This window comes from Rhipicephalus sanguineus, chromosome 1 (assembly GCF_013339695.2).
Source record: "Rhipicephalus sanguineus isolate Rsan-2018 chromosome 1, BIME_Rsan_1.4, whole genome shotgun sequence".
Classification (NCBI taxonomy): domain Eukaryota; kingdom Metazoa; phylum Arthropoda; class Arachnida; order Ixodida; family Ixodidae; genus Rhipicephalus; species Rhipicephalus sanguineus.
Window position 1 is genome coordinate 175,100,557 of NC_051176.1, and position 72,089 is coordinate 175,172,645.

Here is a 72,089-nt window from a genome sequence, read left to right on the forward strand (position 1 = left end):
CGGCGAAGCCGACTCTACGGACACGACGCCGCGGCTCCCGCGCCGACTTGTTTTCGCCAGTTCCATCATCATTGCTTTTTTGAACAGTGGAGCAGCTGTGAATGATGGTTAATGACAGATGTCACTTTGTCAGTGGTCGCCAGCGTAACCGTATACGCGCAGTGGTCTTTTGGCAACGGTCACTGATCCGCTGGCTCAGGCGGCCAAAACGCACTCACCATGATTGTCGACCATACGTGCTTGAAGTTTCTTTCAAACGCCCTTAAACACAGGTTGTGCCTTCCGGCCCGGCAAGATAAAGTCGTGAGCATGCGGAAAATAAACGCACCATTTTTCGGTGCAAGGTAACAAGCGAACTTTTGAGCTGTTCGATCGTAGCATGCATGAGAAAGCTGTGGTGCTGGAATCGGCATGCGCTGTAATATTCTCTGAGCACGAGTCTCTATAAACGCGGACGCACTTTTGCTCAGAGGCTATCCATATACAGCTTCACTAAATGCATTATACCTTCGGTTCACTTGGGGAACCTTTGAACCAGTTTAACATTTCAATCGCTTGATCGCATTTAATTAACTCCGTCACCTTTAGTCCACTTAATGGGCCTTCGATTCACTTTAATTCTCACTTGGTTCCCTTAATTCACGCTTTGTTGTGCGTATGAGCCACTGCTGCACGCCCTGCACGGCCCTGGGATCGGCCGAACGCTGTAAAATTGCTGCTGTACGCGTCGTTTTATCCGCGCACGCGACGCTCTAGAACCTACAGATAGTCATATGCAGCTCCGCTGTAAAAGCGTATTCTTGCTCAGCGCGTGCGAATAAGTCTGAGGCATGTCACCCACGCCGGAACCTCGCGCCGTATTTGTCTCCTGCGCGCGCCACGAGTGGCTTCAGTGTGCAACCGTGGAACATAATGGCCGACCTATGCGCAACTCAGCATATGCAGTAACTCTAGGACCACCCTGACCCCACCCCCAACCCTCGTGATTTACGCCACTGCGTGAAGCATTCGCTAATAAACCAGCGCAGTCCGCAGCATTGGTGTAGCCAGAACTTTTGTTCGGCGTGGGGGTGACATCCTTTATGTATGTCTGTGCGTGTGTTTGTATGTGTGCGGCTACATATACGGGCGAAAAAAAAATGTAAAACTTGTGGGGTGGGGGGGGGGGGGTAACTTGAACACACCCAACCACAAATCTGGCGACACCCTTGCTCCACACTTATATACTGGAAATGCCTCAGAGCAGTCCTTCCTCCGCTTTATTTATATTTGCTCGAACCTTCCACCCTCGCTTCATTACTTGGGAGAACTGGAACGATCCAAATGGACAGCTTCATCCTACCCTATGGTCACGGCTGGTAGCTCACATCAAATAAGCACGACTGCTCTACAAAAATGAACTGATCACCTCGACCGGAGGCTCGGCTGGAATCCGATAGCGGCGAGTCGGACTAGGAGTAACGAAGTAAAGCTTCTCTTAGAGGTGTGTACGGTTCTTCCGGCTCGGCCAACGGGCCGGGCGATCATTATTCGGGCACAGGCTGACAGGCACATTTCGTTGGACGGGAAGGGACGGTATTGGAATCTGACTTAGGCCGGAAATCTTTGCTGGAACTGCACTTCCAGAAGAAAGTCAGGTTGCCCACAGGATCACTTGCCTGTCTTGCGCCGGCAGACAGGCCATATCGAAACTCAGGTCACATTCATATACGTAGACTGAGCATGAAGTGCAGAGCATCGTATTGTGCCATCTGCCTCCGCTTACTGAAGTCGCGAGTTCGATTGTTTAAAGGCGTTTCTCACCCTATACCAAGCGCTTCGATGTTGCACAATGCCGGTCGGTGCAGTTTCGATAGAGAAAGGACAGCGACAACTAGCAGAGCAGGAGTGGCGTTGACATCGAGCAGGCTCCATCAAGCGACGTTGGGGTGCTGCTCACTATCAAGGTGTCAGGTAAGCAGCCAATGCCAGGTGAGCAGCACACCCGCACCCCATACGGTCACTTCTACTGTACTACACCGTTCGCCGGGCACTACCCGATATGATCTTCTTGTATGTTTTGTAGAACAAAACATGCCAAGACAAAGTTACGAGAGCCACAATTATATGTGAGAGCAATGAGTTATTACATCGTGCCCCGTTACAAAATATGGGTGGAAGCGACATACCTATATAGGAAGACGGTGTGTGCAAAAAAAAAAGAGCTCGAAACGTTGAAAAGAAAATACACCTCTGTTGACAGCGATAAGCATAAGTAATAAAAATGTTGCGTCGATTGCATGAACAGAAATGCCTTTGCAATTCGTTAATGCATTTAGCTGGGCTATAGTTGGTATTGAATCCATAATACTAGCGAGCACACTCTACTGTGTAGCGGTTGTCAAGGCTGGGCAGTATCGCGATACAAGAGTATCGCGATAGTATTTCAGAGATACTTTTGAGTATCTGTATTTCTGTATCGAGATACATTTGAAAAATGTATTTGTATCTCAGTAGTGAAATACTTTTACGATGTATCGCTTGTATCGCGATACAATGCAGGACACGGGTATCTCGTTACATTTTCGTTTTGTCGGAAATGAGTTTACGCGTGTTTCCAAGGGGGTATGACGTTTTTTTTAGATGCGAAGTATCTTAAGGCGGAGCTCAATCTGGTGGTGGTGGTGGTGGTGGTGTGCGGCGTGACCACCCTTACTGCGCATACCCTCTCCACACACCTCCTCTCCACTCACCCTCTCCCCTTCCCCTCTCCACTTTCCCTCTCCCCTTCCCCTCTCCCATACCCGGAGGCGACTTCGCCTGTTGCGGCTTGCTGAAATGGGTGCTGGTAGCGTCGGTGGTGGTGACACCTTTATTAAGAGTGACCCTTTTGGCCTAGGCGAATAGTGCTTTCTGTAGTTTCTGATGGGGCGCTTTGAGCAGGTGTCCCTGTTTCCACGTCTGCTTAGAGAGCTTGCAGGAGCGACTTGGGAGGGCTTACACCCTCTCACCCCCAAAGAACGTGAATTTAGGAAGCCAATTTTTGGATTGTGCAGTTTCGACATATTGGGCTCCATTGCGCGTATGTAATTATGACCGGCCTATATGAGCAGCGGAATCCTCAGCTGTCTGACCCGGCGCTGACCGGGCCAGACGGCTGAGGATTCCGAAGATGGGGACCGACTTGGGCTTCTGAGCGGTCAGAACAACCCACGTGAGGGAGGAAGTGTTTTGGTATCTAGATGGCCCGAGAAGAGATGTCGCCGCGCTCCAGGGCTATTCGGCTATGAAGGCGGTATTTATTCACTCTAACACGAATTTGTGCCCGTCTGCAGCGCTAGATAGACTTTTTTTCTTTCGCGAGTCTTATGCTGAGGCCGAATCGACGCTGTCTAGAAGACAGCCTGCTTGAGAAGCTCACACAGCAACCTACTCAGCAAAGCAGATCTTATGTGCAAAGTAAATCATACTTTTTCTCAATTCACTGGTGTTCATTAGTGATTCGAGTGATTTGCTTAAACTATGCTATTTCTAGCATAGCTCATTTAGTTGTCACCAAGCATGTCGATTTCGGTGCCCAATGCTTGTTACTGTTGCTGTGAAATAGTGTACTTTTTTATTTCGATTGATATGTATAATTATGTCATTATTACTAATTATGTACTTGGTAAGCCGCCCCCCCCCTCTGTGATATCTTAATGGCGCTGAGGGGTACTGTAATAAATAAATAAACCGAAAGTTTCAATGCACTGAAACTTTATTTACACCATTATGCTGCACTTATAAATGTCCTTTGCGGAGTACGAGCATCCGTGAAATAAAAAAATAAGTATTCTAGTATCTGTATTGCTGTATCTGTATTCCGGAATACTTTTTTCGTCATATTGCGAAAGTATCTCCGAAATATCCCGTTACGCTGAAGGCAAATGTATCTCAGTATCTGTATTTTAGTCTTCCGGTCCACGTATTTCGATATCTGTATTCCGGAATACTTTTCCGAGTATCTCTGCCCAGCCCTGGCGGTTGTCCTGTGTCCTTCTGTGTAGTCTGTAGTGTGGCTGGCTAGTAAGTAAAAGCTCGTTAATTCGAACTGGAAGGTGACTATAAAATTGTTCGAATTAAGCGGAGTTCGAATTAGCGGGCGGGCGCTAGAATGAACGGACATCGCACCACACTGCACGGGCAAAACCCAAAGAAGCCACCTCTGGACTCATTACCGCGAACTAGGCTCTACACGTCTGTGGCCGGTGATTTCGTAAATTGAGCTCATGGAGCTCTAACAGCGAACTGAATTAACAGCGATACGCCCGAGACAAGCACCGACATGCATTCATGTGAGCATTGAACCTTAATGTGAAATATATGACGCTATTTATCCTTCAAAACATGTTTATTTTCATGGCAGAGTTAACGCAATCAAAATTAAAAGTAATCAGTGATTTGCATTTGCTTGCGCTTCTTCTGCCGCGACTCCATGAGCATCGTTTGCCGCTTGCCCAAGAGCTCCAGCGCAGTGTCCGAATTCTCATCTTCTGAGAAATTCTGCTGTTTCGTTGTTTTGCATCTCTAGTAAATTTGGTTTGGTTTGGTTTGGTTTTGCAACACGTTGTGATCGCTTTGGGCCAATTCTGCGAGGTGCAATGAAAACCAGGGGCTCCCAGTTCGAATTAACCGTTGTGGATACCGACGCGTTCGAATTATCGGGAGTTTTACCGCTTAGAAATACACCGGGCTGTGCCGGGACCAGGGCGTCAGTTCAAATTAACTGTAAGTTCGACTTAACCGAGTTCAAATTAACGAGCTTTTTTTTAGTATTATGGATTCATACCTTTGCAATATCTGCCCCTGAGAAAGGTTACCTGCTGAAAACAAGTGATACACTCGACCACACCCTTCTTTTTGAGCATTTTTCTAGACGGAGTCATCACTGAAAGTTTGCTCACATCATTAAGTATACAAATAGCGTTAACATGCTTCTAGAAGCAAAATTGCTGCGACTGCAAATCCATGTACAGTTCTTCCAACACGGCGCTAAATTTCCGGTGCGCGTTCGCCGCCGGCCCGTGACGTCACGGCAGCAGTGCGGTGGCCTTTGTTCTCTGTGATGTCGTAAGTGGCTGCTTATTTGGGGAAATATGAGTGCAAAAGGAAGAAAGAAAAAGAAAATTTACCTGCTGGCCCTATTGTAACTCTCAGCCGTGAGCAATCGGCCTCTGAACGGTGGTCTGCTGTGGGTGTTGACACACCTTCAGCGATGACGGCGAAAGGGAAATTACTTCTCTGTTTCAGCGCAGGTACAACGGCCTGCGGAAAAGCTCCATCGCATGGTGCGGGGATCGAAGTTCCAAAACGCCGGGAAGTTCCAAGGCAAGGTGTAAGTTTGCCAGGAGCTTCGAAAGCTCCTAAATGAAAGGCGCAATGACTTCATGTTTTTTTTTATTATGATGAGCACAGTGAAGCCATCTTAACGTACATTGGTGTGCATTTGGGGAGGTTTTTCCCCTCTTCTGGTGTAATTCTGAAATGACGTCCTGGGAAGCTTTCTGTCGACATAGTCTCATAGAGAAAGCTGTCATTCAACATGCAAGTGAATCCCATGCACCAACATCCGGGGAAGAGCTCCGTAACAACGTCGCCCGGAACTCGCTCGAGCAACATTGACACACATTCCTGGAGGAATGCCAAACCCGCCAACTTCAGTGCCAACACCGGCTCTATGCAGTATGCTTTATACGCCAAAAGTTCAATGATGTCGGCATCCACAATCTGGCTAGTGCACCGCACGTATAACAATGGTGTCACCGCGGCACAGTGCTCTCGTGAACTCTGCGGCGAATGGCTGAAGCGTATAGCGAACCACAACGTGCACTTTTACTGAATCGAACAAAATCGTGCGATGCGTACTTTGCAGAAAGCGTTTTGAAGCGACAAGCAGTATGCACACGATCACCCGCAACTGTTATTTGTTGTCGGAGGTGCAGAGAACAGACGTTATGATTCTGCTGGCAGCACCCTGTGTCACCGACGGCTGTCACTTTTAACGACGTAACGAAAAAGATGATTCAGCAACGAATACAGACACGGCTGGAAGTTGGCGGAGCGTTCCCGGAACAGATCTCAGCTTTCATTCACGAAAGGTTCTGTAGGATTTCACGACATCCGCCGTTAATTTCACACTGTGAGCCACATATACGTCCTGCAGGTTACATGCTGCGGCCAGAACAGACAAACAAAAATAAGCATGGCAGTAAGAGATAGACATTCACTGCTCAGGTCGGCAGCAATTGAAGAATCACTACTGCTATAGGAAGTTCCTCAAAAATGATATTTCGAAAACTAGTGACCCGTACAAGTTTGCACTATATATGCTTAACCTATTTACCGCATTTATTTCTCAACCAATAAACTTTGCAAAATATTCTGGACTCAGTATTTGCGCGTTGTCATTTGATGGTTTCTAGACCCTCTTGTATGTGCGCTGTCAGTGAAAAATGAAATTTTATCGTAAGTTAGTGCCGTCGTGTCTTCGTTCGCAACATCCCGTCTCTTGTATGCCCAATTATTTTCTTTCGATAGTTCGTATTCTATTAGCACAACAGTTCTGCGTAGTAGCATGTAACTAATACATCTGTATACTACAGCCCACCTAGTAATAACCTCTGTTCCAATAATAACTTTGCTAGTTACGCAGAAGTCAAGTGCGAAAGTTACACAAAATTCAGTTAATCAACACAGTGTATGAAACGCGTCGCTAAAGCAGTTTATAATACACAAACAGGGTCTTTTTTGGCGAAATAGCTTTCGAAGAAAAGGACGTTTCTTCGATTTAACGGCGTTGGATATTGGCACGAAAATGATGTTGTTACGGGCCTGTGCGGTATTAATGACTATGTGACATAATGATGAGAAATCGTTGAGCAGAAAATATCGCTGGAGCCACATTTTCTGTTCAACGATTTCTCATCGCTTCAAGCGTCTGATCTTCCCCTGAAGTTATGTCTTGTATGTAACATAAGGCAATTTTTGTTCCCGGAGCCAACACTTATGGGACCAGTTGTTCCTACAGCGGCAGTTTGGTCGACGTTAATAGCTTTCCGCAGAACGTGCTATTGCAGAACTTATATCACGCAAGCCGATTAATCGTAATATTTCTGCTTTAGGGGCTTTAGAGATGTTTTCTTTCTTTAGACGTAAAGAACGACCTTTCTATCACTGGGACATTTCTCATTGCTTGTTATGGTAGACAATCAGCCAATCGGCTCATGGGAAACGCGAAGCGGCCGATAAAGACGAGGACCGGTATTGCGCAACTTATTTTACGTATGAACGCTCACCGATTGCGAGAGAACTGGACATCCGCCGAAAATGTGCAGCTCCTCGTGGGTTCCACTCACCTAAGAAACTTTCGTTTGAATATACGTGCTCAGAGTCTGTATAAAAGAACGCTTTTCTTTCACACACACACACACACACACACACACGCGCACACACACACACACACGCACACACACACACACACACACACACACACACACACACAAGCAGGGTGTTTCAAGAAATGTATGCGAAAATCCTCAAAAATAATGGAAATGAAATATTAGCTCGCCACCTTCATAAGTAACTCTTGTCTAGCGGCAGACATCTTAAGAATACTAGAGACATCACTTAAAGGGACACTAAAGGCAAATATTAAGTCGACGTTGATTGTTGAAATAGCGGTCCAGAAACCTCGTAGCGCTGCTTTTGTGCAAAGGAAGTGCTTATTTTGAAATAAAATCACGTTTTTAGTGGTCCGCATCGCGTTAGCGCGCTTCAAATCTCCCGCCTGAAAATACGACTCTCATACGTCACTGCTGCCATGCCCAACGTTGCCCGCTTTTACTGCGCGGCCGCCGACACTAGTAGCAGCCGAGCGGAAGTAGCGGGACCCACAGTAGCAACAACGGCGCTGCGGCAAAGACTTGCTCGGATGGGCACATTCAAAGCCTTCACCAAGTTGCGGTTGGTCTCGTAATCCTCAGTACGAAAGGGCAGCGAGCACACACGCAGAGGTTTTGAATGTTTAGCACACTGGCGCAATGGCATGACACTAAGCCACTTCGAGCGTAAGGGTTCATTCCGCGGCACCCAGTGAAAAGACACACCGGTTTGCTTGCTGCAGCACTGGCGTTGTGCACCATTCGGGCATCCGGAAATATCACACGCATGCGGCATTTTGTCGAACTTTCTGTCAGAGCGACTTTCACGAGCGCGCAAAACACGCACGGCAGTACGCGATCCCGAAACTACCACTGAGACGGGCGAGGCACAGCTCGGCGAAAACGGAACCTTTGAACCACGCGCGCCGTTCCCCACGGCAACGCCACGGAGGTTTTGTTTTCCATGAATCAAGCGGAAACGAACAAACAGCATTTTATTACGTCTTTTGATGCTCGGAATGTTCTTTTTTTACTGCTGCTAGTTTGATTACAAGTGATTTATTGTAGGCCGACTTCCCTACGTCATCGGGATCACTTCGAAAATGTCCCACTCGTGGCGCTCGTCATGTGATACATTTAGCTTAATTTCTCGGTAAGTAGGGCACTGCTGTTGATAATATTGCCGTTTTAGAAGTTGTCATACATTGGGCTTTCACTCTAACATAAATTGTTATTTGCCTTTAGTGTCCCTTTAAGGAAGTAATTAGATGAAAGAAGTTCATTCACTTTTTAATTTGTGGAGACAGGAAGTCGGGTCAAAATGGTAGAATTGAAGTCCTTCCTGCGACGAGCTCATGGCGCTTTGAGATTTCGAAAAAGCGGCGTCTGGTAATAATTGCGGAGCAATGAAATTGGGCCAAATTCACCGGCAAAACCGAAACGCAGACGAGCGCAACTAGCAGACGACGAGAATAACGCCAAAAGTTCGCGACAACGATTGCATTGGTGTTACTTCTTGCGCATTCGTTAACGTATGTGCGCCATATGGGCTATAATCGCATGCACAGCCCGCACACCAACGAAGCGAAGTCTATGGATGGTTGAAGTAATGATTTTTTTTTTAGTGATATCCAGCGCTAAACTTTGAACACAAGCACACAGAAAGACATGACCGGAGGTGTGTGCTTGTGTTCAAAATAGGGCCGGATATCTCTCAAAAAGGAAAATATGCATCACCAACTAGCCCCGCAACGTGTTTTGTTGATGTAATGACTCTCGCTAACTTTGGAAGTCTCGAAAAAGTGTGACAGTATCGCTCTTTCGCGTTTCGATTTCGGCTTCGCCGGCGAAATTGATCAGATGTCATCACTTTGCTGAAATTACCAGCGTCCGCTTTCTGGAAGGAAGGAAAACAGGAGCGAGGGTGAGGGCAGGGATAATAATCGCTTGGGTTTAACGTCCCAAAACCACGATATGATTATGAGGGACGCCGTAGTGGAGGGCTCCGGAAATTTCGACCACATGGGGTTCATTAATGTGCACATAAATTATAAGTACACAGGCCTCAAGCATCTTCGCCACCATCGAAAATGTGGCCACCGCTGCCGGGATTCGATCCTGCGACCTTCGGGTCAGCAGTCTAGCACCATTTCTTCTTGAGGCCCGTTTACCTAGATTTAGGTGCACGTTGAAGAACCCCAGCTGGTAGAAATTTCCGGAGCCCTCCAATACGGCGTCCCTCATAAACATATTGTGCTTTTGGGACGTTAAACGGCAGGTATTATTATAATTAGCACACACACACACACATATAATGTGGAAAGAGAAATTGCCAGGGCAATCTCGCAATCGCCTTGCATGATGATGATGAATCCTTTTTATTTAACAAAGGTTATGTTTTTTTAACAGCGGCCCAGATTTACTTGACGTAGAGCTGATTTTTATCCAGTCGTAAGCAGCAAACGCATGCAACTGTTCTTTTTTTATGTTTAATTGCGATGTATACTTGTCCGAAGACATAATATCTGGTGCAAGTGGGCTTTCCAGCAACGTTTTTTCCTAACCGAACGTTCTCTTTCATGGACTGCTCTTCTCGATATATAAGTGCCTCTTTCCGATCCCAGTGAAGGCGCACGGAAAAGGCGACTTTTCAATAAATTGATGCGTGACTGCTTCACCTGTTGCCTCGTACAGTATGTGTACAGAGAGAAACGGGGAAACAAAAGAAAGGCAACCGTTTTTTGTTTTTTTTTTCTAATGAGGAGAGAGGTACTCCTCGAGAAGGTGGCCTCTCTTTTCCTTTCTCTTCTGTCTTTCACTTCCCTCAGGTTGACGATTTGCAAAAGTTGTTACGAGCCGAGCAGTTCTATGTGCCTTCGTCCGCCAATCATTTGGCGTCACCCGAGCAATATAGTTCGGCGAAGGTCGGCGCCTAGGCGAGCCTTCCAAGTTCAGCCTCGGCTGGTTAACATGAGCCACGGCTTCAATTACATTTACGCTGGCGAGTTGTCAATCAACCACGTGGTCCTGTCAAACATCCGCAGTCTGGATGGCACTGTTGGAACACCCGTCACCGTGATGGCAGGTCCGAAGCGTGACACATCACGATAGACAGAGGACATCCTGTGGGTGGTGTACTTTCTCCTCATCGAAGAATGAGGAAAATAATACCTACCAGGGTCATGTATCATGTACTTACCAAAGTGTGTTTGCTGGTTTTTTTTTTCTTTTTTAGTTTGCGAGTTCCGCAGCTGGAAGCATGACACTCCGGAAAGTGCGACGCAAATATATAATTTATTTTTCAGTTTTCACACGCATTATGGAATCGCGCACAATGAAATGAACAATGCGGGGCGCTTTAGTCAGGCACGAATTTTCTCTTCCACACAATGGCATCACTTCCACACTACAAATTATGCACGCACACTCACTAGATGTTGACACGGCATAACGAAGTGCGACAGCGTACGTGCCTGCCTATTACGTGAAAAAGAAAAAAAAAAGCACGAAAAAACCGCGAGCGTGGCTGTTTTTGTGAAGTTTGGCAGCGTTCTGTAACTGCAGTGCCGAAGAGTAGTCACCGTTAGCAACAGCTGGAAGTATAGGTGGATAGCAAAACGGCGCGTCGTCTGCTACAGCACTTCCGGTTCACGGAAACCTTCAAGGCTCAGCTCTTCGCTGCTTCAAGTTGTGTGCGGTTCAGTGTAATCGGGGAGGAGGCAACATAACTGGTAACAACCGCGTCGCAGAAAGTACGTGTTTTCTCCCCGATTACACTGAACGGCACGCACCTTGAAACAGCAAAGAGCTAGGCATCGAACCGAAAGACGTCATTTTGCTATCCACCTATTGAACTCGTAGTCGAGTAGCTGGAAGAGCGTCAAAACGCGAAATCTTCGTATTTTCTTCCTCGACGTTTCTTACCCATCTCACCCAGGAATTGACGCACATACTGACCCACCACTGCCGTGAGTTGACTAAATTGACACAGCGCTACGCATATGTACATGTCAGTCACTGGACATTTACCCTCTTCTGTAAGCAGTTTACGAGCAGAATAGAAACAACACACATTCTAAGCCTTAATAAACCCTCCAGAACCCTATATCTAACTTCATTGATCCTCAGATGTAGCGTAGTCAGGCAAACGTTCCGTCTGTGGTTGTTTTCCAATTTCCCACCTTAAAAGTCAGTGCACTCACTGCCTTTACAGGTGCATTAAAAGCTCTTCGTATTGTTATAAACAGCACACAGACGTGGATTACACGCTTGGGAGAACATGATTTGATTGTTTCTGTAGTCTAAAAAAACAAATCAAATGCGAGATTGCAAGTCTTCACGTGCGCCAATGGACGGTTATAAGAAATGACAGTGGGTTTAGAGTCTGCAACTGGGACGGTAAGATCGCCAAGACCGTTCTGTCTTGACATCAAATGTAACGCTCTCGCAAAAAACACCTATCCACCCAAGACCAAAGTCGTGTGGCATGAGTTTCAGCATAGTTGAATGTACACATCTTTCTTTTTTTATATTTTTGATGAAGAAAACATTTGTACAGAATTTCTTATTTTGGAAGACAAAACGATAACTGTAGACATCGCTGGGGAGCTATTCCCCGCAGTTGGTTTGTCTTCTTTCCATCCGCTGTTGTAGAAGTATCAAAAATGCGCCATGGGATCGAACAACCGAAAGCTGCCATATGGTCTGTGACACGGTGGTGGCCCCTGGATAAATCCTGACTGCACTGTGCCATTTGCAATGCAATTGAATCCGGAATACAATTGTATTTCGCGCCATTTGGAGTTCGGCCGCTGTTCAAAAGCAGACCCGACGCCCGTTGTAAGCTCTACAGCAGACGTTATTATAGTCGTTAAAAACAGAGAAGCACACATAACACCCTTAACAGAGATTTTTTTCTAAATTGTTAAAAATGTCAATTATAAAGAGGCATTCGTTGCTCATTAATACATCCAGACGACATTTATCGCCTTGGAAGATTATACAGGCTGTTTCGAGAAATGTGTCCGAAAATCCTCAAAAATCAGGAAAATCCGATATTTGCTCGCTGCCTTCACAACTGCTTTTTCTGTAGCGGCAGGCATCTTATGTTGGTTAAAGACATCATTTGGGGCAGTAGTTAAGAAAGTTAAATTAATGAACTCTTTTTAGTGAATTTAGGAGGTTCTGTCAAACAGGAGATTTGAAGCTCTTCATGCCAGGAAGCCGTCGCAGCTTTGAGGTGTAGAAAAAGCGGCCTCTAGTAATTATTGTGGCGTAATGAAATTCAACCAAATCCAAAGGCGAAACTGAAACCGAAGCACCGATGAGCGCAACAAGCAGAAGACGACCAGAATTTATTTTTATTTATTTGATTTGCATACGTAGATATACACAAGAGGGAGAGAGCAAGCTGGCAACTGGCATCTAGAGGGGCACAACGCCTGCCTTCTCTTTCGGCAGGAGGGAAAGGAAGATAGGAGGAGAGAAAGAGGAAAGAATGACGTCACTGTTCAAGACAACGATTGCAGAGGTGTAGTTCTTCCGCGTTCGTTAACCTACGTGCGTCATGCGTGCTATAATTGCAAGCACAACTCGCACACCCACACAGCGAAGTCGGTTGATGGTCGATATAACGACGCTCACTCATTCTGGACGTCTCGGAAGAATATGGCCTTCCGCCTTCCGCTTTCGCCGCTGAATTTGGTTGACTTTCATTACTTCGCAATTATTACTAGAGGCCGTTTTTTCGAAACCTCAAAGCTGCAATGGGTTCTTCGCATGAAGGACTTCAATTCTCCCGTTTTACATAACCGCCGAACTTCAAGAATTAAAAAAGTTAATTAATTTAACTTTCTTAATTACTGTCTCATATGCTGCCTTTAGCCATCTTAAGATGCCTGCCGCTGCAGGAAAAGCAATAGTGAAGGTATCGAACAAATATCGCATTACCCTGATTTTTAATGATTTTCGGACACATTTCTTGAAGCACTCAGTATAGCTTGAAAGTGTGGTAGCGGCTTTAGCTTTCGATGCCAGAACCGGATAAAAACATGTGCCTTGCACAAGCTGAGATGCAAATCCATTAACACACGCACAGTTCTCTCTCCCCTTTGACTGAACGAAATCCATATCTGCCAGGAACGTGTACATTCGTGCCGCCGCGAATAATTTACAACAGCGTGCCGACGTGTTGAATTAATGGAGGGTCACTGCAATGCACTAGTCGTCTGCGTCCTGTGCTTATCGTATATGCAACGTTCACCATTAGGACATGGTGTAAAGCCGGAACGACCCCTGGAGAAGGCAGAAAATGACTGAAGTTAAAAGAAACGAGTTAGAACCGCCTAGTTTACTCTGCCTGTAGTCTTAATTGCACTTACACCGCTTGAACGACGCCACCTGCTGCCACGGTCTTTCGTTTAGTCGATATCCTTAAGAAAAAAATTTTAAAAAAGATGCACTGTTTGTCTTTTGTTCTAAAAGTAGAAAACATGGTAGTTCGCTATGTTCGTTGTCTCAAGCTCACTAAACTTGTCAACTATAGTATTGCCTCATTCTAAAAGGCTACTACGCGTTTTCGTCAATTGAGTAAGGCGCAACGAACAGCGCCAGCTCCTTATCTCGTTTTGATCCTGCGAGACTTGCCCAATTATTTCAGTCTGACACTCAATATTTACAACTATGCCACTATGTGAACGAGACACTCTCTCTATTTTATCTTTCAGAAGATCTCTGGTGGCACGTTCACACGGGCATATGCGCCTGCATTGCTAGGTCGAAACCACATAACATGTGCCGATTGTGCCTCACTCTATACCAGGATGCGTACGCGGCGATGAAGCAGTGGGTCGCCCGAAATATTAGAAGCAGCGGCTGAATTGGCCACTGAGTGCAGACGCTCAGCTCAGACCTACGTGTATGTCGGAAGGGGTGAACTCAGGGTAAACAGGGTGTTTCAACGGTCACGTTGGTGACACGTAGTTACCCTGATCGATACATCGTTAATGTTTACACCGATGCCTCGCTTCAAAAATAAAAAAAAGGCTCCTCAGAGCTGACGGGCACGCTGCTATACTAACTTCCTGGGCCGAACTGCAGCCTTCATGCGCATACGCATCGGGCGATGCTCGGTTAAGACAGTGCAGCTTTAGTAGTTGGCCAAGGCCTTTGGCCATTCTGTAGAAATACTTAGAAGAATGTTTCTCAGCCTTGATTGGCATCAGTAATCGATATTTTTCGTAAGTAACAGGTGCACTGATGGCGCCTGGCTCCCGCTCCTTTCGTTTCTTTCCTTATCGCCTTTCCCCTTTGTAATGCAGCCAGCCAGACACGCGTCTCCCTGTCTTTCCGCTCTTGTCTCAGTCATCAACACTCGTATCTCTTCTTTTCTATTCTTAGTCTTCTATTCTTAGCCGCAGCTTCGTAATCCACGAACGAATGACGACTTTCTTCACTAATTCGGACGGCTTGTCACAACGAAGCATAACCGGTGTTTACATGGATACTGTAGAAGCGCGTCGTTATCAGTTTACCTTACCGGATATTCTCCACACGCATTATGCTGTCAAGAAGGGTTGCGCCACCTGGTGTTTGTCATATTTCAAAGTTAGCGTTCCCATTCGGATAGACAATGATTAGAGCAACGTGGAGGAAGTGAAAGACAGTAGGGAGAGGGTAGGAAAAGCCACCATTCGAGACCGGTGGTAGGGCGTCCGCCTCCAATGCGTGAAGGACTGGGTTCGATTCCCGCTGCCACCGGGTACTGATGGATTTTTTTTTATAACGGGTTGGGTTTTACGTCCCACAACCACGATATGATTATGTGAGGCGCCATAGTGAAGGGCTCCGAGAATTTCGACCACCTGGGTATTTTAACTGCACCTAAATCCTCTAGCATTTCGCCTCCACCGAAACGCAGCCGCCGCGGCCGGGATTCGATTCCACGACCTTCGGGTCAGCAGTCAAGCACCATAACCACTAGACCACCGCGGCGGCTCTGATGGGTACTTTTTTAACGAGAGGTAACGCAGCATGGCTCTCGAAGGTGCAGGCACTCATCTCGAGAAGGTGCCCTCTTCTATCCGCTCTCTCCTACCTTTCCCTCCCCTCCCTACGTTTTTCTAAGAAATTGCTTCGTTTACAGGAGCTGCAGTCCGCTTGAAATATGATACGATACGCTTCTGCCGCGTTACGCCGTTACTTTTGTCCAACTGTAGTAAGCCTGCAATCCTGGTTGCACATGCCGCCAGAGTTTCTCCCCTACGTCAGGAAAAACCACGAGCGTTGCAAAAAATGAAAGGGTTACTGCGAGGACGAGTTAACACCCAGTTTATCTCAGGTGCCGAATTAAAACGTCTTTATGTGAGGCTCGATCACTCGGCTATGCAAACAACGTCGGCATTGCGGCCTCGTTCCAGCAGTCAGGTAAGCTTTCGCGCCAGCACGAATAGCGGAAATGCCACTGGGTTCCGCGGGCGGGTCCGTCTTCGTCACACTTAGGAGAAGCACCACTCGAATAATTGCCGTAAGAGACGTCTATCGCGCGAAAATACCTCTCACATGAACAACAACAATGGCAAAATAAACGCCGCACCAAGACAGTCACTAATGAAGTCCTTAAATAAATGCAGTTCGGGTTTTCTTTTCCTCCTGCCAGTGTGGAGGTCTATCACACTCAGAAGTTGGCAGCTTGTGCGCATGTTGCGTCGGTCGCTACACAACGGAAGCTGCACTGCAACACGGTTGAAACAGCACTGCCAAATGATGCGCACTGCTGAGCAACGCTGCTCGCTCGTTCACAGGCTTGCACATTCGGTAGTGCTCACGGTTGCGGCGTTGAATGACTGGGTGCCGCCGCACTGCACTCATCCCCATGTCAGCTGGACATCTCCAGGGAGTCCTGCGCAACAAAACAACACGCGGTTACGTAACGGTCTCATTACGGGCGTGACAGCGAATAATTTGCATCTGGTAAAGCTGATATGCGCCATGTCACGCGCAAGCAAAATACGATGTACGATGCGCGCCCAGAGGTGACGGCACTTTCGGCTTTACACTTGTAAGCCTTCGTCGTACCACGAAGTTGTATCGGAGGCAGCACTGGTTACAGTCAAACGTTAGGCAGCTAGGTATATGTGCTGTAATAACGAAAACATTTTACCAGACTGCCAGGCCTCAATTCGCTGGTTTGAGTAAAGCACACACACACACACACACGCGCACACACACACACACACACACACACACGCACACGCACACATACACACACACACACACACACACACACACACACACACACACACACACACACACACACACACACACAGTGTCGTTCGAACTCTACAAAAATTATGCATCTTCGGTGTACATAAGTATGGCTAACGTCACTATGCATGGCTGCACGTGCAGGCGGGCAAGTGTGTACATATACAAGCGCCGTCATGATGTCCAGAAATGCCCGGCATCTTGTACCTCACTGGCTTACTTGCTTACGTGCTCAGCGGCTCACATTGGACAACAGAGACTACACCTTGAATGGGGGAAATTCGCACTTGTTGGTAAGACATTAGGAAAAATTTAGCGCAAAATGAAACAAGGACGGACACAAGAATGGAGGACACAACACGAGCGCACGTGTTGTGTCCTCCCTTCTCGTCCTTGTGTCATTTTGCGCTAAATTTTTCCTAATACACCTTGAAGCTTGTGCTCTATCAACCATGAGCCTCTTTATTCAGGTCCATATGACGGGCAGTGGTTAAGACAGAGCACTGTCCAAATCAGTCGTATCTAGCATATGCTTATTGATGAATCAACCATTGAAAGATAACTCTAAATTGAAGCGATAATTTATCAAGTGCGCAACTAACGAGAGGGAGCAGTGATCTGATGCCTTCTTTTATTACGTATTGAGATTATGTCAGAAAGTATGCGGAATAATGACAACACGCGAGCACGAATTCGCTTTCATTATGTTGTGGCTATACTTCAATTAACACAAGCGCGGCGTCTCATCTAATTAATTAATTTCGAGGGTCTTACTTGCCAAAACCACGACACGATCATTAGGGGCGCCGTAATGGAGCACTTCGGATTATTCATGACCACCTGAGGTTCTTTAACGTGCACAGTGAATCTAACTACGGTGATGCTCTTGCGTTTCAACGCCATCGAAATGCGGTCGCCGGCCGTGGCCGGAAATCAAGTCAGCATCCTCGAGCTTAGCAATGCGACCGCCGCGGTGGTATACAGTGGTTACATTGCTCGACTGCTGACCCGAAAGACGCGGGTTCGATCCCGGCCGCGGGGTCGCATTTTCGATGGAGGCGTGTACTGGAGGCCCGTGTACTTAGATTTAGGAGCACGTTAAAGAACCCCAGGTGGTCGAAATTTCTGGAGCCTTCCACTACGGTGTGCCTCATAATGATATCGTGATTTCGGCACGTAAAACCCCAGAAATTATGTTAGAGAGTAGCAACGCAACACTCTACCTGCTAAACAACCAAGGTTGATGTCTCATGAAACCTTGTCCTTGTATCTAGATATTATACGTAGCTTTTGCGGAAGCTCAGCACTATCCGAAGGTTCAGTTCAAGCCTTTCACAGGCCACGAAAGAAAAAGAAGAAGAAGAGGAATAGACTGTTGGACGAATCGGTAATTCATGATGAATGAAAATAGCGCCATAAAACGTAGGACGAGACGAAGAAGGCTACAGCAATGCGCTTGTGCTGTAGCCTTCTTCGTCTCGTCCAACGTTTTTTCGCGCTATTTTCATTCATCAAGAACAGAAAGCAGACACTTGAACATTGCCATCAGCGGGATGAAATTGCAAGTAAATGCAAGGGTATCCCATTGGTCAGCGCATGTGAGCGCAGGCATGTTGTGCGGTCAGAGACGCGAGTGCAAAAGAGAAAGGCTCCTGCGGGAGGCGTATCTATAAGAAACGGCATACTGCTCAAGAAGCGCTAAGGGCATTTACAGGGACATCAGCTTCCAGAACAGAACGGAAAAAAAAAACGAAACACAAGGCACCAAGCGATCCTCGTCCACTCCAACGAGCCGCGGCAGCAAAGTCAGGGCCTGCCCCGGCGAGTCATTTCGTTCATTTCTTCCTCTTTTAAAAAGCTCGCTCGTGTTTCGTCCCTTTTTTTCACCATTTTGCTTCGCTCGCCATCGCGGCTCGTGGCGCGTTCCGCGGCCGCCGCGCATTCTCCAGCCGCCCGAGGGAGGAAGAGTCGTCTGAACAGGTGTGCGTGTTCAGCAAGTGCACGCCCGACAGCGGCCTCCCTCCTCCTCTCGCCCGATGCCTGCATCTTCCCCCTCGCCGTCACGGCTCGTGAGGCGGACCCGGTTGGGCGCCCGCTTTGAACAGCTGGCTCGTTTGCACACAGCCGCCGCGGTAGCAGCAGATTCGATGGTGGACCCTGCGCCTGTGCTTACCGCGCGGATCTGACTGCACGACGGCACCAACTGATTTTTTTTTTTTGTCTCTCTCTTGTTCCCTAGCCGTCACCATCATTTCCTTTTTCCCTGCCTTCCCTCTAATGGCACCGAACGCAGGACGCTTCGTGTTATTGTGCACGGTGCCTGCCTCTAGCAGCGTGATTGCGAGTCTCGAGAGGTGTCCGATTCCGTTATGAAGATTAGTGGCTCTGAGCGTCTGATCCTCAGCGCGCGTCATTATCAGTGCGTTATTGGCGCGCCAGATTTTTGTTTTCTCATACAAGGTACCCGTCACTCCAATGTATTGCATTACGGTCTTTACGCCACACAAAGGTGAAAGTACCCTCGAAAGCGATCGACCGAAAATACGGTCCAGTCATATCATATTATTTGCGTTGCAGGATTGGGGCTCGACATATCTGCCTCCTAATGAACTACGCCTCGAGCGCATAGTCATCAATTCCAGGCTTAGATATTTCATTACCTGTCTGATAGAAGAGCGGCAGTTATTTTTATCAGTCGGACATGCACATGTGGAGCGTACTTGTAGCGTTTGAAGAGCGCCATGAAAATGTCTAGACACCAGCAGACAGAAAAGTCCCTCAATTATAAAAGCAGTCCTAATTACATAAAAAGGGAAAAATATGGCCTAATCAACGCACTTGTTTATGTTGTCTGCGTTAGGCTACAAGCTTTGCTAGATTTATTAAATATAAATGCTTCTAATGCGTGTTAATAATGAGAACTAACAGGCAATAATGCCAAGGAAAGTATAGGAGATGTTATTTGTAATAGTTGGGATATAAATGTGAAGAAAGTAAAGTGGACGAAAAGATAACTTGCCGCCGGCAGGGACCCGCGGCAAGTTATCCTTTCGTTGACTTTACTTCCTTCCCATTTATATCCCAACTATTACAAATAACATCTCCTATACTTTCCTTGGCATTATTGTCTGTTAGTTCTCATTAATATTGTGTGTAACAAAGAAAAAACGAGCCCTTAAAAGCCATCTTCTTTCCTTAATGCGTGTTATTGCATTTTAATTTGAATTTGTGAGTCGTTGTGCCAACTATACGCGCACAGAAAGAGCGCGCATGCATTTGCCACACGTCGCGTACCATAAGGCTATGTGAACACCAGTTCACTTAGCCTTATGGTATGCGGCGTGGATGACAGCGATGACTTCCAGGCTAATGGGGCATTTTGCGAGTGGCGAACGAATCATTATCGACAGGTGTGTGCAACCCGTAGCGATAACTCGTGACGAACACGTAATCACTGGCGTAAATCAATCGGGGGGAGGAGGGGTCAGGGGGGTCCTGACCCCCCTTGAGTTCAGGCTCGGGGGGGGGGGGGGGGGCACCCCTTGCAAATGTCCCCCTTGAGATTTATCTTTCAAACGCCATATATTCTAATTGCGTGAGAGTTCAGTACAATGCAATGAATTTTGTTTTTGTTAATGCCTATTTTGTAGTGTGTAGGCTTGTGTTCAATACCCCTCCGCTGTGTGAGACTATTAAAATCGCCACTGCCGCTTGACCGCTTTCGGAGAAGACTCAATAGAACAATGCAATTACACGAGCTGGGAACCCATGCTCGTTTTTTTAAATATTATTTCATAGCAAGATTTTAATTTTTATATAAATAAAAATAAAAACAAAATTGCCGCCATAGCAAAATGTGTATCCGCTCTCGTGGTTTTTCTGAATTTTACGCCACTAGTTACGGGTTACTTCTGACGTGCTGCAAATGTTTATTATGCCTGGCTTTAAAATGCAAAGTATATAAAGAATCCCCGATCATCTACCATTATTTATTTATATCGACGGTTTGGTAGAAGCTACTGACGACGAAATATGAATCCGTTTGCCGGTCTATGATTGTGTTGTGTTTAAAAATCACCGGTGACATAAGCATGCTTTACAAGAAAGTTTCCATATGCAAATTGTGGGAGGCTATTTCTAACAAGTATACACGCCGGCGAATGGAGCTGAAGTTAATGAAAAGCTGTACCTTTGCGCGTTATAACACAGAAAAAATTAAGTGCGAGCATTTTCATTTGGTGGTTTAACCAGAATGGTATGTTAACTAGAAATATGCTAGAACCTAACTACGAGTTACACTTAGAAACTAACTTCACTAACATAAGTTTATACTACTGACTGCTCAGTGCTACTAGGCCGAGGCCATGCTCGCTTTTTGAGTTTTATTTCAAAACATGATATTAACTTTTAATATAATTAAAAATAAAACCTACATCTGTAAAACAAAATGGCCGCAATGGCAAGTGTGTCCCTCCTTGTGATTTTTCTGGATTCACGCCACTGCACGTAATCAATCAATCAATCAATCCCAAGAGAATCACCCCATCGCGATACCCACGCGACCATGGAGATCTCCCACTGAATCTATCATGCGAGATGCCCTTTACAGAAGTTTTTTTTTTTTCTTTCTTTCTTTCTTTTCCCGCATATTTACATCGTGCTTTCCCGCAATACGCGACTACTTTGTGAAGAAACTTGCCGCTGGCACCAAACCTAGGAAAATAGGCAAAGAAGCCTATTTTGCGAGGCTTGGTGCTACACCTGAGTGAATATAATGCGATAATGTTATCAGGGCTGCACTGCCTGCAGTATCGGTTAAGGTTACGAAGCAAATTAAAATCTGAGAAGGCACACGATAAAAGGATCGGGCCGCCAAGTCACAGCCATTGTTGATGCAAGCTCCGGGATCGGTCCTCTTTATTATTACAGTGCCTCGTGTATCAGCCAATTTAATTCGACAATAAAGCTACAGACCAACAGACAGTAATACACAGGAAGAAAAAAAAAACTTGTAAGATGCCTAAGCTTCGCCTTTAAGAGCGGAACGCGGTAGCTTTATTAGGGCTACGAGTCACAAACATATGCAATGTCCTGAAACGTCTGCGCCGCGGTATCAGCAGAGTCATGGCCAGAGCACAGAATTCCCAATTAAGTGGAGGATGGCAGCAGTGAATCCCTCCCGCCGACGATGGTATCTGTGGCTCAGGTTGGGTTCGACTCCCGCTCGGACCCCGACTTTAATTCTTTTCATCCATCGGGACTTTTTTTTCTCACGGACAGCGCCGCCGACACCGCATTTTCTGCGACATGGGCTGTTTAACGCTATCGCATTGAACACCCCCCCTCCTCCTTTTTTTTTAAATTTAACAAGGACAAGAGAGTGCCATGTTAAGGTGTCAACTATGATCGATGCTCATGTACAATTCATCTGATAAATCGCTATGCAGTATCTACATGAAACGGGCATTCATGCTTATACAGTTTCATTCTCATATTATGCCGTGTAGCGACCCAGGAGAACGAAAATTATTGGACAATATGTGTGTAGACGCAGTCGAGTCGGTCTGGCTCAGCTCGACTCCTGAATCGACCCACATCCTGTCGAGTTTACGCGTGTAGGGAGCTTTTGCCATCCCATGTTCGCAGCAGTCGACAGTGAACATAGGCTTAATGAGGCTCGCTAATTTTGCCAAATTTCTGGTTGGCTGCACTTAAGCGTGATTGTAACTGAAGTGATTAGTATTACATTATCTTTAATATGGTGAGAGTGATATATACAACTAAAGCGTCGGAAGGAAACTGCTACATCTTTGAGCTGTTGTTATATTTACAGCATGGTAGCCACCAGGAGCATAACCGAAATCTTTTTCGAAAAAAAAAGGGGGGGGGGGGATGAATCGCCATACTTTGTGTATGTTTGTGCGTGCGTTTATACATGTGTGCCTGTGTATATACACATGAAAATTTGAAAATTTTCAAGAGGGAGGGGGGGGGGCTGAAACCCCCCAATCCTCCCTGACTACGCCGATGGTAGCGACGATCGTACCTCAACCTCAGTTTCATCGAAACGCGTATGCATTCGCGCATCTGAAAGAGCCGGACGGGCATCGTACCTGGTGAACCACAGAAAGTGTCCTACATACGTGCGGCGTGGAAAGATTGCGTAGCGTTAGTCCCCCCCCCCCCCCCCCCCCCAAAAAAAAAAAAGGTTGAATTTCTGAGGGGCCTGCATGCAGTCAGTCAAACTGCATAATGTAGCAAATCCGGGCGCGTATTCACGAAACTTATCTGTAAGTTCCATCTTCGAAATTGGCCTGCGTTGGGGCGACTATCTCGTGATCATACCCGGTTGCTATCAGAGTGGCGGATGCCTGAATTGCAGTCAGTCAGGAAACTGTATTACCGCAAAAACAAAAAAGAAAAATGATTGAATGAATTAATACAAGGTTAGGACATTGAACTATGTTCTAGAAATGCGCCCACAATGTTCATACCCTTCTCAAGAGTAGACGCTGCTAGAGAACTTCGCGACATCGCGCATAATGCTCCGCTAACGCACTGGAATTCTCCGCTAAACTCCAGTCGTCGCCCACAGAACCTTGGTTCATCGTTACACCTACAACTGCCATCCAATATTTCTCGACGCGACGCTACAATGTTGTGCCGGCTGTGGGTCGGTGTAGCGTTTACCAATCCATTCAGCTATCACATTGGTATGCCAGATTCATCCATGTGCGCTAACTGTAACTGTCTAGGGACTATTGATCATCTCTCGTGCCACTGTCCCCAGTTTGAAGAACACCGCCGGACTCTTCAGTGTGCCTTGAGGAGACCCAATGATCGGCATATATATATATATATATATATATATATATATATATATATATATATATATATATATATGTGTGTGTGTGTGTGTGTGTGTGTGTGTGTGTGTGTGTGTGTGTGTGTGTGTGTGTGTGTGTGTGTGTGTGTGTGTGTGTGTGTGTGTGTGTGTGTGTGTGTGTTGTGAAATGTCTCTTCTTCTCTCGCTCTTTTAGTCCCTTATTCCCCTCCCCATGTGTAGCGTAGCAAACTGGTACAGAACTCTTGCCAATAGACTTCATGAACAATATTTGATAAAGAGCACCAGCAACCTGTTCTCTGTCCGTGTCCATCAAAATGTTAAGCTAAAGCCAGCGGCAAGTCACTGCATCTTGACCCTTTCGCGTTGGCGCGAGGTCAGAGGGCGAACATTAGCTGCTTAATCGATGATCGCCCCGCCCTCGACGGCCTCCGAGGGCGCGTCTTTGCCGGCTCCTGAGCACCGCGTTCCTCACGCGCGGCTTCGAGGCAACGCGACTCTCGCACGATAGCAGCACTGCCGCTCGCGTTTATTAAAGTGCCGCGACGTTCCACTCCGTTAACGCCGGTGCGCGGCCGCAGCGCGTGCGCGCGTCCGCGTCACGGTACACGCTCCGCTTGAAGGGGGCTACCTGTGCCGGCAAGCGTGGCTTGCGGCACGCGCTTACCATCTGCCGCTTTGCGCGAGGAAGAGATGCTCCCGCGGTGTCGCACGTGACACCTGTGCGCGCGCAGCGAAAAGAACGCGCCGCTGACCGCTCTCTCGACTTTCGCCGCCGGTGCGCGCGATTCTCTGCTTGCGCTTTCAGCAGCGCTCCCCACCCTTTTCTCTTGCGCGAAACCAGCTTGCCCAAACACACCCTTCCGTCTAAGCAGCGAAGATTGCTCTTTTTAAGTTGACACTCCCCCTTTCACGTTCACGCATTGAACAGCCCAGCTGTGTGAGGTCTGAGGCCTGAGGTTGTGTGTTTTTTTTTTTTTTTCTTCCCACCTGTAGTGACCAACAACTCGGCCGCATTGGTGCTCACCGCGCAGGTAGGTACCATAAAAGCACACCACAACCACTATTTCGCTCCCCTCCCGAGAAAAAAAAAGGAAGCAAAATGGTAAAAGTTGCTACCGTGCAGTAATCAGCCTTTAGAATGACGAATGGAATTCGCAGAAAAGCGTTTCGGAAAAAGCTTGCCCGGTGTGAAAGAATCCACCCACGACTCGCTCTCACGAGGCAGTCCTAGGAAGCGGCTGCATGGCGCTGTAAGTGCCGCGGGCGGAAGCGCGAGTTGACCACCACGGAAGGCAATGTTCGCGAGGGTTCGGGCCAAAGTTACCGTAACGCAAAGACGCTAACCAGCTCAGAGTCCCAAACCGGTTTGAGTTCTTTTGTACTCCCGGTAGTTAGCGTACGCTATATATGTTCTGCGTTACGCTAAGACCCTAGATCTAAAGCTCCTGGCTGTTTTCGTTTCATCTCATCATCGGTCATTCTTTTTCTTTTGAGAGTGCGTTTTTCTCGTATTAGACCGACTATAACGTAAATCACATCTATTTTTGAAACCACCAATGGGTTCCGTCTTAAACTCCGACGTTTCGAAATTCCTGTGTTCGCCTCGAATGGTGCTGTGAAATAACGGAACTATTCGTACTTTATAGAGATGAATTTTCCATTGGCGTTTTTCCGAGAGTGGGTGACCAAGCGCGCATGCAGATGTCGCGGTGGCTGCAATATTAGCGGAACGCAATCAGCGCTTGATATAGACGTAGGTATTCAATTTGCATTGGATAAGAAGAACGGGGGTGGGAAGGAGTGTTCCCGCAGGACTTTACAGGCCATTACTCATCACAAATACTGTAAGCGATCATGCTGCCGCCTCGTATTATTTGGACGAGCCGCGCTGTTTCTTTTTCGCTCACACCCGCATTATCTGCATTGCAGGGAAGTCGAGCCCTCGGAGCACCGAAAGCTCTCATGCACGAAGTATAATCGACGGCTGATTTGCCGCATCTGGCTCTGCGAACGCGAGCTAGCGCGAGAGAAACGACACTAGAAAGTGAAGCAGGCCATGCGCCTTGCTGATTCCTAAAGCACGGTCGGAACTATAGGGTGTATGCACGACAGGCATCGACAGCGACATGCAGGCACGTCTCGCTGTGCACTCTGGTAATTCGCCATTTTGAAGCAATAACAAGCAGACCAAAGCAGGCAACGTTTGTGGGCTGGTCGTCGATGTGTGGTCGCAGTCGGTCTTCGGGAGTGCGGTTTGGCATCTCTGTGCAAGAATGCAAGATTGTTTTGCGGCAAAATGACGCATGATCAAACGGATTATGCAGCGACGCTGTGCGTCAAAGACCAGGCGCGCTACAGTGAGAAAGTTGCCGTGTGGTGTGGACCCCTTTGAGCTTCGGGAAAGCGACTGAGTAAGAGACGTGAACCTGTGGCCGCGAATCGACGCCGCAGACATAAGCGAGTTCCTTGTTTTGAGGACCAACTTCCTTACCCGCCAGCAACTAAAGGCTCAAAAAGGATTAGAAGGCCACAATATTGTGACCAGCGGTTGGATGCTCGAGCCATCGGTTAAGGGAGTTTCCTCAGACTCCGTGATTCTCAAAACAAAGGTACGTTAAAGTGTTTTATTCTTCTAGCAGAATACAATGTTATCTTTTGCCCAGGTCAACCACTCGCAGAGCCTCAACAAGCCACCTGTGGATTCATAGGCCCTGTGCAAGTGCGACGGTGAAGTCGTTGCCGCGCACTGTACGTGCATGGCCGGGAACGGCGAGGCGTGCTGGCGTGCTCCCATGTCGCGGCACTGCTTTTTTTACGCAGAGTACGGCGTTCGGCAAGAGCGTTCGTGCACGGACAGCGCCAACTCGTGGCTGCCGACGCACATCAGGAAATTTGATGTGAGGCATATCGCTAAAATGGATTTCGCGTTGTCGATGAAAAAACGACGATTAGGTGCCGATGCCAGTGCAGCTCGTGAGCCGAAAAGCCCTTGCAGAGCCAGCAGCACCCACTGGAGACTGTGGCCCTGCGAAACAGAGTACACCAACGCTCTGCTCAAAGCAATGCCTGCATCCGCGGTGCACAATGACAGGAAATGGCAGCGCCTTAAAATACGTAACATAGGTGCGAGACTTGCATACCTGATAAAAAGTGTCGGCAACACACTTTGTACTTCTGCGGATTATCGGCGACACCCTTCCTCTTGAGGCGGGCGATCCACTCGCGCTGCCGGCGTTGCGACAGCTGCCTCGTCTTGCCGCATTCATGAACCCGCACCTTTGGAATCTTGAAAAACCGAAAGTTGCTGAGGTTCTGACTGTTCTGCTTAGCCTTCTCTTTCTCGGCTTTGGTGTACGTACGGCTTTTGCAGCCCACAACGGCGCAGTAAACCATGACAGCTATCGACTGGTCATACACGCTGCTTTGCTCGTCTGCTTGTTATTGCTTCGAAATGGCGGATTACCCAGAGTGCACAGCGAGACTCGCCTGCATGTCGCTGTCGATGCCGGTCGTGCATACACCCTATTGTCATCATAACGTGAACTTGGAAAAGAACGTGGGATTTGCTGTTTCCATCCCTCCATTTTCTCTGTTGTTTTCTTTTGTCATAAAAACGTATCAAGGTGCACCTCATGACTGGGTCCAAAGAAGCCTCCGAATAAGTTCAATGTTGTCGCTGAAGGAAGCATGGCACGCGTCTTTTATGCATGCAGCTGGTACGGGCCGCAAAGCCGCGCATCCTTCGCCTCCGCTCGGAAGCCACGGTGCCCACACCCTCCGAGTGGCAAAGCTTTAGACGTGGGAGGCAATGGAGCAACAGCAGGTGGCTGCTGCTACTATTCGAGTTCGGGGAAGGGCCCCAGCTTCGGAGAACCGCGGGACCCGGCGCAGCCGCACGTGCACCCCGCCAGCGTAGACTCGTTCCTCCGCCGCTTGCCCCCTTCCGGCCCGATCGGTGCTGTCCACGGCATGACGCCCCTCGGATTCCACCTACCGAGTGCTACAACAAAGACTCTCAGCGGGGTTTTAATAAAAGTGCAGCGTACAGACAAAAACGTTCCTTTATTTTTGTTTTGATGATGCGTTATTCGCCCCGACTGAAGAAACAAATGTCTGATCCACTCTCAAAACTCCGAAGTCGTTCACGACACGTCAACTTTGGATTCTTTATTGACGCTACCAGCGCGATAGAAACAGAGCACAAAAAGAGAGGCAAACTTATCATTATTTACAGTCCACTGCGAGCTCATCCTAAGTCCAAGCAACAGTTGCGAGAAAAATCTCCCCTTCCCCACCCGTTATCAATCAACAAAATAAGCTAATGTAAAACATGGTGTCTTCTGCATTGCAGAAACAGCATTCTATGGCAATTAATAAATAGTATTAAGGAGAACGCCGATGCATTTTGCCGCTATATGGCGGACGGAGTGTGAGTTTCAGGATGGACACCATTAAGTGGCATTGACTCCTAAGGTAGTAAGCTCAGAAAAGTAATGAGTCAGTCTAAACGCGTCGTATGTTTAGTTTTAACATCACCTGACACCTAACAGTTATTAACACGATTAGAGAGAGAGTGAGGAACGTTTCAATGAAAAGCTGGAAATGTTTGCCTGGCTATTCGCCTGACATGCTACTCCAGGTGCTGGGTGACGATTATGATATATACACTGATAAACGCATCGCACATGCAGCTGCGCACACGTAGATTACACTGTTTACAAAGTTTCGTTCAGGCTCGTGGCCCGCAAGAAAGTCAACAGCGCTTTCGTGGCACGTAGCGCACAGGTGCTGCTTTGCCATGGACCCAGAATATGTCGCAACTCTAAGCACGATCCCCGTGAAGATACAAGGCCGCCTTCAGAGACTGTCTCTCTGATGCGTATCGCTTGCAGTCACAAAGAACATGATTCAGATCTTCTGGGACGTTACATTGGACACACATTGGTGAGTCCGACAGCTTAATCTTGTTCCTGAAGTAGTTGGTGTATGCGACGTTTAGTCTCATGCGGTGAAAGCATGTTTCCTCTTGTCTGTTTAGGCAGGCGCTGGTTTAGGTCTCGCGGCATATCGAAGTCACACGATGGATCGATCTTGTAAAGTGGTCCATACTGGTGATTAGCATCTGTCCAGAGAGATCGCTGGAGGCGCCAAGCGTGTGCCGATACGAGTGTCGCCGCATCTTTTCTCGGGAAAGGTATCTCGATGATTTCTCTCGAGGCGTCATGTCCAGCTTTGGCTGCGTCATCAGCCTGGACGTTGCCTTGTATGCCACAGTGGGCAGGTATCCACTGCAAAGCAGTGCGGTGATGGAGGTCGCAGGCTTCGTTGCATAGGCGTTTGTTGTCCATGACGAGTTGGTCCTGCGTGCATGGAGACTTCAGAGACTGCAGCGCCGCTTTTGAGTCGGTGAAGATGACCTAAGACTCAGCTGTCTGGTCTGCGATGAAATTAAAAGCAGCCCGTAGTGCAGCCAGTTCAGTAGCTGTAGATGAAGTACGGCGACTAAGAGTGGCAGAGATGGTGACATTGGCAGATGGAATCCAACTGCATATGATGTAGGTGTAACAGAGCCATCAGTGTAAATATGACGGTGAGCCCTGTAATTGTTTTCCACGTGCTGTAGGGTGAAATATGTTATTGCTGGTCCGGGTGTACGCCTCTTGTTCTTGAACCCAGGCACAAATGTGACTATTGACCACGAAGGAATTTTCCACGATGGCTCCGTAGGCATTGATACGCTTTGATGATGCAGCAGGAGCAAGCTCCGCACCACAGGACCCCTGTCTGAAGCAAGCGGATGACTCGGCACTCTGGTTGCATATCGCAAGTGGACTCGAAGAAACTCCAGCTGCAGAAGCACTGGAGCTGATAGGCGTCTGCTTAGATATCAACAAAGGCAGTAATTAAACAAGTTACATTAACCCTTTCAGCCCTGGATTTTTTATTTTGGTCGGGGACTTTTTTTCTGCCTGTTTTCCTAATAGTTATGACCTCAGAAGACCACAAACGAAAAATTGAGCCAGTGGTGCAACTAATAATGGATTTACAGACATGACATCAAATTAGGTCATCAGCGCTCAGCGGTTGTGAAATGAGAAAAATAGCATCTTTTTTCCGTCTATTCACTAGAGTACACAAAATGTGAACCACGTCTCATTTTTCAGCGTGATACTCATCGAAACAGCTTCGGTACGTCGTCCCGAAAATGGCGCTCACCCGCCTCAGCTGACCTGCCTCGGCGTCACCCATGACTTCGGTGAAGCTTCTTCTTCTTTGCGGCTCCCAGCACCGCGAGCATGTCACCATTTTGGTGTCAATGGCAGTGGGGATCATTGAAGAAGTATTCCCCCAAGAATGGGCAGTTTTGGTTTCATTTCCGAAGTGCTAGGGGGAATTTTGGGTGATGGTGTCAATTGACACCGCCAGGGCCGAAAGGGTTAATTAACCTCTTAATTAGTGGATGAAGGCGGTCGGGTTAAATGGGAGAATTTGAGCCATTTTTACGCGGAGCAGTCTTTGATAATTACTTCAACTTACAACTGAGGGCACTAAAAGCGCCGCCCGTTAGGCGGCAGTCACGTGGTATTCTTTAAAATTCGCGCGCTTTAAAGAAAGGCTAGAAAAATATTAAGCACGGGAATTACCTTAGCATAGATAAAAAAATGTCTGATGTTTATGAACAAGCGTTACAACTTTTGTATTGAAGATTTTTCGCTAGAGTTACTACTTAAAAAGTTCGTTTAGCAGTCTTTGGTAATTAGCGAGCTTGGCACATTGTAAAAAAATATCCTGACGTGCTCTACATGAACAATACTGCGCCAATTCGAGGCGCTGAACAATACTGTGCCAATTCGAGACGCTGCCAAGCCTGAAGAAAGCGCGGAGGTGGACGGCCTTCCTTGTTTCTCTTTCTTCTTTTCTCAGTTTCTTTTATCTCTTTTTAGGGGCGAAGCACCTTAGGGCCTAGCTTTGCCGTCGACTCTCGCTGTCCGCTGTCACGGTATATAGAAAACCGTTGCTATACACCAGAGCACGCCTGTCTCGCACCCAGGCTGCTGGCGAGCCGAGCGGATACTCTCGCACCCAGACGCCGGGCTGACCGGGGCTGCCAAAGCGCGCGAGGGCTGCACCAAGTAAACAGGGCAAGCTGCAGTTCTGAGGCTTTAAAGTGCGAAAAACTAGCCGTTCACGCCGCTTCAGCGTATAAGAGCTCGTCTCGGCACTACTGCGTCGTCTTTGGATGCCAAAACAAGCTGCGCAACAAATGGATATTAGCGTTGTCTGCGACGATTACGACGCGCCACGGAAATAGTGCCGGTGCGGTGTTTTCAGCTTCGCCGCGAGTGGATAACTGTGATTCCAGCAAAAAAACTACGAGCCGAGTGAAAATGCGCGAGTAAGTACACTAATAGCGTGTATTCTGCAGTGTGATGCCCACCTATTTCATTTTGCGAACCTAATTTGCGTGACACGCAGCTGGGTTGAAGGCAGGCGAGAACTTTATGTGGGGGTGCACTTCATACCTTTGAGCGTTTCCTTTGACGAAAATCTAGTGCAAGGTAGGGCTTTCAAGCACAAGCAATCAGCATGCTTTGCGACTTTCAAAGTAGTATTAAGCTTTAGTGCTTTTGATGGCATCCACGCCTTCGAGATTTCGTCTTCAAAAGGTAATAAATGGCACGGTGCTCCTCAACAGCTGGCCAGAATTTCGTGCTTTCATTTCAGTGTTTGATGTCCCCAAATTTATTTGGACACGAGGCATCCAGCTGCACCTAATACATATATTGGCACGTAAGTAAACAGTACTCGCGCCAGTGTCCTTTGCGTCGCAGGCGTAGCTAACCGGCTTAACTAAGAGTAGCACAGTTTCGCTTGTAAAGCACCATCGTTACAAGAATAAAATAGCGCAGGTAGCTTCCAAACGGGATCGCTGAACGATACTTCAGGTTATACTCTCTGATAGCACGCTTTTGTGAGCAAGACGCATTATTGTAAGAGCGCCCGTGAACCAAAAATTACGTTCCGCGAAACTACCCGTAAAGCGTACTCTAATTATTACGCGATGCATGCTGAAATGATGAGCTTTCACAAAACTTTGTGCACAACTTGTAATATGGGGCAACAAAACATCGTTTCACTCTTTCGCGAGATGCACTGCAATTACGATTCACACGTACTACTGCGAGAACGTTTTTTTTTTTTTTTTACAAATGTAACAGCATACATATCTGAGGAGGTTGCTTCCGCAGCCCACTCAGCACGTACTGTATACATTGTGGACTTGCATGAGGAAGATGTTCTTGATGTTCCAATAAAATCAGCGAAAATGTCCAGGCTAGAAAAGACGTGAAACACGCTCTCCGACGGGCTGAGTTTCGGAAGTTTCACGTTTGCTCTGTGTAGCGTCTGCTGGCGTGGCAGCCCGCGCGTGTTGTTTCGTCGCGTGTGCGATAGATGGCGTGACGCGCGATGCAAATATGGCGATGCGCATGGAATTCGCTGTGTTCTGGTCTATAGTCGAAACATATGAGTATGTTGCGATTACGCTTACGATTATAAAGTCTCAGATAAAAGTGAAATCGAATAATAATTAAAGGTACTACGTTCCCGAAATCAACAAATCTGGCTGTCACAATTCTGAAGGATGTTCACAGTGGGATGTGGAAGGTGTCGTGCCTTACAGATTGTCTTCAACGAGAAATCCTGAAGAAATGCTTCCGTGAGAGCTTGAGTCGAAGACAACTTTAGAAGTCCGCCGCATTTCCTCCTCAAAGGCGAACCATTGGTTCTCCATTTCACAGACCACAAAGCAGTAATATAGAAGGGAAAACGAAATCCAGAACTCAAGACGACATACGAATTATAACAAGAGGATAGAAATGGAGGAGCATTAAAGAGGAGTCAAATAAATACATTTGTACATATATACACTTTATGTAACTCAATTTACATTCGCAGTGGCAACGCACGGGTGACCTACGGTGCCATGCCGGTACGATACCCAGTGTTTCGCAACTCGTCATGATTCATACTGAAAATTGGCAGCGCAAACAAACGGGACACAGAAGAGGAACACAAACAGGCGCACAAACAAACAAACACTTCTGCAATTCGTCATGATTCACATTAGGGGAGATGCGGTGATCTTTTTGTATCTGTATCTTTCTATTTCCTTCCCTCTCACTCCATCCATTTCCTTCTCTTTCTCGCTCTTTCTGTATTTCTTTCTTTCTTTCTCTCTCTAGTTATAATAATAATAATATCTGGGGTTTAACGTCCCAAAACCAAGATATGATTATGAGAGACGCCGTAGTGAAGGGCTCCGGAAATTTCGACCACCTGGGGTTCTTTAACGTGCACCTAAATCTAAGTACACGGGCCTCAAACATTTTCGCCTTCATCGAAAATGCAGCCGCCACGGCCGGGATTCGATCCTGCGACCTTCGGGTCAGCAGTCGAATCTCTCTAGTTATCGCTTCCTCTTTCTTTCTATCCCTTTTTCTCTCTCTCAGCAGATGTGTTTGTCTTTTTATGTCTTTATGGCCTTTATTTCTTTCTATTTTGCTCTTCCCCTTTCTTTCGCTCTATTTTCTATCTGTTTCTTTCTCTATTTTCTATCTCGTTCGTTCTATATCTTTCTTTCTCTCCCTTTTTCACGCGTTCGCTTGACACTCGCACCTGCTGCACACGCTAGTGCATACTCACCTGTGGAGTTCTGCACGACGGAGCACAAGTTACCGATAGCTTAAACAGCTTCACTCTAAAGAGAATGGAGAGAGCGTGTGCCGGTTCATGATGATGATAGTTTTTTACGACGGAACACAAGTTACCGACAAAAATATTTTTGACCGGTACGAAAACGTAACTGAAACGTTATCCGTTATTTGTTTCGGCGTGAAAGCGAAACATTTTTTATCGGTTTTCGATTCAAGGGCAAAGTTGGCAATCCGAAACTAAAGCAAGGATCCCAAAGTGAAGACGTCGTGAAATTTTGGGAAGAACGAAAAGAGTGGCCACCAGAGCTGTACGTATTAGCGTAAGTGGCCCTTGGTGTGCCGCCACACAGGTCAGCGTAGAGAGGGCGCTCTCGGCGCTCAAGCTTATCAGAACAGCGGTCTCGCAGGTCACTCGATTTCTCAGATCATGCTCACTCCCTTGACGCAAATCATTCAGCCTGCTCAGAGAATTCGCATTTCACTCACGGGGAAAAAAGAAATAAATACTATGTTTTTGTCGTTACATTGCTTCGAATTTTTTTGCATGCAAACAAAACCATCAAGAACATTTTTTTTCCCGTTCTGGAACAGACACGGAACTTTTCTCAGAGGAACGAAACTAAACCCAGAACGAAACAAAAAAATTAAAAAATGGCGTAGCTTGCGCTAAGTCGCGCATGGCTTAACAGAGCGAAGCTGGTCAATTTGAAGTTTGACATGGTTTTGCTAAGTTTTGCTAAGTCTTACTAGGTCTAACTTAGCATTGCTATGCCTCACTTGGTCCCACTAGGTCTTAATATGTCTTGGCTTTTTTCTTGGTCTTACTAGGTATTGCTAAGTCTTAATTGGCCATATTAGGCTATGCTTGGCTTTACTAACGCTTGAGCCTGGTTTCAGCCACACTTCGGCTAGTACAAGACGTGAGACCTGGCGTCTTGATCATGAGCGGTACTACGTAGCGTCCTGCGCTCTTGTGTACTGCGCTACGAAAGTGGACGAGCGCTGGGTGCTTGCTGACGTCGTCTTCTCGTCCGTCAGTTATACCGATGGCGTCCAGGCGCCACATCTGCGTCTCCAGGTCGGACTTCAGTGCGCCAGTCGTCAGAACAAGCCAGGAACAAGGCAGTTGCACTGATGTTACGCGGTGTCAAAGTATGGTAGACGTTAACGCACATTCCTTGAATGACTCAGCCAAATATAGTCTCAACTGCACAGAGATGGTCGGTGAAACACTCGACGCGTCCGGTGACTATCCTCCAGTAGTGGTCGGAACCGATCAAAACGCTTATCGTGGAGTCTTGAGGATGGTCCCATTGAGGTTCGTCAGCAAAAGCCAGATTGCGGGCACGCATCATATCAATAATGGTTGGTTCTAAAGCCGGACCCTTTACGGTGCAGACCTCTGGCACCTCCAGTGCCTCGAGATCGACTTCGATCGGCTCCATACGCCCACAGAGCGTGTCGTTGACCCTTCAGCACTGGTAATGCCGTGGGTGCTTTGACCCGCCGAATGTAGACGTCCATCTCTTCATATCCAGTGTAAGGCAGGCAAAGCTGCTGCGACAAGTCTTTTCGGATAAACGTTCGTTGGCTGCCCGTGTCAAGCTGCAGTCGCACTGGCACACGGCCACGGTTTCCAGATGCCCACACTGTGGCTGTTTGGAGCAACACAGACGACGAACGCGTGCTGCTAGCAGGAGCCGTTGTTACCTGCTTTTCTCGCTGAGTGGCCGCCTCTCGGGGTTCAGCTCCAGTCGATTGGGGACTGTCGGATCCTCGTCGGCCCCAGATGTCGCACAGAGCAGAAATATGGCGTAGAATAACTGCCAGTTGGGCGTGTTGGTATAGATTCATGATGGTGAAGCGCTAAAAGAAACGGGGACTTACGAAGAACACAGGACGCAGCGCTACTAGCAACTGAGTTTATTTTGAATACAACGCCCTCATATATACAAAATGTACGTCATCACTAAAGCCAAAAAAACGTTAACACGTGATCATAAAAGAAATAAACAGGTGAGAGATAAAAACCGCGCATGCACCTCAACCAAGGCAAGAAATGCACTTCATTTTACGTTCTCTCTAAAAAAGCAACTTCACAATCCGATAGCAAAATGGATGGCTGACTAACGCAAGCAGTGCCACTCTTCCTTATTTGATAAGCCTCAACGATCTCCCTGACAGTTCGATCGGCGTGCTTGTCAACAACAGTGGTTTTTTCAAAGTCAGGGTTGCATGTGCACTCTTTACAGTGCATTGCTAGATGTGAATACGGTGCCCCCTTCAATGAACTTTCGTGTTCGCGTTCGTGTTCTGAGCTTTCGTGTTCAATGAACTTTCGTGTTAGTGATGACGTACATTTTGTATATATGAGGGCGTTGTATTCAAAATAAACTCAGTTGCTAGTAGCGCTGCGTCCTGTGTTCTTCGTAAGTCCCCGTTTCTTTTAGCGCTTCACCATCAAGAAATATGGCGTCCTGAGCATCGGTCGCACTTAAGCCAGGCTGCGGTTCGGCAACTGCGAGCAATCTGCCCTTGCTTCCCGCACCTGAAACAGCAGCTCTTGCTGGAAAAACGCTGGCGCTTTTCTTATGCTGATAGCGCGACCCGGCTATCACGAGTCACGTGGCCTGAGATGCCCCAGAGGGGACATGTCTGTGCAGGCCTTGAAGTGATACCTGGCGATGATGACCGTGCTGTCAGGGCTAGAGTGGACGGTAGATGTGACGGCGATGAGGTGTCCGCAGCCTTGCGGTTCGTCGACGGCCTCCCTGGAGTGGCCTTCTCGCGTGACGCTCGACTCTCCGCTCTACTTTCGACTTCCACTTGAAGGAACTTCAAGATTGCCTTGAATTGCTCGTCTCTCGATTTGACTGCAGTCAGCGACGTCTGTGTCGGTCTTCGTGTGCTTTCGGTACTGGATCGCCAGGTCCTCTGGCAATGAGCGCATCAGCGCCCTGTGCAAAACAACCGCGTACTCTGAAGGCGTCATACCAAGACTTTCCAAACAGCCGGACTTGAACTGTATTTGCTGGTACAGGTCCCGCAGCCTTGCTACTTGCGACGATGTCTCGATTGGTTCGATGGCAAGGAGGCTGTGAAGTTCGCTTCAGTAAGGCTTATTCCTTCAATGGCCCGCTTCCCAGTGCCAGCCAAGTACGTCTTCAAGTACTTTAACTTCTCGATACCGGTGAGATCGGGGTGCGTGTGAATGGTCGCCTCGTAGTGGTCCCAGAACCCCTGCCACTCACGGTTCTCGCCGCTGAAGACGGGCACTTGACGTTTCGGCAAGACGACTCGCAAACGCGGTGCTCGTGGGCTACTGTGCCCGGCGAGGCTTTTACCGATGGTGTCCGAGTGGGCAGCTCCCACGGAGCTGCTGAATCCGTCAATTGTATCCGCATGCCTCGGCTGGTTGGCTTCGATGACGGTAGAACCAACCGGTGCACGTGCGTTCATTGCGGACCGAAGCCTGCTGATGGATTTCACGATCTTCTCATGGTAATCCAGAGCGCCCATAATTTCCTCGTCGAACTCCTCACCGTCAAGGGCGTCGGCGATCTGTTTGTTCAGTTTGGTAAGAGCTTAGTCTTTGTCGCGAAGCCCGTCGATGAGTTCCTGCAAGTCGGCGGATGACTGTACTGTGCCTTGCAGGAGGATCTCGCTGGCTTCAGACAGTATTCGGGTAGTGGCACCGCGAAGGGTGTTGAAGAATTCTATTGTGCAAGAGCGCTAGCGCGAGCGGACACAGAGAAGAAAAGGAAAATCAGCGGTAGCGTTCGCCATGAACACTATGTCGGTACTATAGTCTGCTTTGATGTAAATATATTCATTACCTCTCTCAACTGGCATGATTTATTCTACAAGTGGTGCCGAAACCCGGGAGTTTTACGCCCCCAGAAAAGGCGCGCAGATCGGTTCATCTAAGACAACGAAAGTTCAGTGGGGTAGAGATGTTGTACAGCTCTTCGTATGACAGAGTCGTTGGCTACCTTCACAAAGCAGGCTCTGATGTTCCGATCTCCTCGGTATCGCTCTATGATTCTTCCAGTCTTTCAAAGTTGCCGCGGAGAGTTATCTTCATAGACGACGACTAATTCACTCTTTAAGACTGTCAGATTCTTGAGCTTGAACACTGGCATGGTGCGCTGAACGGAGGCTCAGAACGTACTCCTTTCTCTACCTTTTCCAAAAGTGCTCAATTAGCTGTGCGCGATGAATCCATCTTTTTGTAACTGTGGCCTTTCAGCTTGAAAGGTCGCTTTCGTGTTTGTCGTAGGGAATGCCAGTGATTCTTTTACCAGTCAAGAAATATGGGCTGGTGTCAGTACTTCCATTTCTTCTGGTGACGATGATAAGTATGTGAGAGGCTTGGAGTTTACCACGGCTTCTACCTCGTACAAGACTGTGGTCAACTCTTCCGGCGTGAGCCTTTGCTGACCAAGGATCTTCCGTAGGGTGGACTTCACTGTTCCTATCATTCTGTCCCAGAAGCCTCCCCACCATGCGGCCTTTTCTGCAATAAACTTCTATTCAAGCTTTGAGAGCAATATTCTTGAAATTGGCCATTGAATAAGGCACCCGATAAAGACGACATTTCCTTTAAAGTCTTCTTGAATTAAGACTTGTGCATTGCCTGTATATACAACACAAGGTAATCCACGACGTGAGGTGAACCTTCGAAAGGCTAGCATGAAACTGTCGGCTGATACACTGGAGATCAGTTCTAAGTGTATAGCTCTTGTGACGGCGCACGTGAATATAGCTATATAACTCTTTGAAGATTAATTGTCCGTTTTCACGTACAGCGGACCGGCTATTCCCACAGTCTGAAAAGGATCGGAGCTACACACTCTCGTGGTAAGGGTGCCACAGGGGCGCTCGCTGGTTTGGCTCTGTACTTCGCACATGTGTTGCATCCACCGATAACTTTCTTCAGGACCTGTCTGCCACGAGGTGTCCAAAAGTTCTCTCTAACTTCAGTAAGAGTGTCTTGTACACCTCCATGAAGGACGCGCCGATGACAGTCACGGACTAGAAGTTTAGTGAAGTGATGAAGCGCAGGCAAGAGTACAGGATGCTTCACTTTTTCTGTTTCTTGAGTTAACTGTAGGCTGCCTTTTATACGTAGTAGCCTTTCCGCATCCAGAAAAAGATGGAGCGTCTTCACACTCGACCGTTGATTTAACTATTTCCCTTTGTCGAGTTCGTCAATCTCTTCCAAGTATACTTCTTCTTGCACTACTTTAATCCAATAATCTTCTGCTTTGTTCATGTCCTTCTCTGTTATGCTCGATAATTTCTCTCGAGGGCTTGTGTTTCGACAGTTCTGAATAAATATTAAGACTCACGCTGTAATTCCCAGTACTCTTATAAGATTCGAGTATCTTCCCGGGTCCAAAATCGGCCCAAATGTTTTCACATGTAAGACTTGTACGCCGCTGGACTCGCTCAAGTCTCCTTCATCCCATGGCGTATTCAGCGTGTTCGTCGGTCATGTTGCTTCCTCCTCTCTTAACCAGGATGGACCTTGCCACCAGTTTGTCGCGGCTCGGGGATTCCAACGCTGTGCCCCGTGTAAGATCATCTGCGGGGTTATCAATCCCAGGAAAATGTCGCCATCGAGTTTTGTCAAAGCTGCGTTGAATTTCTGACACTCTATTGCCAACAAACTGTTGCCGTTGCGATGGCGCTCCTCGGATCCAATGCAGCACGATGGTGGAATCGGTCCAGAAGGTCACGTCTGTATTATGCTCAAATGTCTTGAGGGTCCTAATAAGGAACGTCGCCAACCTAGTACAAACGCCGCTCCCAGAAGTTCGAGTCTGAGCAGCGTAACTTTCTGCAAAGGTGCTACTCTTGATTTAGCCATTAGGAAGGACGTAGAGATAGTCTTGTTCTGTCCAACATATCTCAAAAACGCACACGCTCCATAAGCTTTCTGACTGGCATCACAAAACAGATATAGTTGCGTAGTTCCATCTCCTGGCAAAGCATCCATCCAACGATTGATGGCCATCTCTTGAATTTGATGTAATTCTGAGAACCATTTACTCCACTGTATACCAAGATTTTCTGGGAGCTCATCATCCCAACCAACCTTTCTCTTCCATAGCTCTTGAAATAGTAGCTTCGCTTCTATAATCAAAGGTGCTATCACCCCCATTGGTTCAATTATTCTTGACACCGTCTGCAGAACAGATCTCTTACACGGTTTACGTTCTGTCTGCAAGCATCCAAGCGCCGACTTTGAAGCAACCGTCATAACGTATGTCGATGGGTTCCAGATAGGTCCGAGCAATTTCACGGAGCCCAAAGAAATGTCGGTTTCCTCAGTCGCAGCAAACAATTCACGAGCCTTCGAGTTTGACGCCCACTTCCTCAGACGCATACTTGCTGATTCTATCATAACGTTGGCTTCTCTGTAGATTTGCTGAGCTTCTTCCTCTGTTGGAGCTCTCACGAGAAGGTCATCTACATAAAAAGATTCGGCTAACATCTGGCCTGTAGGCTGTATTTTGCCCTGGATGGACGTCAGGTGTTGTCGCAAAGTGGCATTTAGTAGAAATTGGCTCGCTGCGTTTCTAAAGAGAACTCTGGTCGTCCTCCACTCTTCAATTTCAGGTTCCGGGTTTGCTGTAGTTGGAACGTCTTTGAACCAGAGAAACCGCAGGGCATCTCGGTCATCCTTTCTAATACCGATCTGTAGAAAGGCCTTCTCTATATCGGCCGTTAAAGCGATTTGATTCATCCTAAATCGTATGAGAAGAGCCCCCAAGTCAGTCAGCAGATTGGGACTTTTTTCTAAGCATTCGTTTAGGGAAGAGTAGTCAGGTTCATGGGCTGACTAGTCGAAGACCACACGTACTCTTGTAGTCGTAGACTCGCTTCGTATGACGGCATGATGCGGCATGTAATAAATCCTATAGATGGTACCTTGTACTTTCTTCAGGTTCTTTGGGCACCCGTTCAGCGTGTCTCATCTTCATATGGAACGTGGCTTATGGTCGACTCACATTCTACTGCGAAATCACGGTTACGCTTCTTTATCTTTCCGAGTGACAACATTCTCTTTAAAGCTTCCACTCAATTGCTGTCAAGTTTTCCGCCATTTTCTTTCCATGGAAGGGCAACCTCATAGCGACCATCGACAAATGAGTTTTCTCTGAAACTCTTCCAGGACCGAAGCACTAAGTTTGGCTATGCTGTCATCCTCTGGTAATATTCCAATGCTCTCAAGTTCCCAGAACTTTCGTAGAACCTTGTCGGTCGTTTCGCTTGAGGTATTCACACGTAGTACGCTCACTTGCGTGGCTAAATTGACCGACGTACTGAAGAGGAGTGGCCCTTGAAACATCCATCCGAATGTAGAACCAAGAGAGACAAAGTCCCTGTTACCGGAGCAACGTCGAATCTCTCCTGTCATGAATTTCCACAAGTGATCCGCTCCAAGTAGGAAGCTTATTCCAGGTACAACGGCCATTCCAGGTGAGAATAGCTTGTCAGCAATGGGGCACGCGCTGTCTTCAATCTCTCTTATGAACTCATGGTTCACTGGTACCCGCAGTACGTCGTTGCAAATGAAGGGAATTTCAATAGCTTGAATTAAGTTCTCCATGTTGTCGTACTGACTACGCAGTCGAAGTTCTACGACGCGGTGCAGCCTTGAAAGGGATCTTGTCTGTCTAAAGATGTTGATACTAAGGCTAATTTTTCCAAGCTCTTTCAATCCGAGCATCTTGGAAACGTCTTCTGGTATGAAGGTGCGTTGGCTACCACTGCCTGCTATGCCATAGATGTAGGCGCACTTCGTGTGCCCTGTAACACACAGTCGTAGGTTTCCAGCAAAACGTCTTCGCCGAGACTTGCGTATGAGCTTGTATGAAGGCTGTTGGTTGCGACTGCACTTGCGTTACTTGGAATTTCAGCCTTCTTGGGCTTCCATGTCGGGTCACACTTTGAAGACACATGTCTTCCATCGCATTTGCCGCATTTTACCGTTCGTCGGCAAGTTTTGGCTCGGTGACCCACCATGGTACAACGAAAGCAGCCGTTTTCAAAAGTCAGTTTCTTGAGTTTTCCTTCTCTGCTTATATTGCAGGTACACTCTTCAGTAATATGGTTTGCTGAACCACAAGATATACACGCCTTGTTGTCTGTCTTCGAGGACGCGCATAGATCTGCTGCTGTTGGTGGCTGAGAAGACGGAGCACTTTTCACTCCAGGTCGGGAGTGTCACTTTTCCATACTTTCACTGCTTCGGTTTCGTTCGCGGCTTTCTACTTCTATTCGAAGGTACTTGAGCAAACCTTGCAAGTCATCGTCTGCTCAAATGTCGCGGCTGCTACCAAGTGTCTCGTTGGAAGATGATGTACCGCTGGCTTGATCCCGGTGGTATCCAACAACGATATCTGTCGGTAAAGCCCTGAACAACACGTCGGTCATCATCGTGGCGTAAGTAGCCGAACTAATGTTGAGGCCTTTCAATCCGCGTATATGGCATTGGACGAAATCGTACAAAGTCCTTAAGTCCTGGACGTCATTGGAGCGCGTGACGTTCGGCAGCTCTCGTAAACATCGCAGGTGCTCCTGAATTATGAGACGCTTGTCCCCGAAGCGACTTTTGAGGATGTCGATGGCATCATCATAACACTCTTCCTTCGCCTGAAGGCCTTCTATCGCTTTTGCCGCTACGCCACTCAGTATGTTTCTTAAGTAATGAAACTTCTCTCACTTCGTGAATGCTTCATCCTGGTGAATTGATGCTTTAAATTGTTCCCAGAATCCAGGCCACTTACAAATTTCTCCAGAAAATGTCTGCAACTGAAGCGTTGGTAGCCTTATGGATCGTTGGGCACGATTCTCGTCACGCAGTTGAACAATAGGCGTTGCTGCCAGTGGCGCTGTCACGGACTAAGGCCGGCTAAGTCGCAATAGTGCCTGTCTAGCCTTTAATTCTCCGATCGTTCCTCTAGCAGCATCTTGGTATCTCATGACCGCCTCAAATTCCGCAGCGAACTCCTCGTCGGTAATGTGCTCCTCTATCATCTCGTTCAACTTGTCTAATTCCGCATTGTTCACTTCCAGTCTCTGTCAGTGACGCTATAGTGCCGATGTTGTCGCTTTCTAAAACACTCTTAGCCTCATTTATGAAGCGCTTGTTCATTTGTCGACGCGACTTGCGCTTTTCTTTAAGACGGTTCATTGTCTCTCTCACGGTTTTGATTGCTGTCGCTCACCTTCACATTCGTAGAACAGAGTTTGCTTCAACTTTCGTTGATGGGCCTGCTTGAAATCACAGTCCCAGTCTGGTTTTCCGTTGCGCCGTTGACATCTCTGTCACCGGCCTGATTGGCAATGTCCTCCGCTGGCTTTCCGAGAGGCTGTCTTCCGGTAGGGAGGGTCCTGGCGCGTAAAACTCCTGACGGGTCTTCGGCACCACTTGTAGAATAAACCACGCCAGTTGAGAGAGGTAATGAATACATTTACCTCTCTCAACTGGCGTGGTTTATTCTGCAAAGGGCGCCTCGATGCGTAACTTGTCCATCCTTGGTACGGTATCGGTGCGGATGATGTCTGCCTTCTCCCGGGTTTTCGGCACCAATAATATAGACAGATAAGAGACCGACACCCCTGTTTCCCTGGTTGAACACTTCTTTTTCTTTTATTGCGTGCTCACGAGCAGCCCCTCCTTACGCCCGCTTCTTCGCGCGTCTTGTGCGCGGCATGGCGTTTCTCGCCAACGTTTTCCCGCGGTAGATTCAGCAGGTATCATTACTCCTCTAAGGTTTCACTAGGCTTGTCAAACTTCAAATCGACCAGCTTCGCTGTGTTAAGCCATGCGCGAGTTACCGCAAGCGTCGTCATTTTTTTAGCCTCGCTAGAGCCGAGTCTCCAGCAAAGGCAAATCATTACATCAGACTTTAGCACAGTATATACGTGTTTATTATACAATTAGTCATGGCTAGTCAAATGGTAAACCATCAAACAAGTCATAGTGTTCGGCATACTCTGGGTCTCCCTTCTTTCGTCGATGCTTGACCTCCGTTTCCATGGCTGTATTTACCAGACCGGCACGGCGACGTCGAGCAGCTTCTCCATCGGCAGCGCGACGTGCTTGTTTGTGTGCAGCTTCTTCTTCGGGCGTTCGACCTCTCTTCGGTCTACACATGGCGAGAGAATGACGATCCTGCTCCCGGGCACCCGTTCTACACAAGTCACTAGCGCGTGTTTCACGTTCTCCACTTCGCCGAGCAGAGTTTTCGTTTAACGCTCGCACCTGCTGTACTCGGCAGTGGGGATTGCCCAATTCCCCGGGCGCATACCTACCTAAGGAGTTTTGCGCGTGCCGGTTCATAAAGAGAGCACGTACCGGTTCATGGTGATGGTATTTTCTTACGACGGAGCACAAGTTACCGACGGCCTAAACAGCTTCGCTGTTAAAACAAACATTTCTTTCTGGCACCCTGGCGCGAACATTATCATTTTCAACTGCGGTCATTTGACTAGTTGTTTACTAAGAGCAAGCGCCAGAGTATTCAGACGGAACAAGGCAGCCATCGACAACGTCTCGTAAATTTATTTAAAGTGAGCATGGGCGTTCGGAGCCTTCCTGCGTGGACGGCGCGAATCTCGTGGTCACGACTCGGCTGCTCTTACATTATTCGTCGACGAGGACAGCTTAGCGGAGCCCATTTGCCGCCCAATAGCGTAACCGGTGAGTAAGTGCCGCTGCGCAATTGAAATGGTCGGCGGCCGTTCAATCACTGCCGCCGCGACGGCCGCTCCAGCCTGCATGACTGGCACCGTCTCCCGCCGGGGCCGCGTCGCTTCCCCCTCAGAGTCGGCCGGGGCCCTGTGGCGGATTCCCGGGCTGCAACTTCTGCCGGCGGTTGTTGGCCCAGGGGGCAGCGCGGTGTCCGGTTGGCGGAGGGCAAGGCCGCCAAGGCCGCCGCCCCCCTCTGCGGATCGACCGCCGGCGGATGCGAGCGGCCGCGCCTTGCTGGCCGCCCCGACGTAGCACTGACCCCCCTCCACGCGTTCAGGTGCCGCGGGCGACAGCTTCGCCGGCCAAAGCGAACGGCTTTCATGCCACAGGTGCACGTCCCTCTTGGACGTAGACCGTCGGGTAAACCACCGTTTCACTGCATTGCTTCCCCTATTTGTGGCGCCACACAGTTACTGCCCGGCAGCTTTCAACTAAACACGAAGCAACTTTTACGTTGGCAACGCGGTGTAGCACATGGCACGCTAAGATAAATCTGGTAAAAGAAGCGAGTCGGGTAAATTTTACATGACATATATATATATATATATATATATATATATATATATATATATATATATATATATATATATATATATATATATATATATATATATATAGAGAGAGAGAGAGAGAGAGAGAGAGAGAGGGGGGGGGGAGAAGGCACGAAGGCTTTTCAAAAATTGCGGCGGGAATATCCCGCCTCACATAGCTACCCTGCACATGGTTTTCCTGGGGAAACTGTCACTGGTACGCTCTGCAATGTAGGTAAATGCGGAAACGAAAGAAAGGAAAGCAGACATAGTGTTGAATGAAAAAAAAAAATGTGTTCATTCTGCTAGTCCGTACTCGAGGTTATTTGATTAGGCAATAATTTCGCTCGTGCATGCACAGTAACATTTTTGCAAATCACCCATTGTGCTAGTACAGTTAAACGAGTGTTGCTCCAAACAACTGCAAATTGCGAGAGTACTGCAGAATCTGCGCAGCTAGTGATGACAAGCGACCACGATTGTCCCACGTGCCTCTTTCTAACGATATATACATCACTTATGCCCCAGTCACGAGAGGCACTTTCGATAAGGATCAAAATTATCGATAATCGCGATCGGCTCTCTTGCGCAAATGAGCCAATCGACACCGAGAAATTCGATCGCGATCAGGCTTGGTCGCTCTAGAAAGTTGGGGCACGTAATCTGCGCTATAATGTCCAGAGCCGATGTGCACAGGCTACACATATGTATACATGACTCGTTCGCCATTTTACCAATTCGATCGGGATACCGTGCGGCTCATTCGGGGCAAACAGCACGTGTCCTGCTACTAATCCAGAACCGCTACCTACATGACGCGTGTGGTATTGAAATATGCTGTAAATATTTGTAGCTTTCTCTATGAATTAAGGTTAAGGAGGCTGCAGCAACAAATAAAGCAAGATTGAGGTATAAAGTGCTTGTGGCAGCCCCGCAACGGTGGTCTAGTGGTTATGGCGCTCGACTGCTGACCCGATGGTCGCGGGATCGAATCCCGGCCGCGGCGGCTGCATTTTCGATGGAGGCGAAAATGTGTGAGGCCCGTGTACTTATATTTAGGTGCACGTTAAAGAACCCCAGGTGGTCGAAATTTCCGGAGCCCTCCACTACGGCGTCTCTCATAATCGTATCGTGGTTTTGGGACGTTAAACCCCAGATATTATTATATTAAAGTGCTTGTGGCAGTGTGCTCGTTGAAGTGCGCAAATACGAATGAAGAGGTGCACATAGGCGAGACCAAACGATGTAAATTAAATCACTCCTTATCGAAACGTGCCTTTGTTGCGCACCTTCAATAACCACTCATGAAGGGAAACGTTCCAGGTGCTGTCAATGTAGAATGTAAGCACGAAAAATATGCGCGTGCGTCTTCTCTGCCATTATTCTGGAAAGACACCGACGCTTGAATAGAGCCTTTACAAACGGCCACTGTTTCTTTTACACAACTGAAATGATAGTTTATTATGTGTGAACGCACATGAGGGGCGTAGCCAAGGGGGCGGGGGGGGGGGTTCAACCCCCCCCCAAAATTTTTAATTTTGCTTGCGTATACATACACGCACGTACGAACATACATAAAGCATAATTAACCCCCCCCCCCCCCCCCAGAAATAAAAAATTCTGGTTACGCCTTAGGAAAACTTGCGTTTGGCCTCGTTGGTGCTTACTGTTTGACATTTTGACCGCACAAAAAAGACGAGGACAGAGGGAGGCACGACGACACGGGCGGTAAACTTTCAACTCATTTTATTCAGTGAAAGACGTAGCAATATATAGCGAGTTTTGACATGCGCAGACACAGTTACGTCCGCTCATCAGTCTAGTGGGGCAGCCACCTGTCCAAGAAAGACATTTCCGATTGAAATAATCTGATAGAGGTGTCACTGACACAATCATCATTTTTCTTTCTAATAAAGTAAGCTTCTAATAGCTCTCGAGCTGTTTGATCTTGGCTTCTGTACAGAACCTTTATCCCTTGAAACCGTGGTTCACACGTGCAGTCTTTACAGTGCGCAGGCAGGTGCGCCAAAACGTCTCCTTTCTTTAACTTTTGCTCGTGCACGCCCCTGAGGCACATGCCTAATATTTCGGTTTGTTTTTAGTGGATATCTTCCCCTAACACTGTCGAACAGTGCTTACCTTGTCAACGCCTTTCACCCTGTCTTCGCGCTGTTTTCTCACATGTTTGCCCTGTCCAGTGTTTGAGCCTGCGCGTCCTGCTGCCGTGAAATAGGTCTAGATGCAGAACGTGCATTTTAGAACTTTTTTCTATGTCTGTATTGATCATTTGCGCTGTCATGATGAATTTCGACCATAAAATTACGCACGCCACCAGCCTGCCCACATTTCAGTTTTTCGGCGAATCCCATCCGTGAACTCACTCGTCGCCGGGAGGCATAGAGTGCCACCAGAGCGATTCAGGCACCAGACTGTCTCCGGCCAGATCGCCCATGCCGAGACGAGCAGAATTTTCAGCGAAAGCGCCATGATCCCGCAAACATGGGGGCGCTCCTGCGCTGACCAACGTTAATCGGAAGAAAGGGATGGTTTGCGATGCCAAGGGTTACTGCGTCAATGGCAAGCTCCTGCGGCGGCGAGCGGGCTGCTGTGCAAGCGGAAGCACTGAACCGATGCAGACTTGGAAGACCGGCTCCCGCCTATAAATAGGACTCGAGTGCACACGCCTAGGGGTGCTTGGGCTCAATGCTGCTTTCTCCGATCCCTTCACCGAAGCCTGTGCACCTTCACCTGGATCGGGAGCAAACGCTTAACCCCCCCGCCCCTGCAAATATTGAACCGCACACGCTGCCTTGGCAGTGAATCAGCGGGATTGCCGGATATCTTCATGCACTTACTCTGACGCTCTCTCCAGTTTTGCCGGCGCTGCACTCGGCACCTCCGCTTGCTGCGTTTTCAGTGTCCACATAACGCAATATGTCGTAACGTAACGTGCTGCAACGTGCTTCATGCCAGCGCGACGTTCGAATGGTTTGCATACCATTATGAATCACGGTATAACGCATAAAAGAGGTGCTAAAATCGCTGTGCTGATCAAGGTAAGGCCCTGCGTTATGAAATTGTGTACACAGTTGAGTCACGTTTAGAAAAAATAAATAACGACAATGCTACTTTACGCACTTTCTGCGCGCTCTCTGCTACGAACTCCTGTTTTCCATGGTGAGGAATGCGCTCCCATTCCTCATGATCATGTCACTACACCGTATCTAGTGTCTTTGAAGCAGGCAGTGTGTGTGTGTGTAGGGGGGGGGGGGGGGGTATGATACCGCTCATTTGTGGTAAAGCGAAGCAGAACTGTCCCGCACACTGCTGGGCGATGACAGGGCTCGTTTCTTTTTTCTTTTTTTTTTTTTCGTTTTCAATTTTAACTCTGGCTTTTCCTGGGGTATCCGGTAATCTTCAGATGCAATAAAGGGCCACACGCATCGTTATCATCGTCATGCGGGCTCAGTGGAGAGCGTCGTCAGGAAAATCGGTCGCTTCTCTGCAGCGCTCAAACCATGACGAGCCTCGGTATTGGTATGTAAAAGCAGGCACTTAATTGCGGTATGAAGGCAGCTATACACGGATAAAAATTTTAATTAGTATGTGTGCAGCGATGAGCCTAGTTACGGTAAACACACAAACGCTTGGCCAACGGCACTGTACGGCAGTCGATTTAAGCATTCCACATGCGCAGTACGCGTCTGGCAAGGTTATCTTTCGACAGCGCTCATCGTGTTACTGGAGAGGCTCGTTGTATCCGCGCTTTTGCTTGCTAAAATGATTCCTCCAGCATTTTAAGTTCACTGCTGCTTTAAAGGGGCCTTGCAACACTTTTTCAGCATGGCCAGAAAACGCTTTCAATCGGTAGTTGAGGCTCCTGAAAACACGTGAACAAAACATTATAGCGCAGCACGAGGCCTGGAATTTACAATTAATTCTCCAAGTCGGCTAGGAATCGCTCCCGCTTCCCTCGACAAATGATGTCATAAACCCAAACGACCGCGCCATAAACCCAAAGTCCATGGCCATTGGCCGATTTGAGCATCGTGAGCTACAAAGTTACCGCGGCCACCGCGGGATGCCGCGATGTGCCCGCGCGCCCGCTAGCGACCACACTGAAAGTAAGCCGCGTGTTCAAAGGAAAAAAGGAATGAAAGTGCTCAACGCTTGCTGACGAACGGACGTACCTTCTTGCTCTCTTGTCATCCCCCCCCCCCTTTCATTTGCGTTTGAGCGCGCTCGTTGGTACGAAAAAAAGAGAAAAGGCGCTTAAAGCGTGCGACAAATCCTTGTGACTCCGCTCGTACTTGACGGATTTTAGCGGCAGTCGATTCGTGAGGCAATAAACTCCTTTAATGAAATCATTCGATGATTACTTGGAAAAGTGTTGCAGGGACCCTTTAAAAATCAGGTTCAACCTGCCACGGCGGTCTACTGGTTATGATACTCGACTGCTGACCCGAAGGTCGCGGGATCGAATCCTGGCCGCATTTCGATGAAGACGAAAATGCTTGAGGCCCGTGTATACTTAGATTTGGGTGCACGTTAAAGAACCCCAGGTGGCCTAAATTTCTGGAGCCCTCCACTAAGGCGTCCCTCATAATCGTATCGTAGTTTCGGGACATTAAACCCCAACAATTCTTATTATCATTCAGCAAAACGTGCATAGCGAGGAGGGGCGTTCTGGCATGAGATACCGCTGGCATAAGAAACCGAATTTGAACAGAGAGTTGGCAATTTGGTTCAAACAGAAACTGTTTATTACTGCTCTTTCACGCACCGATTTCTAATTCAGATTGACCCTCAAAAGCCGGAGGTATCAGCTCAGCAGGCAACAGTGCGGCTAGCAGACTATGAACGGTCGTCCTATAGTAACGCGGTGCGAACAGTGGAAAGGTTCGTACACCAAGCACATATAATGTGCGTGCGCAATGCTTCCAGAAATGGCGATTACGCGGCGCTATCCTTGCCGCAAGCCACGCGCTCGCCTGACCACCCTAACTGTGTTCGTCGCTGTACCTGGCTGTACCTTGATTTTCCTTCGACATTACTTCGCCAGCTATAAAAGCAGTAAAAACTGTCTCTTTTACCTGCGGTACCGAACCTGCTTTTTTGCGCACTCCATATGTGCGAGCCATTCGCTGTGATTTTACGTGACCGTCCTGCAGTTCCCCACTCTCGCAAATTCTTGTTCTTCCATATGTGTCAAAACCGACACTGCGCAGCAACTCCGTGATGCAAAGGATTGCCGTTTTGTTCTGCTCCCCTTTGTCTTCTATCTGCGGCAAGTGTTTGTTCCAGACACAAGACCTGATGATATCCCTAAGAGACAAATACCTGATTGACAGGGGCGTAGCCACAATTTGTTTTGTTTCTGTTTTAGGAGGAAGGCGACCCGCTCACCTGGCCACGCCAATGCTGATCACTGAGCACCACCATTATGGGATGTGATATAATCAACCATGATACCGAAAGTCGCAGTATTATATAGAGGGTTGATTCACGTACGTGAGAAAGATCGTACAGACGCGTTGGATCACTTTTTGGGTGATTTAACTTGGCTCTTCGCTGCATATTAAACGAAAATAAAGAATGCACACATTTAAACCCCAAGATAGCAGTACCCGTGAACCGAAAATAATACCGTCCACACAGACAACTGTTTGATATCTGCCAAGTGCGCCTCAGCCTTACTTTTACTCCAAAAAAATTATTTTCTATATGACTAGGTCGCGCGACAGTAGATGGCCAAAGGTACTCCTTCACTGTCTTAAGAGACTGACCACCAATGGCCGCGTCGTGTTTTCACGCCAGAATACTGAAGGATACTACTGTCCTCACCAAAACCGTATTCAAAGCACTTCTAAACTATCCACCATACTACACACCCCGATAATAATAAACAAAAAATACACACGACACATGCGATTTTCGAGTTTTTGCCATGAACATCAAATTGTAAGACCACACACAGCATGCCCAACTATCAACTTTTCGACGTACAGACTAATAATAAGATATCCTCTTATTAGTAGCCTATACGGAAAACTCTTTACGTGCACTCGTGAAGCTGCGGCAACATTCGAGGCCTTGTGTAAGCAGTGCAAAATAGGCTGGAAGCACGAGACCCTTTTGATGAAGGTTCGGTAATACTGCTCTGCGCAGAAAAGGTCGAACACGTCAGTGCATACCTTGGTGGCAGTGGCGGCCGCGGAGCCTCTGCGCCTAGCCTTGCCCTCGGCCTGGATGGTGCGCGTGCACAGGTCGATGCACTCGGCAAACGAGGGAGCACGTTGGTCGTAGCTGTAGTCTTTCTCGTTGAGCCTAGCCAGGGCCACGATGTAGGCAGCCGCGATCCGCAGGATGGCGAGCTTGGAAAGTTTCTGGTTGTCCGCGTACGCCGGCACCGCGCGCCGCAACGCTTCAAACGCCGCGCTGATAGTGTGTACGCGCGAGCGCTCGCGGGCGTTTGCCTCGATGCGCCGTTGCCTGGTCATACCCTTGTAATTGCGCTGCGCCGAACGGCTGCTGCCACTAGTACTGTCCAAGCACGGAGACGTTCTACTAGTCCTCGGAATTAGTTCCACGTCACTCGCGTCGAATGTCTCACGCGCCGCTGAAGTGCTGGCACTAGGGAAGGATGTTGATGCGTTGCCGTACAGAGAGAGCGCTATCCGCTTCTCCCGGAGACAGGAGGTGTCCCGCAAGCTGTCCGTCGAGGCGCCGTCGCCTGCGGCGCTTCTCTTGCACGGTGGAGTCCAGGAGCCGGGCCGAAGGGCCGGCGCGCGACGCGCCGACTGCTCGGAGAGCGTCATCTGTCCGCCGAACAGCACGACGCCGGTCTCCCGTGACTCGAAGATCGACGGATGGGTCGCCGTCGAGCGCAAGTCCAGGAGGCATTCGTCATCGCCGCCGGCAGTGGTGGACGTCGCCGAAGTAGCCGGCGAGTTGGACGTGGTGGTCAGGTCGAGGCCTTCGTCCGGCGCCGTCCGCCGCACCTCGTGGATGACGGAGCCGCGGCCGGCGACGGCCGATGGAATCGTCGGAACGCGCTCCTCAGCCGAATCGTCTTCGGTCGTGTCCGCATCCTTGCAGGGGCGGGGTCGGCCGCTCAGCAGCCGCCGGCGCCGTGGCTCGCTCGACTTGCGCTTGTTGCGCCGCTTGTGCAGCTCCACACCGCTGTCGTCGCTCGACGCAGCGCTCATGGCTGCACGCACGCGCCACGGCCGGCTAAACAAGCACGAGCGCGGCAGACAGTGTTGACGTCACACACGCGATACGGCCGGTTCTGGCGCGCGTGCGTGTACACCGGCCGCGCGCACTCGACTGCCGCAACGCCCGCAACCGGCCGAGTTCCCCGTCGAAGGAGGATGCGCTGAAGGTTGCCTAGGCGACAGCGGCCACAGCTGCCAGAGAGCGCAAACACAGCTGGCCTCACCCTCTCCCTTCATCCCGGAGCGGTGATGGCGAGCGGCAAGTGCGGCGCGAGCCTGCAAGGAGGCGGCGCTGCTGCTCGCTCGCGCGGCTCATTACGCTTTGTTCGGCTGCTGAACGAGAATGGCTCATTCAGAATGCGGAAGCAGGCCGGACGCTTCTCTTAGCTGAAACAACCCGAGAAAACCGGAGCACTGGGCGATGTTGACGGTCGCAAGCGTCGAATACGTGAGGGCTAAAGAGCAATTAAGCGTTCGCTCACATTTCCTTTTCACCTTACTAATTGTTCACGAAAGAAAATAAGGCGTACAAGCATAGATAAAGGAGAAGTAAACCATACAACACATATGCTGACTATTGAACATTGAACATTGTTTATTTGCAGGGAAAAAATACAAAATTTCCCTGCGGGAGGCAAATACTAAAAGCTATTTACCCTGACGAGGTATTCAACGAACTATCAACAGAACAATAATAATATCTTGTGTTTTACGCGCCAAAGAAACGACATGGCTTTGTGGCACGCCGCAGGGAAGGACTCCGGAAGTTTCGGTCACCTGGGGCTATTTAACGTGCACCTAAATTTAAGTACGCGAGATAGATAGATAGATAGATAGATAGATAGATAGATAGATAGATAGATAGATAGATAGATAGATAGATAGATAGATAGATAGATAGATAGATAGATAGATAGATAGATAGATAGATAGATAGATAGATAGATAGATAGATAGATAGATGATAAACTTGTCGAACATGCCGATGCACCAACATCGCCATGATGTTCCAAGCAGCGAAGAGTCCATAAATTTCTAAAGTTGTATCCGACTGTAGCTAAGGCCTTTCCATATCCTCCTCTCCTAGCGCCTACGTCACCCCACCACAACGGAGCTGCTTTGTCGGTGCTTTCGGGAAACGGCAGACAGCATGAACGAATAGATTCGCAACGCGCCGTAAGTACACGAACGCGCGCGCGTCCTCCGCGCCCGTCCTAGTGCGATGACGTCACCGAGGACTGAAGAGGCCTTAGCTAGACTAGAGGGTGTTGCTCCAACAAGCTTCACAATGGATGAAAAAAGGAAAATGAAGCGATGACACGCTCCTCGCAATGGCCTGCCTTTGGTCCCTGGTTTTCCATGAGTGAAGATGGGAAGTATAGAGTTCTTGGAATTCAGCATCAGGCGCCTTCGGCCGCCGTTATCGTTAAAATCCTGCGTGGCCATAACCCTTCCCTTTGCACAACGATGGGACAGGTCCGACTGAGTAAAAGTGTGGAGCAGACTTTGCGCCCATCTGTAAGATGATTAGGGTAGGGAAGGCGGTGGCCCCCCCTCGTGCGCACGTCTATGGAAAATATTCGCGCAAATTGATGGGTGTGCATACATCACATGTGTCCCGGCAGAATTACACCTGGTGCTTGATCACGTTTGAATTAATGATAACAAGAGTAGTATGTCAGACGGGCATGTTTATATAGGCGTAGATGCATCGTTTTAAAGGAAATTTCTTGCGCTTCACTACTCCCCTCCACGCTGTCGCAGTGCAAACGCTACGAAAGCAGGTAAGAAATGTGTTTGTGTCCTGAATGTCACGAAAGGTCCGGTTTCAAAATGCCCGCCACCTTCATGCTATATTTCCCTGCATTTTTAAATGACGTATACTGACAAAGAAAAATTATATATATATATATATATATATATATATATATATATATATATATATATATATATATATATATATATATATATATATATATATATATATATATATATATATATATATTGTCGCAATAAGCAGCTAATGCCCCTCTTATCACGGCTGGGAACCTGGTCGGCTACAGCAGTTATTTGCGAACGCTTTTAAAGCGCGAAGTTTCGGTTTCAGAGCTTGCCACTTAACGGTTGGCCACGTAAGCACACAAAAAGAACCAAGCACGCGCCGCGCGCGGCATCAGGCATAGCATGAGGTGCACGTGAGCATCGCGTTCACAACTGCGGCAGAAAGCACTCGCAGAAGCATGGCAGCCAACACAAACTCGTAACGTTGGCGGCTGTTGATTGTTTACATCAAAACCAAGTTGATGTCGCGAGATGCAACGTTTCGCGCTCAATTGCGCGGCATACACTTAAAAAATATTGACTTCAAATATGTTGTCGCCTATATCACCCATTGATACTTTGTAGATGATGTGTGCGTGTGTCATACAAACAAATCTCACAAACTCTCTCACCTTCAAAATTGTGTCTGTACTCCTTTGAACGTCCAACAGTATATATAGAATGAAAAGTGGAGCGATATTGCTTAGGCTGGTGTTTTGACCTTCCGCTGGTTTTAGCTGACGATGGTCGACTTCTTGTCCGGGTCTTCCGCTGCTTTTTTTTTTTAATCAAAGCAGCGCAATAAAGGCGTATCACCGTTAATCCGGCGTGCCTTGAGTCGTTCTTGCTGTTCGGGCCGCAAAGTGAAAAACAAATTTTTTTGTCTCCTTATTTCCACTTTCTTCTTTGCTGTTATATGAACGCTACGCTGTCAAGTCGAGTGCAAGGGGAAAAAGCTGGGTAGAGTTTTAACACCCATTCGCAACTCAAATCAACATGAGAGGGCGCTGCGGAGTCTGGCACGGTCTGGCCACACTGTGCAGCATGGCGGATTCACGGAGGTCCCCGCATCCGCTGTCTCTGACACAAATATTAATTTTTTTGCGATGTGACTGTAGTTCGCGATGTTTTGTAGAAGGGGAGCGGGTTGTCGATTCTGAACATCTCATTTTAGCAGGCACCAGTGGTCCTGCAAGCGCGAGTGGCATGCTGGAAGTGGTCGCGTTGTGTGTGCAAACATCCGGCGTGACTGCGGACCCACACGAGATCCTCGTTCGAATCGCCGGTGTTTTCCGGGAGCCCTCCATCACTGAAGCGAAGTGCTCGTGCACAGCTGGACTGTCCGCGAAGTGCAAGCACATTTCGGCTGTCTTGATCCACTGTTACAGGTAGGTGACCCGTGACTAGTTACATCGACGCGCATGGTAACGCAGAGCATGCTCACTGCTTCATTGCTTTTGAAGCAAGGCGGGCATAACGTAACTGACCCTGCTCCTATTCCGAACTCGTTTTTTTTCCCTTTCCTCTAACGCAGTTCGCGCTTCATCATTCATCGTGTCCGACGCACAAGGAGCTGCTGCAGAGCAGCAGTTTGGGATAGCAATAGGGCCGATGAAAGGAGTCTGTCGCATTACACTGACACTGGCTTGGTACGGCGTTGTTTTTTAGCCGTCTTCGCTGGCATGGGACATCTGAAAAATAAATTGTTGAAGCTTTATGTGTCGATGTGTGTTGCATTTAGTTTTTCACAACAGAAACACAATGTTTTTAGGAAAAAGAAAGGGCACTTGCAAGCAAATTAGGGCCATGTTTGGAGCGTTATGAAACATTGCACACCGAACGTAGCATCTGCAAGACACAGTTTAAAGTTGCATGTAACACAATAAAATGATGAATGCTTATGACACTGACGTCAGCATAATCGAAATAATCTACATAACGCTACTTTAGGTAATAATACTGCACTTGTAATACGGTATACGCCAGCAAAAAGTCGATGCGGTTGGTTTTCCTTAACTTGCAAGGGCGAGTAAAATTGTCGCGAGGGTGGCGAGCAATTACTGTAATAAACCGGCCGAGTGAAATACCAGCATCATATGGACACATTCGTGCGTAATTGGAAGACAAATCCGTACTCGTGCGCGGACAGCTTTTTGAGTGCACTGCGAATTCGTCCGTGCCATGCAAGATACTGCGCTTTCAATAAGTGCCAAGGTTACAATGATCGCTTCCCCGAACTTGCTGGTACGCCAGTAGTAAACACTAAGGCTTCCTACACCCGTTCACGATGCGCGAGCGTTGTGCTGGAACGTGCATAGGATGCCTTCCGGGTTGCCGCCACGTGTAGTGCAGAAGACGCGAACAACGCAGACACCGTTCAAAGGTCGCACATGTGCTCGAACTGCGGCATGATACATGAAGCAAATAGTCGCAAGTGTGCCCAATAGATCAGTCCTCGTATTCCGGTTAACATACAAAGAAAATAAAGTACAGCTCAATCGCAAGTGTAATGCACATGGCGCACCGAGACCTCGCAGTGCCACACTTGTTGACATACTTCAGGCGCCGCAGCGACATGTAAAGTCGCTAGATACAATGGTCATGTAATAGGTTCTAGTTCACAAGTTTATACTTGTGTCTCACCTGGAAAGAAGAAATCACCCTGTGCAAAATGCCGCGAGCAAACGGTCATCGTCGGCGTCACAGCCTTGCCGATGTGAAGATTCGCAATCCACCGCGCTCTGCGGCTTCGGTCTTTGGCCTCGGAAGGAAATGCATGAAAAGAAAGCGCCATCTTTCCGTCTCGCAGACACGCACTGAGGAACAGAGCAGAACTGCTTGGCCGTTCGTTTTTTCTTTACTGGCGGCTCCATCTTACCGCCCACGACTGCAGCCGATACGGTACTTATGGCGTCTGGACTGTTTTGGACCTCCGTGCGCACTTTCCTCCCACTGCCGCTAGGTGCCGCATAAATTGCTGGAGTCGCGAAGCAGCCTCGAACCAGTGAGCTGCAGGGGTAGAGGGTATGCTCTCAGAGTTGCCATTGTGCTTTGGGCTGTGCCATTGCTGTGTTTGTGTAGCTTCGGTACGCGTTTGTGTGCCTGTGTTGTGCACCCGTCTCCGATACGAAATGACTATCATGGCAGAAAATTTGCTGCATTCGCATAGCAAGTAATCTGGCCATCACTGTGTCCTGTACGAGTGAACGAACAAGCAGCAGAAGAGGAATATTTTAGGTGCAGTCGTGTGTCCGCAGCACAGTACGCCACGCGATGTGTGCAAGTGTGGCATGTTCACGCTGCATTGGTTTTCCTTCGTCGCCTGAATTGCGGCAGCAGTGGGTGGCTTCAGCAAATCGGAAGAACTTCCGCATGTCGCCGTCGTCACGCCTCTGTTCCCGGTATTTCGATGGCGGTAAGAAAACCGACGAGAACAACTTTCCCGTGCTGCATCCTGGATACGAAAGAAAGGTATGCAAGTCACTGATGACTCACCCAGTAACTCGTAAGAATGTTGCGGATTCGTACTTTATATCGTCCATGACACAGCGGCCGACACAGCTGCGGAGGGCCTCGCGGAAATCCACGCGCGATGGGGCCTACTGTTCACGGCTTGCGACGGGGTCACATTCCTCTTCACCAGCACGAGCTTTTCCTTCACATTGTGCGCCAGCGACTGACCCACCCAGCCAGATTGTTCGTAGCTGTGCGACTCCAGTGCCTCGTAGTTGCGCACCTGGCGAAGACCTCATTCGCCTCAACGAGATATAAACAATGGTCACTCCCCGTATTTCTGGCCACTCACACGTGTCCTCGGCCTAGTCTTCGACGTCGTCGGGGTGAATGTAGGTCAAGGTATGTGTGAAGAAGAAGGATTGTGCGGTGTTCACAGCTGACAAACTTACGCGCCGCGAACGAGTATGCGCGGAGGTGTGAAACTGATGGATAATTCGCAGACTTTTAGGACGCCAATAAAGGAAAGCGGTAGACAGCTGCAAGAACACTCGAGTTACCGATTAGTAACACTTCACGCCGTGATCGACCTGGTACTACGCTTGCTCCTACTGGTACCGACAACGAAGCACTGCCGTTCGTAGACGCAGAGCTCGTTCTTGCGTTGCAAGCGCGAATGCGCGCCGCTGAACGGTTCAGACATCGACGAATCAGTCAGTGGCAGCGATGAAATCAAACAAAACAGTCTAAATAAACGAAAATCAGCGAACACAGGCTTTAGCAGGGATCTCACACCAACGGATAGCGCGCCGGTTCGAGTAGGCGCAGCCTAAGATGGCGATTTCGCCAATCTTGCACGTTTGACGGCGCGCATTTAAATATGGCGCCCCCCTGGCGTAAAAATTTGAAAAGGTGTATAGCGCACAGAAGGGACGGGAACACAGTGGTACGACGCGGCCACACAGCGCTAACACTGCACCGCACCTCTGTGTTCCTGTCCCTTCTGTGCGCTATAGGTGTTAAGATGGAATACCAATATGCCCACTCACGTTCTTTCATGGATAAAGTGCGTCTCTGAGAGTTTTTAGGAGCTGGCTCGCCAGGTTCTTAAGCTGGGGCAATGTCCCGCGTCGTAAGCGTAACCTTAGTTTCATAGGCGACCGCTACAGGCGCAGCTCGCGCGAAAGAGAAGTCTTCTTCCTCTTCTTCTTCGAGCGCCTTGATGATGATATTAACGCAGGCAAAACCACAAATAGCGTAGCCAACTGTAGCATGCGCACACTCGCGCGAAAGAGAAGTCTTGTTCCTCTTGTTCTTCGAGCGCCTTGATGATGACATTAACATAGCAAAACCACATTTCCTCAATTTCCTCGACCACACGTTCGGCCACAGCTGCAAGGTCTGCGACCGCTTGTGGTTCGACAACAACCTGACCACAATCGCTACTATAAAAAACGTGTGACGTCTTTATATGAAAGTAGAGGAACTGTATGGAGCATTCACGGTTTACCCGATAATCTCCGAGCCAGCTCCTCAATCATCATTCACTTCGTGGATATGGCATGACTTTTCTCTTGTGTTATCGAGCCATACGCGTGATTATTTCTTGCTTGCAACGCGACAGGCAGCTCCATTTGTCATATACAGGGTGCCCCAGCTAACTCTAGCCAGAGTTTAAAAACATTCCGACGCACTTTATGACGACGCGACCGATGCATGTTACTGACTATTGCAAGGGGTAATTCATACTATTTTTTGTGTTCTGCTTAATTGCACAATTAGGCAAGATTACTTAACCGGCTTTTGAAGCAATGAAGCTGGGAAAGAAATTCCAATGAGAAAGTTGTGATCGGTTTTCAAACCGTCGGTTTCAAAATGCGCGCCGTGATTGCAGTGCTCCCTAACGTTCCGCGTGCAAACGACCAAATCGACAGCGAATATGGTGGTGGCTGTGCGAGGAGGAATAGGTCTATTGCTTGCGGCAGCACAACCCCTGCGTTTGCTTATCACTGTCATGAACCGCCGCGAGGGAAGCCTATCGTTTGTACGCGGAACGTTAGGGAGCGCTGCAATCACGGCGCGCTGGTAAACAAGGAACAGATAGGTGTTTATGCGGTTACAGAAACACACCTTAGAGACTTGGAAGAGCCACCACATATTGAAAATTATGTTTGGGAAGGATGTAACAGGATCACATCAGAAAGGAGAGGTGGGGGGGTTGGAATGCTAATTCATAGCAGAACAAAATGGGAGAGAGTGAAACAAACGTGTTCAGAGCACATGTGGGTTTCGGGCACAGTAGGTGGAAAGAAAACGTGGCTAGGTGTAGCTTACTTGTGGACAGGCAATAACTGCAGAGAAAAGAATCTGGAGATAGTGAAATGCATAAGCACCGATATTAAAGAATTTGGTCATGATGCCGAGATAATCCTTTTAGGGGACATGAACGCTCACATTCATGACCTTGACGGATATTCAGACACCAATGGCAAGTTACTGCTAGATCTCTGCGAGCAACATAGTCTTGAGATAGTTAACGTGGGGCCTAAGTGTGAGGGGCAGATCACGTGGGAAGTCAGAAACAGGCAATCGAGCATTGATTACTGTCTCATGACAGAAGGAATATATGACAAACTTAGAGAGATGAGAATAGACGAAGAAGGCATTAACAGCTTGGGTAGTGATCATAAACGCATAATATTACAAATGGGATATAAAACTGAAAATAAGAACATAGAATCAAAGTTTGGCAGCTCGTATCTAAATGACAAACAAATAACAAATATAGCCGCAAGAGTCGAGGAAAAAGTAGACGAACTACCAGGCAAAGACTGGAAGTATAGTGAGCTGCTACATGTAATCACGAAAGAAATGGAAATAGAGAAGAAAACCATTTGTTGGAAAGGAAAGAAAAAGCCAAAAAGTTGGTGGAACAAAGAAATCCGGGAAGCGATCGAGATGCGACGTCAGGCATCACGGGAGCACAGACAGGCAAAAAAGGAGAAGCGGCCACAGGACGAAGTCAACCAATATGGGAAATATATTTAGAGCAAAAATCCATTGTGCAGAAATTAGTCGAGGCAAAAATTAAAGGTGAAAGTGAACGCTGGATGACAGAGATTCGCGAAAAGAAGAAGGCCGCGCCTAGGATTTTTTGGAGCCACCTAAAAGCGCTGGGTAGGAAGTCTGTCACAATGCAACAACATATGGTAGATGAAGGAGGAAATAAATTGGAAGGATATGAAGCGCTAGGTTACATCCGAAAGATAACAGCCGATTCGTTTAAAAAGGTCCCCCAGGGGATTCCCCCGGTGAGTAAAAGTACGCAAAGGAGTGCAACCGAAGAAGATGTAGTACTAGAGAATTTCAATTGGAAGAAGGCCGAAGGAAAAATTCCTAAGCGCACTACTCCGGGCTTAGATGGGGTTCCCGTCAGCCTCATTAACGAACTCGGACATAACACTAAAGAAGCACTGCTGAAAGCCGTAGAAAAGTGCTTACAGGAGAGGGAAATACCAGACAGTTGGAGAAAAAGTAGAATGAACTTAATCTATAAAGGCAAGGGAGAAAAGGATAACATTCGCTCGTATAGACCGCTAACAATTACATCGGTGCTATACAGGTTGGCGATGCAGGCAGTAAAATTAAAAATAGAAGCGTGGGTAGAACAAAATGATATTTTGGGAGAACTTCAGAATGGATTTCGAATCGACAGGCGGTTAGACGATAATCTGTTTGTTCTTACCCAGTGTATAGAAATATCTAAAATAGAAAACAGGCCCTTATACGTAGCTTATCTAGATATCACCGGGGCGTATGACAACGTTAATCAGGAAATTTTGTGGGATATATTGAAGGAAGTGGGCATAGGTGACGACTGTGTACAGCTTTTGAGGGAAATATACCGAGGAAATACAGTTTGTATAGAATGGGAAGGAATAAGTAGCAAGGACAGCGTTGAAATTAGCAAGGGGCTGAGACAGGGATGCCCTTTGTCCCCGCTGTTATTCATGCTGTACATGGCGAGGATGGAAAAAGCGCTAGAAGGTAGCAACATTGGATTTAATTTGTCACACAAACAGGTCGGAGCGATGGTTGAGCAGAAGCTTCCAGGTCTATTTTATGCTGATGATATTGTCTTATTTGCGGACAGTCAAGATGATATACAGCGACTGGCAGATATATGCGGAAGGGAGTGTGAGGCTCTAGGACTAGGATTTAGTGCAATAAAATGTGGATTGATGGTATTCAATGATCACGGAGACCATACGGTATTAATACAGGGCCAAAAAATACCGAGGGTAAGCGAGTACAAGTACCTCGGAGTATGGGTAAATGAGGGGGATAGATATATGGAGGAACAAGAGAAAGCATCGGTAGCAAAGGGAAAGAGGAATGCTGCAATTATGAAGCACAGAGCTTTATGGGGATACAATAGGTACGAGGTGCTTCGAGGGCTGTGGAAGGGTGTGATGGTTCCGGGGCTTACATTTGGGAACTCAGTGGTGTGCATGAAGTCAGAGGTGCAATCAGGAATGGATGTAAATCAAAGGACGGTGGGCCGCCTCGCGTTGGGCGCTCACGGGAAGACGACAAATGAGGCGGTAAAGGGTGATATGGGATGGACAGGCTTTGAAGTGAGGGAAGCGCAGAGCAAAATGAGATTCGAAGAGAGGCTGAGGAAAATGAAGGAGAGTAGATGGGCAGAGAAGGTTTTCAGGTATTTGTATAGAAAAAGCGTTGACACGCAGTGGAGAAAAAGAACTAGGAGGCTCACCAGTAAATATACGGCTGGCAGTGCGGGCGATAGGGCAACAAGGAGCATTAAGCGGAAGGTCAGAGAGGCGGAGAGGACTTATTGGATGACAGCGATGGAAAAGAAGCCGGCTCTGAGTAACTACCGAAAAGGAAAAAACGAAATAAGGAGGGAAAGGTTTTATGATAATTCAAGGGGAAGCGCTTTACTGTTTGAAGCAAGGTCGGGCTGCCTTAGAACGCGTAGTTATAAAGCGAGATTCAGTAAAGAAGAAGAACAATGTACATGCTGCGGGGGAACTAAGGAAACGATGGAACATGTACTGATTGAATGTGGCGATATTCACCCAGGTATACGTGTGGGCACGAGTCTACATGAAGCCTTGGGTTTTAGGGACAACAATGGAAAGCTGAACACGTCCGCGATAGAAATAAGTAAGAGACGGTTAGAGTATTGGTGGCAGAAAAGTAGAGATAAAGAACAAAAATAAATAATGGGGGAAAAATAAGGTCATTCTGCCTTAAGAGGCAGAGAGATGGACCGTGAATTTATATTTTTTGGTATAATAACATAGATTTAATCAATGTAGATAAGGTATTTGGCCAACATGAAACAAGGAAGTTTTTTTTTTTTTTTTTTCGAGCCTGGTGGCAGACATGTCACCGCCCCGTTTTAAAGGGGACGCTCATAGCATCCATCCATCCATCCAAGCGGCCAGTCACGTGGTATATTTTCTTTATACCTCGCGGGAATCTGTAGTAAGCAGAAAAACACTAATACTTAATAGATAAAAGATAGAAAATTAGAAACTGTCTAATCGGACGTTTTTCGAACATACCTACAGCTTTGTCATTAGAATATCATGCTCAGCTTCATTGCTTTAGAATATGGTTGATCAATCTTGCCTAATCGAGCAAGGAAGCAGAAAAAAAAAATTGCGTATACGTACTCCATGCAATAGTCAGCAACATGCATTTGGTCGCGTCATCATATAGTGCGTCGACATATTTTAAAGCTCTGTAGCTGGGTCACCCTAGTATACAATATTATGGACTGATGTGCCTAACGTGGTTGCATTTGCACACCCGAGATGATTTCATTTATGAGAAAAATTGTTATCGCTTCCTTGTATGCGCAATAGATTAAACCTTGGTACAAAATTTCGCTCAAAGAGCGTGGTATTGTGGTAGCGTTACGATCATCTCATTGACCGCCATGTTGGATATACGGACGCGCCGGCTATGGGCTGTGAAAGATGCGATACTGCCATTAGTTAAAAATGATTAAAATGAACACAATCGAAACGCTACAATAAACCGGCCGCGGTCAGGTATGACACTTACAAAAGCAAGGTTGACAGCTGTGCGAACCAACCAACTCGCTGTTTTTTTATTTTTTTAACAAAATACGGATTTTTAAAACGAAATCGTGGAGCGCGCTTGAGCTTCGCCTTCAAGAGTAGAACGCGACAACGTAATCGGGCCCCGTGCGCATCGCCGTCTCATTCGATAGCCGGGCTCCGCTTCTCGGCAGGCACTTCAACCGTGCCGAGATGACAGGAATGTCTGTGCGCGTAACACTGGCCGTTTTAAACTGTCCTAGAACGCCTATACTGCAAGGAAAGTTGCGGAACGCCCACTACACCATAATTCATCGTTCTGCGAATTAGCGAAATACCCGTTACGTGTCACCTACGGAGCTGCACGCTTTGTTGATGCTGTTGCTGATGCTAATGATAAATTATGCCTGAGCGCTTTGTGATAGGTGGCCCTTGAAACCACCCACTCGTTGCTCAATTCACATGGTGTGACCCTACGCTTCTGCCACGAAAGATTACATGGGTTAACGCGGCTCCTCGCATCATACCTATTTAGGGTTTTTTCCCGAAACATTTTCAAGCAGGTCGATTCCACGAAAGATCAAACAACGGTGTATATTTGATGTTTCCGATTTTCCTGATAATTTTGTATGTTATGCACATATGACTGCACAGCACGAAATCGCAGTTCGTTTTCAAATAAAAATTTTTTTCAACACAGGAAAATTCGACAAGTGTCGCCGGTTGACGACGACCATTTTACGAAGAGTGCGTTTTCGTAAATTCGCAATCATGCTGGCAGCTACTGAAGCTATATATTACAAATATCTTTCTTTTTGGCGGAAGTAGAAGTGAAGAGGAAATAGTTCTTATCATTTCATGGAATTCTGAGCAAATTATGTATTTTTAAAAATTCACGAAAAACACCGCGTTTTTGAAAATCAGTCAAATTTGGGACGCTTTGGCTACTTCTGTGAACACCTTAGCTCGTTCATATTTGCAGTATGAATAGGCCTTTACGTGAATAATGAACCTCTGCATTTGTGTTTCTCTAATAATTTTCAAAGTAGTAAATTTTCATGCTCGAAACACCAAAAAGAGAAAAGTGCTCCTTGATTCAAAAATCTATAATAAAAAAACCCTAATCACAATTTTGTTCAAAGTCCCCCAAAATGTTCTCAAAGAACTGCGGAATGATATTATGAAAAAACATGTTGCATCATTTTTATTAGAACAAAAGCAGAAAATGTCAAACATTGTGTTTCCAGAGCGTGGTGGCTACTGCGTAAAGGACATCTCTAGTAACAAGAAAATACAGTAACACGTCTTTTTTCTTCCTTGAGCTTCGCTAAACAACAGTAATGATCTATGGTCGGAAATTGGGAACTGTTTTGTAAAGATAAAGGCCGTTCCAATTAAATGCATTCGCGTGGTTTGCGACTTCACGCCAGTGTTAGACATCCCTCAGTCCACAGTAGGCACTTTCAGTTGTAGCCTCCTTTTCTTTCATCTGTTTCAGTTGAGTATAATTAATATCTTGAGTGATAAAGAGCGCATTCCCTCCATGCGTCTCTTATGATGATGTGCTGTGCCAGAATTGAGAGGTTAGTATAAAAGCCAAGGTCTCTTCATGAATGGAAATGAATTTCTGGAGAGCGGTCGCCAAGAGATGTTGTTTTTGTTGGCCCAAATGTGTACGTTGTCAAACCTTATGTGATCAATGCAGAGTTTAAAAAGAATCGATTACGTGAAGATTGGCGGCAGCAGTTCTGGCCACGGACAAAACACGTTTTGTTTGCATTGCATCTGCTTTGTTTTGCATCTCCTTGTATCTCTTGAAGCAGTGCTGGCAGATCTGGTCTCCCTCTTGAATTGAGCGCGCATCCTACTTCATGACCCTCCGCAAAAGAGACTCGATCCGACATCTTCTACATAACGAAAATTCCGCTGCAGCAGAATTTTCTTTTTGTGCACCATGAGGCAGTCCGTACAAAATATCGGTCATGGCTATAACGCCTACCCATAGCCACCTTCAGAGCGTAGGACAGTGATCGCATCAAAGTGAAGCACAATTTGGATGCTTAACTTCTATCTCAGGTGGTGTTTGGCTGACTGGCACAGCGGTGCTCGTTGCTGTCGTCTGCTCAGGCGGGCGTCTATCGTGCCGCCCTTTGCACCTGTCCGCCTAACGCATGCTACTCCGTTTACACGAAGGCATGTAGCGCGGGCCACTCGAAATAAAGTGACTCGATCCGCCACACGATCCGCACGGTGCGTATCCAGAGACCGGGCGGGAGAGCAACGAGCGGTGAAAAATGTATCGTGTAACCAACGCAATCGACACCCCAGCATTTTCTCGTGCAGAGCGACAAAGCCTGGCAAACAATGTGTGGCTGCTGTGCTTAGGTTGCACTGCGGTACTCGCCGTTCACCACTGTCGCCATTTGCGATTTTTCACATTCTTACAATGCATGATCGGCTCGGCTACACAAATTTCGCGTTTAGCTTCGTTGCTTTTATATAAGCGCATTTACTAAAAAAAAATTATCCAGAGGGATGAAAATGTCCGTGCTGCCCGTCGACGAGGAATATAAGTGGTGTCGCAAATGCATTTAATTTGAACGATCTTTTTTTCTTTACGAAACAGTTCCCACTTTCCGACAATAGATCATTACTGTTGTTTAGCGAAGCTCAGAGAAGAAAAAAGGCGTGTTACTGTATTTTCTTGTTACTAGGGATGTCCTTTACGCAGTAGCCACCACGCTCTGGAAACACAATGTTTGACATTTTCTGCTTTTGTTCTAATAAAAATGATGCAACATGTTTTTCATTCTGCAGTCCTTTGAGAACATTTTGGGGGACTTTGAACAAAATTGAGATTGGGGTTTTTTTATTATAGATTTTTGAATCGAGGAGCACTTTTACCTTTTTGGTGTTTCGAGCATGAAAATTTACTACTTTGAAAATTATTAGAGAAATACAAATGCAGAGGTTCATTATTCACATAAAGGCTTATTTATACTGCAAATATGAACAAGCTAAGATGTTCACAGAAGTAGCCATAGCGTCCCAAACTTGACTGATTTTAAAAAACGCAGCGTTTTTCGTGAATTTTTAAAAATACATAATTTGCTGAGAATTATATGAAATGATAAGAGCTATTTCCTCTTTACTTCTACTTCCGCTAAAAAGAAAGATATTTGTAATATATATCTTGAGTAGCTGCCAGCATGGTTCCGAAGTTACGAGAACACACTCTTCGTAAAATGGTCGTCGTCAACCAGCGACACTTGTCGAATTTTGCTGTGTTGAAAAAAATTTTTATTTGAAAACGAACTGCGATTTCGTGCTGTGCAGTCATATGTGCACAACATACAAAATTATCATGAAAATCGGAAACATCAAATATACACCCTTTTTTTAGCTTTAGTGGAATCGACCAGCACTGGCGTGACTCTGTGGTAGAACACCTGCTTGCCACAGAGAAGGCCTGCGTTCCCATGAGTGCAGGCTCGCACCCTTGATTTGTATTATTTGCATCCATCGCGATTCTTCCCTTACAACCAACGACGCCGACACCGGAATTTCTGCGAAGCGCGCTCTTTGGCGCTTAGGAAGCTATTACTGGAAGCCGCCTCTCGTCTTAGCACACGAACTGCGCGTCGAGGCAGAAATACTTTGCCGCGGCAAGTTAGTTACCTTGAAGAGACCGATAAACAAACATTTGTTAAGTAACTTCATTTTATGATTTGACTTATCAAAGCGCACGAAGACGAAAACAAAAAGGTAAGACAACAGGACAAGCGCTTACTCACAACTAAAGGATTTATTGAACAAGAAAGGATATAAATACAACAAACAAGTGATCGACGCATGCGCGACAAGACAATTATGGTTAAAATGGCGATAAACTATTGCGGAAAGCTATCAAGGAAAACAAACTCTTTCTCATGCAACAAAACTGAAGGTTCGCTGACACACTGCTCCCCTCTTTTTCTTATATGAAATACTTCAGTCATCTCTCGGGTTGGCTGATTGCTGCTTCGAAAAATTATTTCGGTATCACATAAAACAGGATAGCAGCCACACTCCCTGCAATGAACTGCTAGATGTGAAGCTCCTGTTGTCTTCCCTTTTTGTATTCGTCTTCGTGCGCTTTGATAAGTCAAACCATGCATTTCAACTAGCCCAGTTGTCGATTCTCTTTCATATTATGAATTTGAGGGCAGTTGTTTATATGGGAAAGTTGTAGGCATTCACAAGTAATGGCATACCCCTTTCTTAGAAATCAAAATAATCGCGCCTAATTATGTGATCGCCAATGAGGGGGCCTGCGGCTTCGTCAAGATGTGTGAATGACAGCTTTATCCGCCCGCCCTGTCGTATCGTTACGCTGTATTGATGCGAAAATAAACGTCATTCATTTATTCAAAATGTGATATATTAATAATCGAATTTGGATGGCAATATCGAAACCGAGCGCGCCGGAACTCTGTTACGTCATACCGGAACTACCCGTACAGACGCAGCGGCGAAATTTGAATAAACGCGCCACGCAACAGATTCTGGCCAGGGAGCGTGAAAGTCGTCTGAAATACACAAGTGGACTGTTATATATTAGCATGATATGTGGTGCTTGTTTGTTTCTTCCATATAAGCTATAAATAGGCGCAAGGCACTTTCGCCTGTCGGCAAGAAGGAGCGCCGCAATGGCTGCTCCAGCGTTTTACGCTGTACAGTGAACGAAAGAGACATATAGATAAGCACCAAAAATCACACATTAACGTAAGGTTTTAGCGCGCACAATTGACGGGGGCACAAAGAAGAGAGACACACGAGCGCCTATTTGTGTCCCTGTCAGCTGTGCGCGCTACAAATTTCACCATGAATACCTGCCAACTCGCCCAACTATCAGTTTTACTGCCGCTTCTCCATGAGGAGAAAGATTGCTTTTCTTTCCCTATTTTTAACGCAACAGCGTTAAAGAGCCGGTGCCGCGGAAATTCCGGTGTAAGCGTCGGTGTCGTTGGTTGTTAGTAAAAAAAATCGGCGTTTTCTGGGAACGAAAAATTGCGCTTGATTCAAATAATGAAAATCAGAAATAATAAAAACTATCTAACCCATGCCTTCTGCGTGGCAGTAAGGTGTTCTACCACAAAGCCACGCCTGTGCTCTAAGCAGCTCCAAAAAATAAACAAAATATCTGTACAGGCGTCATATGTAATGAGTCGAGCTAAAAGATGTAATATTGCCTGGCGGAAACGTAGAACCTCACCAGGCGTCACACCACTTGAACTGCGCAACGAGGGGGTGATTTAAAGGCCCGCCCATTACAAAGCGCTCACCCATAATTGATAACCGTCGTAATCAGCCACATCATCAGCAACGTGTGCGTAGGTGCACGTATTGCCTTGCAAACGCGTAATGGGTGCTTCGCTAATTCACAAAATGATGAAATATGGCGTAGTGGTCACTTCGCCACGGTACTCGCAGCATGCACCCCAGCAGAGTGTGAAACGGCCAGTGTTACGCACACAGAGGATCATTTCCTTGCGGCACTGAGAAGCGAAGCGCGGCAGGCGAAAAAGATGGCGATGCGAACGAGGCAAACGTCCTCCATGTTTTTTTGTATACGCTTCCTCAAATAAACAACCGCTTACTACTACTGCTGCTCTCCCTCCTTCCTTCCCTCTCGCTCTCTTTAACTTCTCGTTTCCTTACCTGTTCCGAAAAATCTAAACAAGGGATCGCTAGCAGCGTACAGGTGCACTTCTCCAACCTTCATTCCCCGACTTCCAGCGTCTTCGTGTCGGAAGGATGAGTCATTCTTTCGACTGCCTCTCGCCGCCTGGCCATCCCAGCTCCGTCGTCAATAGATAAGGACAGAGTGAAAGAAGCGTCTCTTCCTCCACACAACCACAAACAACAAACAAGCGCACCTTCGTCTACGGCTTGGAAATGGGTGCTGTCCCCAGCAATGCCTGCACGCCATGGTCCCGCGAGGAAAGAGTGCGTCTTCTGAGCACGAGCGCCCGGCTGCCTAATTGGCGACTGACGCTGCCAGAACCGCAGGTTAACTCCCCCCTTCTCCCAAAGCTCCGCGGGCGCCGTGCTCCACACAATAGAGGCTCGGTGGAATCGCTTACACTACGAGCGCAACTAGGCCGTTTGGGGAGATACAGGTGACAGAGGACAATTTACCTGTGTCCCTTCTATCCCTGCACAAAGAGGCTCGGAATTCTCGGAGTAACAGAGCCAGCGCTCTGTCAGTGACAATGGTGGAAAGGAATGAGGGAACGGCGCACAAAACGCACGAATGGTGCGTCCGCTGCCGCCGCGTCTGCCAGCCGAGATCCAAGGACAGAAAGGTGCGCGAGGACATGATAAAGCCAGGCAGCACGGCAGTACTCTCGCCGGTCGATGGTTTTGCAGACAGTGCATTCTGAGGGACTGCTCAGAAAATGCGGCGGCGGAGGAGGAGCAAGGAAAGAAAAAAGCGGTCGGCAGGGCAAAGCGCCGGAGGCTCTCGTATTTGTCATTGTTCCCTCGAATGGCGCACAGATCTGGCAGGTACAAAGGCGCATCCAAAACAAGCCACCTTCCAGGCATCGTTCCCAGAGAGGGGCCGTGTGACACAAGGTCGCCGTGCCTGAGCAGAGAACTCAAGCTACACCGGTACGCTCGGCCACGTATCCATTCCATTTGGCCCGCAAAAGAAGCCGCCAGCACCCTCAGCTACTCTGCACTGAGGCATCGGCTGCCGCCATGGTCTCGCACAGGCCAATTTCGTGGGGCAAAGAAAGCCAAAACGCATCCTCACGAATCTCAGTTAAGGAAAAGATAAAGACGAAGCAACAGTTCTCCGAGTAAAGGAAGCAACTTAAAGGTCTTGAAAAATGTTATTTAGTAAGTTACACTGTCACTAATACGGAAAGTGTACAATCATTGCATTTTGCCAGTTCTAACAAATGCAGCAGAAACCTGGAGAATAACAAAGAAACCCGAGAAGGAGCTAAGGGCCATCAAGCGCGCAGTGGAATGAAAAATGATAGGCGTAACTCTGAGATAGGAAGACAGCAGAGTGGATCAGAGAACAAACAGGGATAGCCGATATCCTATAGTAGACATTAACAGAAAAAAAAAATGGAACTGGGCAGGTCGCATCATGAGAAAGACAGATAACCGATGGTCAATTAGAGCGTCGGAATGGATACCACGAGATGGGAAGCGTGGCCGTGAGCGGCAAAGGGTTAGGTGGAGCGACAAAAAAAAAAAAAAAGTGCAGGCACGAAATGGAATCAGCTCGCGCCGGTCAGGGTGGGTTGGAAATGAGTGGTAGAGGCTTTCGTCCTGCAGTGGACATAAGGTGGGATGATGATGATAATGAGGATGATGAAAATACACTCACGTGACTGATAAGCGAGAGAAAAATTCCAGAAAGGCATGCAGAAATGCTCGAAAACGTCGCTAAAATGTCCCGAAGTCAAATACGACGCCTAAAACATGGATTTACTGTGAGAATAACATATTAAGAAAACGGCAAGTCTCACTGCGCGTCAGCATTAATTTTTTTTTTTTAGGAAAAGTTGGGGGGCGGGAGGGGTGGCTGTTATTTCGAATGAGAATGCACAAAGTTGCGCGACTAGGACACGGACGAAAGAGAGACACGATGAGACACACGAAGCGCAGATTTACAACGGTTTTATTTCGAAAATTACGTGACCTTTTATACACATGCCACCAACACACTGCGCATGTCTCGAGATTTCACATTCACGTGTGCACTACCACTCAAATACGCTACCTCTTCCACTTCGTGTGTCTAATCGTGTCTCAGTCGCGCAACTTTGTGCATTCTAATGGCAAACCAGCAGGCCCAAATCGCAACCTTAGTGAAATTCATTTCGAATGAGACCCACTGAAGGAGCATCTCCCTGTTCCATTTGCACAACAGTTATGCAGATCTTGTCTACCCTCTAATCCGACAACTTTTTTTACGCAACCAGGAAGTACCATTGTAATCATAAACGAAGGCAAGCCGCCAGTTCTAATGGCGCAGTACACTCTAGAGTCTTCACTGTACCAAAGTTGACAGTCTTCCGGAATGATAAGTGTCTCAGTAGTTTGTAGGCGACCCATAAAAAACGCGGTGAAGCAATACCGTAGACAGAACGAGACGCCTGTTATTGTAGGTGGGAGAAGCGGACAGAGTTGTCACGCCTTAACCCAACCTGGAGCAGTCACGTTAAGTCTGCGGCGCGATACGATCCATCTTCTTTTACGGTCACTTAAACTGCCTTGTTTGCTTGCGCAAATCACACAGGCGAGACGTGCGTGACCTCGTGTATCGAAGAACGGCAGTGCACCGCACTCGCGCAGTGGCGGCCTTGGAGCAACGGCTCGCCTTATGCAAGTGTCCCCGCACCAGCGAAAAGCGCGGTGCGCGTGACACGACCTCCTCTGCTTCCGGCAGTCGGCTACTGGAATGCGGCTCTCGCGGGACCGCATGCGAGCATGCACTTGGCCACTACTAGGTCGCACTGGATACAGTGTTCCAAGAGAGTATGCGTTTCCCGGCCTATGCTGAATAGAAAATGTAGAGGAAGGAAACGTGTGTGTGTGTGTGTGTGTGTGTGTGTGTGTGTGCGTGCGTGCGTGCGTGCGTGCGTGCGTGCGTGTGTGTGTGTGTGTGTGTGTGCGTGCGTGCGTGCGTGCGTGTGTGTGTGTGTGTGTGTGTGTGTGTGTGTGCGCGTGCGTGCGTGTGTGTGTGTGTGTGCGTGTGTGTGTGTGTGTGTGTGTGTGTGTGTGTGTGTGTGTGTGTGTGTGTGTGTGTGTGTGTGTGTGTGTCCACACATCGCCTTATTTGTCTTTGAGGCAAATTGTCATTCATGTAATGACATCTAGTTCACTATATATCGCATGTTTGTCAAATATGCATGCATGCATGCATGTACAATACCGTATATACCATGCTAATGAAACGTATACAGTAAAACCTCGGT

At 47.6% G+C, this 72,089-nt stretch overlaps 1 protein-coding gene across 2 annotated transcripts; it reads right to left on the reverse strand.

Moving 5' to 3' along the window:
- Positions 1 to 10,403: 10,403 nt before the first annotated feature.
- On the reverse strand, positions 10,404 to 51,855 carry LOC119402667 (transcription factor Atoh8). Of its 2 annotated transcripts, XR_007416952.1 has the most exons (3): positions 50,717 to 51,855; positions 12,111 to 16,296; positions 10,404 to 12,027 (listed from the first exon to the last, which is right to left on the reverse strand). XR_007416952.1 is itself a non-coding variant. In XM_037669784.2 (2 exons), exons 1-2 carry the CDS (start codon positions 51,728 to 51,730, stop codon positions 16,273 to 16,275), a joined length of 1,038 nt encoding a protein of 345 aa, XP_037525712.1. In that variant the 5' UTR covers positions 51,731 to 51,855; the 3' UTR covers positions 10,404 to 16,272. The 2 variants fall into 2 exon arrangements, 1 of the variants encoding a protein (XP_037525712.1); XM_037669784.2 differs by having other exon boundaries at positions 10,404 to 16,296.
- Between the last annotated feature and the right edge of the window lie 20,234 nt (positions 51,856 to 72,089).

Coding starts and splice junctions, on each gene's coding strand:
- LOC119402667 (XM_037669784.2), bottom strand. CDS start 51,730: ATGAGCGCTGCGTCGAGCGACGACAGCGGTGTGGAGCTGCACAAGCGG. Junction 16,297..50,716: donor CGGCCGCCACTGCCACCAAG/GTATGCACTGAC, acceptor TTTGTTGCGCAG/GACTCCCTGGAGATGTCCAG.